Raw genomic sequence first — 71,517 nt, forward strand, 5'->3', positions numbered from 1 at the left:
CAATAATAATATAGGAGAACCTAGAGTTTTGCTCTTTTAATGATTTTCCACAAATGCAATGTGCATGAAAAATGTGTATTATGTTCTCCTACAAAGATTTATGTAAGTTAGAAATATTTGGAGAATCTAGGAGTTAAGCTCAATAAAATGTTTGTGCAATAAATAACTTCTCCCAAAATATATTTATCAGGGAAATAATCCGGGAGAACACCTAAGCAATATTCTCAGAAATGTTTTTCAAATATTTGATGCCTAGTGAGAATATGTGCAAATAAAATGCTCTAAATAAAATACTCTCTTCAAAGAAGATTTTGAAATAAATACATAAAAGAGAGTTGGAGAGATTCGAATGAAAAATATTTGACCCCAAAAGAGTGATTTAAACAATAAAAAACATTTTGGGAGAACTTTGATTAACCAAGGATTAGAGACAATTTTAGAGTTAATCAAAGTTGCTAATCTAGAGTTATGAGGGGGTATTTATAGAGTTTATGAAAAATATGACCGTTGGGGAGACGCTTGGAATTTTGGAAAAGTTTAATTAAGTTTAATGACGTTTTAAACACTTAAAAAATATTCCACCCCGAGAGCACCGGTCGACCAGGACAAGTTCGGTCGACCGAAGTTCTTGAGGTTCGGTCGACCGGGCAAAAATAAACTGCCGGTTCGGTCGATCGGACATGTATGTTCGTAAAAATGAACTGCTGGTTCGGTCGGCCGGACATATATGTCCGAGGGCGATTTTTCATATTTGCAAGGTTCGGTCGATCGAGACATTTTAAACTGAGAGGTTCGGTCGACTAGGTAGTCAGGGAATCTCCCGAGGACCCTCGGTTGACTAAAGCGTTGGAGTGCATTTTGGGCTTGGTCGACCAGGTGATAAAAAATTTGACTCCAAGGGAGTTCGGTTGACCGGGTGTAAATGAACTGTCAAGTTCGGTTGATCGAGCCATGATCAAACGGTTGACTAGGACCGAGTTCGGTCAACCGGGGCCAAAATGAACTACCTAGTTCGATCGACTAGGTTGTGGTCAACTTGTTGACCTAGACCGGGTTCGATCGACCAGGGCATTTTGTACATAAGATTTCGGTCGACCGAATGTGCACATTTTGTGCATTTCAGTCGTATTTGAGCCAACGATCTCCCTATTACAAATGACCAAGTACGGGTATGCATGAATGAGTGTCCTAAGGTCATTTTAGGTCCTTTTTGAAGACACCGAAAAAATTCGGTGTCGGTCGACCAAGTTTTCGTAAACTTCGTTCTAGCCCCGATTTTGACCCTAAAGCTATTTCAAAAACTTTGTATGATTTTCGCCTATTTAGAAAAGAGTTTTTGGTGAGATGTGCTGGTCCCTAGGGTCTATCTACGATCATTATGACCATTCATACACATCAGAGATGTTAAACTCCGCAGCCAAACCCTGCTGTACTTTCTCCACAATCTCAGTTAACTCTGCATCACTAGCCTGTGCGGCTTTAATATGCTCAAACAAGGTCGGTTGGATCACCAAGTTAGCAATGAAATCCTGATGATCACCAAACACCAACTCTATGCCAATGCTTTCCAGATCTTGCCTGACATGATGCTGAGCTGCAACTGCAGTTACTGCTGCATGCTCTGACTTCCGACTTAACGCATTGGCTACCACATTAGCCTTCTCCAAGTGATAATTGATCGTGCAATCGTAGTCCTTAATCAACTCTAGCCACCGCCTTTGTCTCATATTCAACTTCTTCTGCGTGAAAAGGTACCTGAGGCTTTTGTGGCAGTGAAAATATCACACTAAACACCATACAAGTAGTGTCACCAGATCTTTAGGGCATAAATAACAGCAGCCAATTCCAAATCATGCGTAGGGTAATTCTTCTCATACTCCTTAAGTTGTCAAGCAGCATAAGCTACCACCTTACCCTGTTGCATAAGCACACATCTAAAACCCTTCAGGGACGCGTCGCTATAAATCATAAAACCCTCATTCCCTGAAGGAATGGTCAATATTGGAGCAGTAACCAGCCGGTGCTTCAACTCAAGAAAACACTACTCGCAATCACTAGTTCAGTCAAACTTCACCCCATATTTTGTTAATCGTGTCAAAGGTCTAGATAATTTAGAGAAACCTTCTACGAACCGACGATAGTAACCCGCCAATCCCAGAAAACTCTGAACCTCCTACACACTTTTCGATCTAACCCAGTCGACCACAGCTTCAATCTTGCTAGGATCAACAAAGATACTGCCCTTAGACACCACATGGCCTAAGAACGCGACCTGATTCAACCAGAACTCACACTTCTTCAGCTTAGCATACAACTTCTTCTCCCGCAGAATCTGTAACACTAACCTCAAATGTTCCACATGCTCTTCCGTACTCCTCGAATATACCAGAATGTCATCAATGAATACCACTACGAATCGATCTAGGTACTCATGGAAAACCCTGTTCATCAGATCCATGAACACCAGAGCATTCGTCAATCCAAAAGGCATGACTAAGAACTCGTAATGGCCATATATGGTTCAGAAAGTAGTCTTCGCTACATCCTCCGCTCTAACCCTCACCTGATGATATCCTGACCGCAAATCGATCTTTGAAAAGACATGTGTTCCCTCCAACTGGTCAAAGAGATCATCTATACGAGGCAAAGGGTAACGGCTTTTCACCGTCACTTTATTGATCTCACGGTAATCAATGCACATCCACATCAACCTGTCCTTCTTCTTCACAAACAATACTAGAGCTCCCTAGGGCGAAACACTAGGTCAAATGAATCCCCTGTTTAGTAGTTCCTACAATTGCTCCTTCAACTCCCGAAGTTCTGCTGGAACCATCCAGTACAGAGTTTTAGAGATTGGTGCCTTGTCAGGTAGCAACTCTATCACAAACTCCACCTCCCGATCTGGTGGTAAACCGAGTAATTCTTTAGGAAACACATCCGAGAACTCGTTGACCACCCAAATATCCTCGAGTCTCAACTCATCCCACGGCGGTTCCTCCATGCAAGCTAGGTGCCCCTAACAACCATCCAAGAGAAACCTCCTCACCTGTAGTGCTGATAAAATCTGTGGCATCGAACGCCCACACGACCCCACGAACTCGTACTCCTAGTCCCCAGGAGGTCTGAACACTACTACCTTCCTACGAAAATCAATCACCGCATAGCTGGAGAACAACCAATCCATTCCCAGTGTGACGTCGAAACCCGACATCTCATACACTACGAGATTTGCCGGTAACAATCTCTCCTAAATTACAACTGGGCAGTTTCCTAACACTTACTACAAATTGTTACACTCCCAATCAGCGTAGTTACAAATAGTATTTCATTCATCACAATGGATTCCGCCCCACACAACTTCAAAAAACTAACAGATATGAATGAATGGGTTGACCCCGAATCAAATAAAACAATAGCTCTATTCGAAAGTAATAACATGGTACCTGTCACCACGTTCCTAACATGTTCCGCATCTGCTGGAATAAGTGAATATACTCTCGCCGGAGCCGTGGTTGCCTGGTGGTTCCCTCGAGGCATCTGATTACTCCCACAGTTCTGGCTCTATGCAGGCATAATCCTCCTCTGTTCTTGACAGCTCTTCGCCATGTGGCCTAACTTGCCACAACTGTAGCAAACACCCCAAAATGGCTGACATTCGCCATCGTGCCATTTACGGCACTTGGCGCACGGTGCAAAGGATGGATCCCCCTGAGAACTCGGCCGCTTGGTGTTCTGTCGATAACTAGAGCTATAATTTTTTTCTTCTTCCATTGACTCTACCGATGACCACTCTGAGGACAAGAAGATACTGGCCTCTTTCCCTAAACCTACACAACCTCATCTCCCCGAAGGTCGGTCTCAACTATGGTGGCTTTATCCACCAGGACAGAGAACTCACGGATTTACAGTATCCCCACAAAACGGCGGATGTCTTTCCTCAGACCCCTCTCGAACCTCCGAGCCTTCTCGTGCTTATTCGGAACCAAGTACGGCACAAATTGAGACAACTCAATAAACCTGGCGGCATACCTCTGCACCGTCAAAGTTCCCTGCGTCAGGCCCAAAAACTCATCGACCTTCACATCCTGAGTGGAGACCGGAAAGTATCTCTTAAAAAATACCTCCTTGAAGCGGCCCCACGTCATACCAGATGGACGAGCTCTCTGCCTCTCAAGCAGACTCACCGCCGTCCACCATCGCCCTGCCTCCCCAGTCAACTGAAAGGCAGCGTACAAGACCTTCTACTTCTCAATGCAGTGGAGGACTTCCAAAATCCATTCGATCTTCTCGACCTAGTCCTCCGCCATGATCGGATCAGGTCCTCCCATAAATGTCGGAGGATGCATGTGTGTGAACCTCTCGATGGTACACCCCGCATCAGCAGGAGAGCCCTCGGGTCTCCTAACACTCCGTCCAATCTCTCGGATCACCTGTCTCACCAAACCACGAGACACAGAAGGAGACTCATCACTTGCTGTCTCCTCGGAGCCACTCTCCAAGTTATTATCCTTGGGCTCCATTTTGAAAATAGAATAGGAATCAGTTAGAATTCCTATATCGTACACAGTTAACACAATCATATACCTAATCTTGTCAACTATTACTCTCTCAAGTCTAAGCATGTCCCGTCACACCGACACGAAAGTCGTCAATGGTCTGCCTTGCCTTTACTGGAATCGTCATCCCAGGAAAAACACGAAATACCATTGACAAATCCCAATCTAGCAAGAGAATAACCCCCGACCAACACTACCCATTTCCTACATCCTATACTCTGGTATGTACACATCAATACTCCTAACCAAGTTTACAAGACCTAACAACCTAGTTAGCTCTGATACCAAGCTATCACGCCCCGAACCCGCGAGTGGGTCCCAGGTGTGAATAAAGTAACCTAACCTAACCTGTCTTTGTATCAATTTAAAACATACATGATACGATGTAAAAGAGGGTCCGACCTCGTGGGGTGAACGGATGCCCACATACGTACACATAACCATCCATACTCATCCAAAGTACGCAGTGGAATACGGTCTTTTATATAATAACAATATCATACCAGAGTTTATACAAGCTAGGATATACATTCCCATAATACAAAACATACCCTAGGTGTCTACAAAAACATCCCGACAGCCTAGATACCAAAACTCGTACCTAATAGGTACTAGCAGTAGCTACGACACCCTTGCTCCCAGATGCTAGGATGCTAATTATGGCTACCTGAAGGACTTGAAAAATATTGTACGTACATTCAGGGTGAGACACCTCTTAATAAGGAAGAAAGAAGGTTATATCAGTGTGTGACATACCAGTGTTATTTTACATACTTCATAACACTATAAAATATGATACAGTTCGAAACATTTCCATACAGTTTCATACATATACATATAGTTCCATACATATCCAGTATTTTCACAAAAACCATTCTAGTTCATATGATACCCAAAACATATGGTCAGTGTCGTCACACTAGTTCGCAACTACACAAGGTCACCTCGTCTCACAGCAATTACATTGCTACATACGTAACTACGCTACAACGCCCGAAGCCCAATAGTGATTACATTGCTCCATACGCAACTACACAAGGTCACCTAGTCTCACATCGATTACATTGCTACACACACAACTACAATGCGACTCCTCAGGCCCACAGCGATTACATTGCTACATACGCAACTACACAAGGTCACCTAGTCTAACAACGATTACATTGCTACACACGCAACTACGAAGCGATGACCCAGGCCCACAGTGATTACATTGCTACATACGCAACTACACAAGGTCACCTAGTCTCACAACGATTACATTGCCACATGCACAACTGCGCTGCCATGACTCGGGCCCATTAGTGATTACATTGCTACATATGGTGTAGAACACACCCTTTGGTGACCAGCCGAATCATACTGGTGATATTTCACACCTCGGATATAGCGCCGGCCACTCTTGCCCACGGTAGTTAACTGATACATGGCTATTTTAAAAATCCCTAGAATCATTTTGGAACTCACGTCCCTATACATTTTAGTGTACGGTAATTAGCCGCCACATAGCTGTTTTACAAATACCTGAAACAAATACATACATTCATAAATACCACACTTATTTGGTTTATGAAAAATCATTCAATTACAATTTCAAGTATATAGTTTATGCAAATATGAATTACGGTCACCTCAATAGTACAATTTTAACATAACCAACAGTTTCCAAAACAAAGTAGAGATGATACCTGAAATCCCCAATTTTTTTAGAAAACTGTAACCCGAAAATCCCATATTTTACCCGATAGATTTTCCCAAATAAGTAGCGAAAACATACATACGATAGTAGCCTACAAGCTTACCGATCCAGATTTCGAAAATGAACTCATATAAACTGAATCCCCTTACCTTAACTCGAATTCCAACTACGAACTCTACAGTCCTCAAAACTACGAACCGAGACTCTAAAACCTACAAACCACAATACAATACATACTTACTATCCGTACTACTACACATATACTGAATCAAAAATGAAAATCAAGCCTTACCTCGATTTTAGCCCGAAACCCGAAATCCTCCGAAACGAGATTCAAATCCACTAGAAACGTAGAGAATCCTTCGCTGATCCTCGTAGTAATGTTGGATTTGCGAATCAGGCGACAAACGACGAAGAAATCTAGAGAGAGAGAGAGAGTTCTTTCGAGTTTAGAGAGAGAGAGAGAGAGAGAGAGAGAGGATTTAGGGAAACTTAGTCCCAAAGCAACCCAAAATATCCTTTATAGCACCTTTGACCTGGGTGGATTCGTCGACAAATTGAGGCCCTCGTCGACGAATTCTTCACTAGCCTCGTCGACGAGTCAGCAGCCTCATCGACGAGCCAGATATTCCAAATTTTCCTGGACCTCTCGGCATTCACTCATCGACGAGCTTCTGAATTTCGTCGATGAGAAGCCTTCAACCTTCGTCGATGAATTATGGCCTCGTCAACGAATTCTGTGCAAATTCCATTTTTACCCCTCTTTGCATAATAAGTCCATATATCACAGTTCGGGTTCTTACAATTTTCACAACACAGTTCTAGTATAGTTCACAACACAGTGAAGTCACAACACATAGTACATTTTATAACACACATCCACATAGAAATTAAATCGGATGTCCCAACTCATTGGTAACAACCCAGATGAGCGACTTGTCAGAATTAAAACCGGATTTCAAACCCATTGAAATTTAACCGGATGTCCTAACTCATCGGTTGAAACCCAGATGAGTGACTCAACGAAATTAAAACTGGATGTTTCAGCCCATCGGTAGCAAACCGAATGCCATAGCTTGTCGGTAATTAAACCGAATGCCCACCACATAAAAACAATCATCACATAGAACCCTCAGTATTTAACCGGTATTAGTTTTCTCATAGATTCCTTAGAACAGTTTTGGAACCACCGTTCCTATATCTCATTTCACGATTTCATAACTAAACTCATTTCAATATATCAGCTCATGCCACACTTATTTGGGTAACAAATAATCACATCATAATTAATCCGAGAATATAGTTTAACATAAAATAAAGGTACGCTTATCTCTATATTACCATTTATTCAAATACGTCATTTTCCAACAGAAACTGAGATGAACCCGATAACCCCAATTTTCCAAAAAATCGTAAACCCGAAAATCCTGTAATTTCACCAAATAGATTTTCTCAAATAAGTAACCAAAACATTTGTATCGTCGGAAACCATAGTTGTAATAACCCCAAAAAAGGATATAAAAGTTTAGTGGAGTGATTCCAAAAAAAAAAAATAATTAATAATTAATCAGATATAAAAAAAAAGAAAAAAATAATGAAAATTAATTTTTATTTTTATTAATAAAATATATTATTATTATTAATTAAATATTATTATTTCTTTCTTTCTTTCTTTCTTTTGGTTTTCTTCTTCTTCTTCTTCTTCTTCTTCTTCTTCTTTTCTACTGCTCGCAGACACTCTCTCTCTCCTCTCATTATCTCTCCCTCTCTCCTCGATTTCGTAGCGGATTTTCGTCCGATTGAAAATCGGAAGATACCGCTAGACTCCATTCTCCGCTGCCGTCATTTCTACCAGAGCAGATCAGTGGTAGGAGCGGCGTAGACGTATCTCCTGAGGTAAGCCAATTTTCCCATTTTCTTTAATTTCTTGCAAATTATAAGCTCAATCGACGAACTGACACCACCATGAGAATCTAGGGATGATTCTCTACAAGTCTAGCGAGACGAAATTCTCGTGGGGTCGTTTGTGGTACGGGGGTTATTAATGGGCTTATTTTTAATTAATTAGTATTAATTTAGAAATGCTAAAATATTGAGCATCTGGGGTTGAAGTAGGATTTCCGAAATTTAGGGTTTGGATGAGCGCCGCGGGTGTAATTTTGGGACCCGCAGGCAAAATTCAGAAAATTAAGTTGGGGTGTTAAATAATAGTTTAAATGTTAATTTGAGGTATGTGGAGCCTAGGGAAGGTTAGAAGAGTATTATTTTGGGGAAATGAATTAATTAATTTAGGAAAAATGTAAATTTCAGGAGTTGAATTTCGGGCGCCAAGGGCGTGAGATTTGGGTCCTAACGAGACTCTAAGTAAATCAGGTAAGGGGAATAAATTATAACATTATTTTTAGAATTTTTATTTGAATTAATATGTGAAAATGAGCATATGATATTTTATCTGAAAATTATTATGATATAAATATCAGATAAATTGTGTGGCATTTGAGTAATTGTAAATTGTGATATTTTTAAGTGTAAAATATAACAACGAGTAATTTCTGAAAAAATATTGAAATGAGAATTACTGATGTGATTAGTGAAAAATAATGAAATATAGTATTTATATGTGAGTAGAAATGTTTTGCTTGAAAAATGAGATTTTGTGAATTACTGATATTGGAAAATAATGAAATGTGGTATTTATTTTTGAGTGAAAATTATTTGCATGAGAAATGAGTTTGTACAAATTGTTGATATGAGTATTTTGGGAAAATGTGAAAAATACGTAAAATATGACATATGATATTACGAGATGATGATATGTGCACAGAAAATGATGAGAATATTTATATTGAACTGAATTGTGATATACTAAAATATGATTGATGAAATGTCAATACCGCATAATGAATGCGGGTATGTGGTGGTAAACCTTATTGGATGGTTATGATATTGAGCACGGTACCGTTGTTAGTAGTGTTAGTGTAACCACACAGACTCTTGGAGCGTGTGGCGTGACAATTGACTGTGCCATTTTGTAGGGTTGTTGAGCCCCCTGAGTCCGGATCAGGGTTATAGGCCGGCCAGTCGTACTATAGACGCGATATGTGATATGATATTTGATCTAATCGGGTCAACCAACCGCGGTTAAATCCAACCTTTAGGCCGCACAACCTTGACTATGGGGGGAAGCATGGCGTGGATAGAATGATCCTTAGGGTGGCCATGAGTTACAGACGCGATGTTAGTATTTGATACCAAGGATACTCATGAGCTGAAAAGTAAAATGAAAATGGAAAGTGAAATAATGATAAAATTGGCTAAAATGAAAAATGAAAGAAAGAATGGAAATTGAGAAATAAAGAATGACAAAATTGAGAAATGGAACCGTGTGAGTTGATAATATACATATATGAGGCGAAGTGAAACTCTACGCCTGAGGGCTTACTGAGAAAGGTGAGTGCCCTGATAGGTATCAGATGTGGCCATGCCCGGTTGCATAACGTGTTAGGACAGAGGGAAGCTACCTGTATGGGCAGGTAATCTTCCTTATTCTCGGGAACTTCGCGGATAATTATGTGTTGAAATTATTGAATTTAAGAAATGGTTTTAAAGCTTATAAAAGCTTGTGTTGTATATCTATATGAGTATGAGAATGTGTATATCGGTGTATTTTCTCACTTGAAACGATGATTTGAAAAGTAAAGCATGTTATAACTGAACTCATATGGCCACACACTGTAAATAATTTATTCCTTCTTACTGAGATGTGTCTCACTCAAATTATCTAAATTTTTCAGGGAGCAAGGATATGCTAGGTGATAAGGCTCCGTGATCATAGGGAGCTAGAACCCTGATATACATAGTGAGTTTGGATTAGGGAGGTGTGATTCCCTAGGGTTGTATTGTTTTTGGGTATGAGATAGTATTGTGTAAATATGTATGTTAGTACTCTGGATATTGTATTCTGGATGATATGATTATACTGTCTTCTGTTGTTAGGTTTAATAAATAAAATGACTTTTTATCCGGTACCCAATGCGGGTCGAGTCGTATGGATGGTAGTAGGGTTGTTGACGTGGCCGATTTATGAATGTTATTGAGGACGAGTGAGTATTTATTATTATTTATGGATGTTGTCGATGACGTGTAATTTATTTATTATTGTTTAAGAAAAGAAAAAAAAATTTGTACCAAAATCGAGGCGTCACAACAATTTTACCGATTCAGATTAAAAAAATAATTGATATAAACAGAAACCCCTTACCTTATCCCGAAAACCAAAACACGAACTTAATCGGTCCAAAACAATGATACGGGATCCCCAAAACCTAAAAATCGAAGAACAACACTTCAATATAATTCCTACCACTACAGATCTATCGAACCGAAAATGAATTCAGACCCTTACCTCGATTTCAGGACAAAATCCAAAAATCCTCTAATGCAAATCCGATCCACTATAAACGTAGAGATTCTCCTCTTGATCCACGTAACAACTTCGGATCATTGATTCAAGTAACAGATGGCCCAAAACCTTAGAGAGAGAAAGTGGTTTAAGTTCTAGAGAGAGAGAGAGAGAGAAGATTTTTGTGTTTCTTAACCATTAAGCAAATGAAAATTCAACTTATAGACCTTTGACCCGATCGGCCTCGTCGACGAAGTGGAGCACTCATCGACAAGCAGAATAAGGGCATTCGTCGACGACAGCGTGGCCTCGTCAATGAACCTGCGATTTCAAAATTCCCAAAATCTCTCGTTATTCAGTCGTCGACGAACCTTTGAATTTCGTCGCTGAGCTGTAGAAGAGAGTTCGTTGACGAGAAAAGGAGCCTCGTCAACAAGCCCTACTAATTTTCCCTTTTTAAATCCCTTCTCCTTTTCTTATTTATTTAATCCACATTTCTCGGGTCGAGTTCTTACAGAAGTTGTGCCTTTTGTAAGCAGCGGAATAGGAAGAAATTGTGCCTCTTGTAAGCAGCGGAGTAAGAAGAAGTTGTGTCTTTTGTAAGTAGCGGATTTGTAACGAGAAGTTCCGTCCCAGTTAAAGGAGCGAATTAGAGCAATCCTTGGGGTTTTTGCCCAAGGCGAGGACGTAGGCCGGGTTTGGCCGAACCTCATTAAAAATTTTGTATTTGCGCTCTCTATATATTTTTATATTTCCGCACTGATATTCATATTATACCTACTGTGCATGCTTTAAATATTGATATATATATATATATATATATATATATATATATGAATATCTAAAATATGTGAGAATAATTGAATAATACTTAATTAATTGAAATATCCAATAAGTAAATCAATTTAACTGCATAATACTAAAATCAGTATATATCCAAATTTGTGAATGTATGATTGAGTTTTTAACTAAGTCACCCATTCTCTTGGGATTACGCATAAATTAACAAAAGTTTATTACCGTACAATAATTAAAGTTAAAAATCAAAAAACAAAAATAATGCCAAACAAATCCTTATTTTGTCTACTTAAATTCTTCAAACATGTAATCATCATACAATGCAATGCATGCTCCTATGTATAAATAGTATTATGAGTAGCTGTAGCCACCATTTACAGTGGTCCTAATACATGCAACCCCCAAACGCAACCTTAGTGGCTCATGCACTTCACGTTTAACATTTTAAAACCATATCTTATCTTATCATAACATTAAACATTATCCTCCCTTAAAACATCCCACTTGCTAAGCTACTATGTGTGTTTCCAAACAAAGTCAAAACACACAGCCTCCGTGCCACGTGGAAACATTTTAATTTTTTTTATTTGGTTGATTAATAATTAAATATTAATTAATTCACAATTATACAGTCTAATCTTACACTAATTACATTTTTATTAATTAATTATATTTGGAGGGCTGAAATATTTCGGTAGCTTGGTAAAGCAGTTACCTTTGGGGAGATACCGACGCGACAGCCACCGATGGGGAAAGCGTGTGGGCATCAACATGGTGGGTGTGAGTTGTGAGCCGTTCGATTCGGACGACGGTGTTGTCTTTTAACGGTCGGAAATGGATTGACGGAAGGATGGTCGGACGCAATTTTGAAAATGACGTCGCATCAATAAAAAAGCATCAATCACTCATCTTCTTCTTTACCATTAAAAAACGACAAATATTTTAATTATTCCAAGCACATGCCTAATCTACCTAATTTTCTCTTCTATTTTTGCACTCTCAAGTCTCATCGACCTATTAATCAAGACGAGTCAGGATACATAGAAGGGAAAAAAAAAATAATTTTCTACTATCGATGGTAGGAGTTAATCAAAGTTGAGTCGAGATGACATGACATAATGATCGAATTCACATTCTATTTTATTAAAAGTACATTTATGAGAATAATCTTGCATCAAAAATTTAAGTGGAGATTAGATAATTTATTTTAATATATAGATGGATAGACTTGAAACTCAATAATTGAAACTTTTGAATGGATTTAATGTTTACTCATATATATCAAGTTCGTATGAATACTTTTATAATCTAACAAATGGTATCGTAACGGATGATTTATAACTCTTGATAATTCAAGAGAAAATTATAAAGATGAGAAGGAGCATGTTAAAAATTTACCTATGAGAGTTGTTAGACATTCAAAAATCAAGTAGAGGATAAGTGATTGATGATGCTTTTTATTGAGAGTTTAAGTTTTTGAGTCAAAGTTAAGTAACTTGCGAGTTTGATCAATAACTTATTTAATCCATTAAATGGATCTTTTGATGATTTCAAATATTATTTAGATTTTATAGTATTGAAATTTTGAAATATTGTTTGTTTATCAATTAAAAATAAATTCAACAATTAAGGGTCTTTTGAACATCGTTGTTTTCTGTTTTCTATTTCTATTTATCTACAAGTGAAAAAATATAAAACTAAATTTTATGATTTTTAATTGTTTTGATACTCTATTGTTAAAAATTGTAATATTCAGAAATAATTTTTTTGAATTAAATTGTTCATTTCATACAATTTTAAATTAAAAATCAAAATTAAATGATCATGTGAATTTAAATATAATTAAAAGAAAAATATACATAAATTTTAAAAAATAATATAAAACTAATTACAAAATATTTTTACTATTTTTCAATTGTCATGTTGAATCACATTTTTTATTGTAAAATAAATTTGAGTGTGGAACAATTAAGTAAAACAATCGTAATAAATTTTATTTTTATTAAAGTGATTTTTTAATGCGAATTATTTGTAATTTTATTCTTATAATCATATTTTTATAATATTTCAATTTAAAGATAAAATAAGTATTTTTTTAATTTAGTTTTTAATTTATATTAGTTTTATAAATGTTAATCAAATAGGTTGTTGGTTTCTAGTTTTGAATTTTTGTTTTTAGTTTTTAATGTTCATTTTTATTTTTTTATTTCTCTAATTTTTGACAGTGGTACCAAATGATACCTAAAATAAAGAGATTTACTTTTTGGGAATACTTCCTTCCTCTCTTCAAGTATAACAAACACGGTAACAAACTACAAGTTGATTTCAAAATACTTTTTTAATATTCTGCAATGTCCAAACTAAGGAAAACAAAAAAAGAAGAAGAGAAAATCACAATTCATCAACCAAAAAAATTAAATAAGCTTTTGAGGATCTAGTAAGATCTATTTATTATATTTTTCTACGATAGATATGTATCTGACAATAAAATTATCAAGCAATGTTTGAGAATATAAAATTTGCACATGAATTTATAATTGCAAATATTTAAATAAAATATAAATATAAATTAATATTTATATCAAGGGCAAAAGGACAAGGGTTTCTCATAAGATTTTAAAAATTATATTAACCTCTCCCGAGATTTCAAAAATAATATAAATATCCCCGAAATTTATTAGAAAGACACAAATTTTCACTCTAAAGATTTTTTTTTTCATAAATATCTGAAAAAGTTCTTATAATTCTTAAAATCTACGAATTTTTTTTAAAAAAAAAAATTAAAATCTTAAATAAAAAAAATAAAAAAAATTCCAAACCTCTCAACACGTAATGTCTTTTGTACTAACATCAATCACCCACATTTTTCTTGAGTGAAGAATGATGATCTTTATCAATTTGTTGGAGAAAGGAAAGAGTGGGGAATTATTGGTGAAGCTCCAAATGTTTATGAAGGAAAGTTAGTGGAACAAGGGAATTCACCACCGCCCCACGACTGCCAATTGGATAGGCATTCTGGGCCCATTATGGTTGCTCTCCATGTCTTGTCTTCCCTTCTTTTGGAGTCATTCGTCAGGGCTGGTGCTTTCATAATTCCATGGGCCCATTTTGGGCCCAGCCCATTGGGCCTGCATAGGGCCCATGATTAGAGAAAGGGAGAGTATCAGGAGACACCTCAGTAAAAATTCGAGTTATGCTGGTGATTTTTGTGTCGGAAGGTATCAGTTTTGAATTTTGAGGGGAGTAAAAACAAACATGGGAGAAAAGGTAAGTAAATGTTGTTTGGAATTGTTATTATTATTATTATTTTTATTTTTATTTATATACATTGAAAAAATATATTATTAAAATGTACTTATTTATGTTGTCTTTTTTTTTTTTTTTTAAATCTCTGTTGTTGATTTTTAGTTATTTGTGGAAAAAAAAAAAACTCAGTCATATTTTATGATTTTAAGTTATTTTGGCAACCTGTTGTTAAAAATTTTAATGTTCAAAAATAATTTTTTAAGATTAAATCATTCATTTTACACACTTTTAAATTAAAATAAAAATAAAATAATCATATGAATTTAAATATAATTTAAATAAAAATATACATAAATTTCACAAAATAATAGTAAAGCTAATTACAAAATATTTTTACTATTTCTCAACTATTATGTCTAAAAAATTTTTTATTATAAAGTAAGTTTTGAAAGTATAATTATTTAGTAAAATAATTATAATAAAATTTATTTTATTTTTAATATAGTATTATTTAAATATGTGTTTTTTTGTAATTTTATCATTCTAATTATATTATGTAATATTATTTAATTTAGATATAAAATTTAATTTAAATATGAAAATTAATATTTTTAATTAAACTTTTAATTTGCATTAGTTTTATAAATATTAGCCAAACAGGTTGTTAGTTTCTAGTTTTTAGTTTTTTATTTTTATTTTTATTTTTATTATTTTTTTATAGTAATACTAACAACCCCTTATCTTTTATGGTGTAGTTAGTCCCAACGCGTATGATTAATTCATTGTGAGATAAAAAATTGAAAATTTAAATTATTTGTTTTTTGCTAGGCATCAAAAAATAAAGTTATTCAAAAGTGTTGTGGTCAATACTCTAAATTTAAGATGTGTCTCAATTCAACACAATACAAAAATATGACTAGTTGTTTAAAATATGACATGATTAGATATAGTAACATAATAATATCTCCCCATGTAGTAGGGGTGTACTCAGTTCGCTTTGGTTCGATTATGGGCAAAACCAAAAATCAAAAATCGAACCTAAAATTGTGATTTTGAACTTCTAGAACTGAAACTAAAATCGAACTGAATGTGTTATTCCATGGGGAACCAAATTCTATGGTTCGATTACAATTCTTTAGTTTTTAATTGATTTTAAAAATATTCAACATTTATTTTTCATAAGGCAGAGTCAACGAGAGAGAGGCAGAGTTGGTGTTGATGCTTCAACGAGAGAAAGAAAGAGTTGGCGTCACTGCTTTGGTGAGAGAGAGGCACGGTCGGTGTCGGCGTCGGCACACCGGAGAGAGGCACAGTCTACATCAGCATTAGCGAGAGAGCAGATCCGTAGGAGTAGTGAACTGAAATCTCATATTCCAAATCTGAAATCACCCCAGGAACGGAAACCCCCCTGCATATGTATACACGTAATACCATTAATTTTTATATTATACCTTATACTTTACTATATTTATCTAAATCGAATTAAGTTGGACCACCAAAAACAACAACTTTGAAACCCACTTCATGTTTTGGCTCCCAAACAAAACCCCAAAACCGAAGACCAAAAAATCAAACCGGTTGTGATTTTGATTCGGTATTGATACGATTTTCAATTTTTCAGTAATTTTTATACACTCCTACCATGTAGACACAAATAGCAAAAGAACTATGCAGATCAGACAAACCTCCTAACCACACTGTTAAATTTTACACACCCCCACAATCATACCCTACCGTAGACATTTTAACACCCCTCGCCTAAGTATTTTTTTAGAAATGTTTAACTTACCCCCAACTTACTCCGTGTTTTTTTTATTCAATGCCATTTAAAATCCAAAAATATGATTGATTGTCTAAAATGTGACATTATTAAGTTGCCTAACCTAATTAGTAAGTGTTTCTCATAAGTTATTAAAAATTATATTAACCTCTCCCGAGATTTCAAAAATATATCAATATCCCGAAATATTTATTAGAAAGACCCAAATCTTTTCACTCTAAAGATTTTTTTTTTCATAATGTCTGAAAAACGTTTCTTATAAATTCTTAATCTAAACGAATTTTTTTTTAAAAAAAAAATTAAAATCTTAAATAAAAAAAATAAAAAAAATCCAAACCTCTCAACCCGTAATTTCTTTTGTAAACTAACATCAATCACCCACATTTTTCTTGCTGAGAATGATGATCTTATCCATTGTTGGAGAAAGGAAAGCTGGGGAATTATTGGTGAAGCTCCAATGTTTTATGAAGAAAGTTTAGTGGAACAGGGAATTCACCACCGCCCCACGACGCCAATGGATAGTGCATCTGGGCCCCATTTGGATTGCTCTCCATGTCTTGTCTTCCCTTTTTTGGAAGGTCATTCGTCAGGGCTGGTGCTTCATAATTCCTGGGCCCATTTTGGGCCCAGCCATTGGCCTTCAATAGGCCATGATTAAAAAGGGAGAGTAATCATGGATAACACCTCATACAAATGTCGAAGTTATCTGGGGGATTTTTGTGTCGGAAGGTATCAGTTTGAATTTGAGGGGAGTAAAAACAAACCTGGAGAAAAGGTGAAGTAAATGTTGTTTGGAATTGTTTATTATTATTATTATTTTTTATTTTTAAGTTATATAACTTGAAAAAATATATTATTAAATGTACTTACTTATTTGTCTTTTTTTTTTTTTTTTAATCTCTGGTTGTTGATTATTTAGTTATTTGTGGAAAAAAAAAAACCTCAGTCTATTTTATATTTTCAAGTTTATTTTTTGGCAACCTGTTTTTAAAAATTTTAATGTTCAAAAATAATTTTTAAGATTAAATCAATTCATTTTACACCACTTTTAAATTAAAAATAAATAATAATCATATGAAGTTAAATATAATTTAAATAAAAATATACATAAATTTCACAAAAAATAGTAAAAGCTAATTCAAAATTTTTACTATTCTCAACTAGTATGTCTAAAAACTTTTTTATTATAAAGTAATTTTGAGATAATTAATTTAGTAAAATAATTATAATAAAATTTTTTGATTTTTTATATAGTATTATTTAAAATATGTGTTTTTTTGTAATTTTACTCCTTCTAATTATATTATGTATACTTATGTAATTTAGATATAAATTTTAATTTTAAATATGAAATTAATAGTTTATTAACTTTTAATTGTGCATTATTTTTTATAAATATTAAGCCAAACGGTTGTTAGTTTCTAGTTTTTAGTTTTTATTTTTATTTTATTTTTTTATTTTTTTATAGTAATACTAACACCCCTTATCTTTTAGGGTGTAATAGTTAGTCCCAACCGTTGATTAATTCATTGTGAGAATGCAATTGCCAATTTAAATTGTTTGTTTTTTGCTAGGCATCAAAAGATAAAGTTCTATTCAAAGGTTTGTGGTCCATACCTAAATTTAAGAATGTGCTCAATTCAACCAATACAAAAATATGACTAGTTGTTTAAAATAGAACATGATTAATATATACATAATAATATCTCCCCATGTAGTGGTTGGTGTACTCCGTTCGCTTTGGTTTCAGATTATGGGCAAACCAACCAATCAAAAATCGAACCTAAAATTGGGGGATTTTGAACTTCTAGAACTGAAACTAACATCGAACTGAATGTGTTTTTCCATGGTAACCAATTCTACATGGTTCGATTCAATTCTTTAGTTTTTTCTTGGATTTTAAAATAATTCAACATTGTTTTTCATAAGGCAGAGTCAACGAGAGAGAGGCAGAGTTTGGCTGTTGATGCTTCAACGAGAGCAAAGAAATAGTTGGCGTCACTGCTTTGTGAGAAGAGGCACCGGTCGGTGTCGGCGTCCGTCACATACCGGAAGAGAGCACAGTCTACATCAGCATTAGCGAGAGAGCAGATCCGTAGGAGTAGTGAACTGAAATCTCATATTCCAAATCTGAAATCAAGAAATGAAACCCCCAGCATATGTATTAAGTAATTATATTAATTTTTATATATATATATATATATATTTATTTAAATCGATATTCAGTTTTGGAAACCAAAACCAAAATTGAAAACATTATTTTTTTGGAAACCAAAACCAAAACCGAAGACCAAAAAATCAAACCGGTTGTGATTTTGATTCGGTATTGATACGATTTTCAATTTTTCAGTAATTTTTATACACTCCTACCATGTAGACACAAATAGCAAAAGAAATTATTAGATCAGACAATCTAAACATGTTACATTTTATACAACCAATCATATCCGTAGATTTTAAACAATTTAAGTTATTTTTTTAGAAAATTTAACTTAACTTATTCGTTTTTTTTTATTCAATGCCATTTAAAATCCAAAAATATGATTGATTGTCTAAAATGTGACATTATTAAGTTGCCTAACCTAATTAGTAACAAGATTCACACCTGTATAGATGGACCATCTTAATTAAATGTGTTTAAATAGAAATATTGCTCGAAATGAATTGTTTACGTTGTATTTGTGTGACTCTTATACTTAGTGGAGTTCATAAACAAAGGAAGGAAAAACATATGAATGAGGTTTTTGTGTTATGCAAAATAGGGGACTCGTCGACAGGTGGGCTTCATTCGTCAACAAGGAGATACCGAGAGTCAGAAAATCTCAGATATTCAATGACTGGTTGATGAGTCGGCCTCACTCGTCCGCGAGTGCTCTTGGGGTTGCGAGGAAAATTTCAAATTTTGAATGTGAACGTCGTGATGGTTGGGGATTTAGAGGGAAGCCTTCGAGGGGTTGTTAAATATACTATTATGAGTATATTGCAATATGAGAGAGGGTGAGAGAAGGCGAGAAGATCATTGTATACCATTATAGTGTGTATGTTTGATTTTCACAGTGAAACTCTTGCTGATTGCTCCCGTGAATGTAGGCGTTGCCGAACCACGTAATTCCTGGTGTCATTGTTCTCATTGTTGTTTTCTTTATGTTGTTAAGGTTGTAAAGTATTTTGTATTCACCATTTAGATTGTTGCAAATGTATGTTTAATAATTTACAACAATATTATTATTCTACTGTGCATTGTTTGAAGAGGCGTTATTTCACAACAGTTCGAAATGTTAAATGAACCGTTCAAAATGTTAATTATTTTCTTATCCTTAGGCACCTTCTAAAGAAGCAATTATTGAAGTTTAGGCATTGTGCAACATATTATAATAACAATACTTACATGTTTGGTGTGTAAAAATAGAATGAAACTAATGAAAATTAAATTAAATTTATCACTTAATTTTGTTAAGTTTTTTATTTAAATTTTTATTTAATTTATTTTCTACTTCCATTGCATTTGCGAATCACATAAAAAAAAATAGTTAACATTTTTTAATATGACATTGTATAGTTGTTGTGTGTTTTACAACATGACAACATACTTGTTACTTTCAAATAATATATCATAAAACAATGAGTCTCTTCCGTTTCAAACACTAAAATTAACAAGAATTTCTTCCACGCTTGCTTAACAAAACAAAAAAACTAAGGAAATTTCCACATTACCCCTTTAAATGATAGTGACCTAAATTAGAGAAAGGAGAAGAAGAACTTTATGTGAGTGTAAATCCTTGTGGGATTGTATGTACGTACACGCTTGTGCTTATGCTGTGTCAAAATGTTGATTGGAAACATAAATGAAAGCACTATATTTTATACTTTTATAGTATGTGATTCATATTGAATATAACACATATACAAAGAAAGCAACCTGGAAAAAATTAGAAAGGTGACTTGAAGAAAACCGCCCATGGTTTTCCATAGATATATCGACGGTTTCTTTCAAAAGCCTACTACGAAACTGGCTTAAAGAAAACTGTTGACGATTTTGTTCGACGTTAGTTTGAAATTTATTGTTTATTGGCTGAGACGATATATGGGTTGCGCGTTGCCCCCACAGTGTGGTACAGGGTTATTTGAGGAATTTTTCTAATACCTCTGTACGACTAGGGTTGATATAAATACATATGATGTAACCCTACTCTCCACATATAGTAAAATTCAGCCGCTACTCACTCCCATGGATGTAGGCATACTGTCGAACCACGTTAAATCCGTGTGTTTTTATTGCTCTATCTCTTTGTTTTTTCCATATTATTCATCGTAATGCTGCACGTTTTCTCAACATACGTGCATGAAAAAATAGATTGGAATAACAAGTTAATCTTTATATACTAAAATTCAATTTAATCTCTGTATTTTTTATTTATATATTTAAAGATTTGTATTTATTAATTTATTCAATCAAAGTTGTTTTCTAAATCGATTTAATGGTTGTGAATTAGGAAGTAGAGATTAATAAAAGGTTCCTTTGCCATTTAATTAGTTGGTTCGGCTCATTTGGGGGCTTGAATGTTATTAATTACGGAAAAAAATATTTATTATTTGAAGTATTTTATACGTACTAATTCAGTGCTTCAAGCCATAATTAATTTATGATTGTTGTAAATGAAATAAAAGAGGAATACAAAAAAAAATTGGAGTTATAAAAATTCAACAGTCTAGTTCTTGAAGAACCAGATGTTGATAATTATCTTATTATCTCATTTTATTGTAAAACATGTCCTTATATAGGCAAATACATTGGCATCCGAAAGGTGGACCACATAATGAATCATTATGTGGGTATACCAAAGGTTGTAACCTATTATATAGATAGTCATCCACATAAATATACATATTTTAGAACACTTCCCCTTGGATGACTATACACTATGAATATGCCTCATTAAAACCTTCATTAAGGAAAACCTTGTAGGACAAAACCTTAACGAAGGAAAAAGAGTACAATATTCATATTTCCCCTAAAAAATACTATCAATTAAGAAATGTCCTTAAGTTGTCGCATTCTAATGTTATGTACATGCTTCTTGAAAATTGAAGTTGGCAATGCTTTTGTGAATAGATCTATTGAGTTGTCACTTGAACGAATTTTATAAATGTCAACATCTCCTTTCTTCAGAAGTTCACGAGTGTAAAAGAATTTTGGTGAAATATGTCTAGTTCTATCACCTTTTATGTACCCACTTTGATTTGTGCAATATATGTTGCATTGTCCTCGTACAATATTGTTGGCGTATCATTCTCTAGTGATAATCCACTTGACCCTTTAATGTGTTGGATTATAGTTTTTAACCATACACATTCACGACTTACTTCGTGAACTATCAATATTTTTGAATGGTTTGAAGAGGTAGCGATGATCGTTTGCTTTACAGATCGCCATTAGATAGCAGTATCACCATATGTAAAAATATAGTCTGTTTGTGATCGAGCTTTATGAGGATCAGAAAGATATCCAGCATCAGCATATCCTTTCAACACAGACTTTACTCCCTTTGGGTAAAACAAACCCATATTAGATGTGTCGCGGAGATAACGAAAAACATGTATTACTCCATTCCAATGTCTTTGAGTTGGTGTAGAACTGAACCTTGCCAACAAATTTACCGCAAAAGCTATATCTTGTAAGAACCTAAATAGTGATATAGGGAATTAATTAATTAAGAGGGGTAAATTGGTAATTAAGCAAGCTTCGTCGACGAATCGTCGACAAAGTCTTTGTAGTTCTTGGCGAAAAAGTGCAGAGTCTCGTCGACAAGGAGTGGCCGAGTCAAAGGGTTATAAATAGATATTTTCATTACTTCTCAGCTAAGAAAACTCAAATTCTCTCTCTATCTCTCTAGAAACTCAACCTACTCTCTATCTCTCTAGATTTCTTCACCGTATGTAGCGGGAATCGTAGATCCGACATTACCACGAGGATCAGAGAAAGATTCTCTACAAGTTCTACGAATTGGATTTTCGTTTCAGACATTCTCGGGTTTTGGCTCAAAATAGAGGTAAGGCTCGATTTTCAGTTCTGATTTTGTAGTCTTGTAGGTAATAGAGTTGTGAGTGAGTTTTGTACTTTGGGTTGTAGGTTTTGGAACTCAGTTTGCGGTTTAGGTGCCTTGGAGTTCGGGATTTGTCATTCGGAAAAAGGTAAGAGGATTTAGTTTATGTCGGTTATTTTTAAAATCGGAATGAATAGAACTGTGGTTCATAGTCCTGTGTGTGTTTGGGTTACTCATTTGGGAAAATATAACAGTAAAACTGTGGATTTTTCATGTAACAGTTTTTAGAAAAAAGGGGGTACCGGGCTACAATCCTTGGTTTTATTGGAAAACCTTTGGTATATTGTGTTATGTATTGTGTTAGGGATGGTCGTGCCTTAACTTTATTAAACTGTATACACTTGGAAAATCATGATTTATAGATTACCAAATGGATGTGATTTGTTTGGTTATATGAGCATGCATGGTTGTGTTTTGATGAAATGCAATAAAAACTGGGTTCCAAGTTGTTCCAGGTACTGAAAGAGTGTCCGACTCTATATCTGAGGGTGTGTGTTTATCACCTGCCATGTTTGGCAAGAGTGTCTAACTCTATATCTAAGGGCATGAGCCTTACCAGCTGATCACTGAAGGGTGTGGATCCACCAATTTATACCGGTACGATGCCATGGGAGCCTAGGGTTTGCCATGTGCCGGGGACACCGTGTATTGTGGGCCGGCTACGGGCCGATGCCGGGTATCACAGGCCGGCTTCAGGCCGAAGGGTGTGACGACGCCAGATTACTTGATCATGTGTGTGTGTGTGTGTGTATGCACTGTTTTGAAACTGTTTTGTGAAAGTACTAGAACTGCATTTTACTATGTATGTTTTGATGTCATGATAACACTCAAATGCCACACACCTATATAACTTGTATCTACCTTATTGAGAGGTGTCTCACCCCTGCTGTACGCACATATTTTTCAGGTCCTTCGGGTAACCGGAGCTAGTTATCTGGTGTAGGAACATAGTGTTGGTGTACTGCGAGAAGTACCTGGGTAAGTCCTAAGCTTATGCTGGTTGGTCTTTTGGGGGTTTGAACCACCCGAATTTGTGTTGTATTTTGCAGAGTTAGACTCCTTTGTATAGACTCTGGTATGATACTATACATGTATAAAAAGACTTATCTTCTAGTGTGTTTCTGTGGTATATGTGAATTTGTATAAGGTGCCCCATGGGGACGAACCCTCATTCATTGTACTGTGTCATTGGTGATTTGTATGATATAGGGACAGGATTAGGTTACTTATTCACCCTCGGGTCCCATTACTGGGTTCGGGGCATGACATATCTAGTCTAATGCAATTTGCAAGATAAAAGAGTGCTCCCATTGCACTAAGATAGGGTACTTTAGGACCAAATATTTCTTCATCATCTTCTCGAGGACGAAAAAGATCCTTTTTCAAATCAAGTGAACGAACAACCATCGGGGAGTTTAATGGATAAGATTTATCCATATAAAATTATTTCAAGATTTTTTTTTATATATAAGATGATTGATGTATAAGAATTCCACTTGTTAAATGTTCAACTTGAAAACCAAGGCAAAATTTGGTCTTCCCAAGATCCTTTATCTCAAATTCTTTCATTAAGTAGTCAACAGTCGTTAAGATCTCTTATGGAATTTCTACTATGTTTATGTCATCAACATAAACTATGACTATAACAAATCCAAAATTTATCTTATTAATGAAAACACAAGGACATATAAGATTATTTTGATATCCAATTTTCAACAAATATTTACTTAGACGATTATACCACATTTGTCCAGATTGCTTCAATTCATACAAGGATCTTTGTAATTTAACAGAATACATTTGCCATTGTTTTGGATTATATGCTTTAGACATTTTAAATCCTTTAGGGATTTTCATATATATATATATATATATATATATATATATATATATATATATATATATATATATGTCATTATCCAATGAGCCATACAAGTAAGCTGTTACTACGTCCATGAGGCGAATGTCAATTCCTTCAGAAACCGTTAAACTAATCATAAATCTGAAAGTAACTGCATCCATAATAAGGGAATAGGCCTCATTATAATCTATATCAGGCCTTTGGGAGAAACCTGGTGCTATAAGACGTGCCTTGTATCTCACAATTTCATTCATTTCATTTCTTTTACGTACAAAAACCCATTTATACCCAACTAGGTTTAACATTATCAGGTATTTGGACTACTGGTCCAAATATCTTACGTTTGGTTAATGAGTCTAGTTTAGCCTGTATTGCTTCTTTCCATTTTGGCCAATCATTTCGATATCGATATTCTTCTACAGTTTGAGGTTCAGACTCATTATCATTAATAATTTCAAAAGCATTCGCATATGCAAACACATTGTCAACAACAACTTCATTTATTCTCTACATATTTCCAAATTTTAATGAGATCTCATAATTTTCTGGTACCGGCACCACTTCTGGTGTTGCTTCTGTGGAAATATGGGATTGTTGATCTATACTTCTTTTAACATCTTCTTGAGTTTTAATGACCTCTTTTGGAGTGTCACTTTTATTCATTTCCTTTTTCTTTCGAGGAACAGTATCCTTTACACCTATTGGTCTACCACGCTTTTGGCGCACTTTAGATTCATTAACTGCTATTCCCATTGGGTGTTTTTCAAGAACAATCAATCTGACAGGAATATTTGCAGCTAGAACATGTGATTGAGTGACCCTTTTGGTGTCTGAAAAAACATGTGACAATTGATTTGCAGCATTCTGCAAATGAATTATTCTTTGAATTTCAAGTTCACATTGATTTGTGTGTGTATCAAGATTAGACAAAGTTGGGGTGTTCTAACAAATTTCTTGTGTTTTTAATCATTTACCTTTTCCTTCTCCTAATGACGGGAAAATTAACTCATCAAATTGACATTCTAGAAATCTTGCTCTAAAAAGATCACATGTTAGTGGTTCAAGATATCTAATGATAGAAGGAGAATCAAAACCAACAAAAATACAAAGCTGACGCTGTGGTCCCATCTTACTTCATTGTGTAGGTGCAATAGGAACATATACAATGCAACCAAAAAATTCTAAGATGAGATATATTAGGTTGGAGGTTAAACATAAGCTGTGAAGGTGAAAACTTATAATATGCAGTTGGTATAATTCTAATCATAGACGCAACATGCACTATAGCATGACCCCAAGCAGATGCAGGAAGCTTTGATCACATAAGCATATGTCTAGCAATAAATTGTAAACGCTTAATAAAGGATTCTGCTAAACCATTTTGTATATGAGCATGTGCAATAGAGAATATTCAACACTTATTCCTATTGATATGTGTCATAAAATGCTTTTGAAAAAAATTCACCTGCATTATCTAAACGGATAGTCTGAATGGGACAGGAAAACTTGATCTTAACTTTATTATTTGAGTAAAAAATTTAGCAAAAGCAACATTACGGGTTGAAAGTAGACAAACATGTGACCATCGAGTGGAAGCATCAATTAAAACCATGAAATATCAAAATGGTCCGCAAGATGGATGGATTGGGCCACAAATATCTCCTTGTATTTTGTGCAGAAAAGATGGAGACTCTAAAGATAATTTAGATGGAGAAGGTCTAACAAGTAGTTTTCCTTGAGCACAAGATGTACAAAAATAATCACCAGGTAAAATAATTTTTTGATCCTTTAATGGATGTCCATGTGTATTTTCAATGATTCGTTACATCATAGTTGAACCAAGTTGGCCAAGATGATCATGCCAAAGTTAAAACTTCTAGGCTGGGAGTACTTCCGGTGCATAAAATTTGATTCAACCATCCTTATTTTTGTGAAATATAGGCAAGATGAAAAACTTGAAATTTTTTCTAAAATGATCTTTTGGTTTGAAACTGTAGATATAATAAAAAGATATTTCATATCTCCTTCATTTTTGGTTTCAACATGATGACCATTGCGATGTATATCATATAAAATTTTGTACCATTTGAAAACATAATGTGAACTCTTCCAAAGCCCTCTATTACATTTGCAGAGTCAGATATTATATAAACATTAATTTCAGTTAATGTTAATTGCAAAAAATAATTTTTTAACACGAATAATTGTGTGAGTCGTGCCACTATCCACCAAACACATGTCATCCTCCATTTTTATCAAGTTTATTTTGTATGATCTAGTAAATGAAAAAAAAATTTAAGAATTATGAAAGATAACAAAATATTACCAAGCATATTATATGTAAAGCTTTTTATCATAAGTTAATTTTTTCAAAATAACATAAACATGAAGATAATTAAATAGTAGACATTTTCATCCCTAATTAAATGATCAATTTTGCCACTAGGATTTTCAAAAAAATCAGAAACATCAAAATCAACATTCAAAGGAGACTCATACTTAGCATCAATGGGTTCAGACAATTTTATTTCAGCATTTTTCCCTTTTCCTTTTAACGATGCCTTGTAAAGATCGACTAGGTGTTTAGGAGTGCGACATATTTGAAACTAATGACCTTTTGTTCCACACTTATAGCAAATATTGTCATTATTTTGTACTTTGTTATTTTGTTTAAAGCTTTCTTTATTCTTTGCCCATTTCCTTTGAGTCTTTTTAGCACCTTTGCTTTCAAACTTTGAAGGATGATCATCACGAGTCCAACAATTTTTCCTACTACACCCCTTTTACTACCATGACCACGTCCACAACCTTAAGAAAAAGTCACATTCACTTCAGGGAATGGTATTGAGCCCATTGGACGATATTGATGATTTTTTAGCAAAAACTTATTATTTTGTTCAGCCACCAGTAAACAAGAAATTAGCTCAAAATATTTATAAATCTACGCTCTCGATATTGTTATTGCAGGAGCACATTCGAGACATGAAAAGTCGAATATATTTTTTCCAACACATCATCATTGCTAATTTTTTATCCACATAACTTCAATTGAGAACTAATTTTAAACAAAACTAAAATATATTCACTTACAATTTTAAAATCTTGCAGTCACAAGTGTATCCAATCATATCGAGTTTTTGGGAAAACTACCATTTTTTGGTGTTCATATCTCTCATTTAAGTTGTTCCAAATGACTAATGTATCCTTAATAGTAAGGTACTCAAATTTCAATTCTTTGTATAAATGGCATCGAAAGAAAATCATTGCCTTTGTGCGATCCTGTAGGGATGCTTGATTTTCTTCTTCAATTGTACTTTCAAGATTCATAGCATTAAGGTGAATTTCAGTATCAAATACTCATGAAAGATAATTTCTTTCAGAAATATCAAGGGCAACAAATTCAAACTTTGTGAGGTTTGACATCATAAAGTCACTTTGAAAATAAATAAAAATTCAAAGTTAGGAAAATATTAAATTGAAATGTTATTATCACATGTATCCCAACATAAAAATATTTAAGGACAAGTACTCAAGATTAGAGATATAGTTAACATATAAATATAGTTTGATGAAAAACTAAAGTTATATAGATAACAAATGTTGAAGGAAACAAGATTCTTACCTTAGAATAATACCAAAGAAACTTGTTATCCCATAGGAGACTTGATCGTGTTGATAATGTGTTGTAAATGAAATAAAAGAGGAATACAAAAGAAAATTTGAAGGTATAAAAATTCAACAGTCTAGTTCTTTAGGAACTAGATGTTGCCAATCATCTTATTATCTCATTTTGTTGTAAAGCATGTCCTTATATAAACAAATATATTGGCATCTAAAATGTTAACCACATAATGAACCATTATGTGGGCATACCAAAGGTTGTAACATATTATCTAAATAGTCATTCACATAAATATACATGTTTTATAACAAAGATAAAATTTTCTTGAGATTTTTTTTAGCGGCAACAACCATGCAATGTGTACTGTGAATTAATTAGAACAATGAAAATAATTACATGAAATTAGTAAGTATAAGTCCTTAATTATACTAATTAAAAGTATAGTGAGTAAAACCGTTTTTGCTTTATAGTACAGGGATCAACTTATGATTGTTAAAAGAACATCAAACAAATATTCAAATAAAATTCACACTAATTTATTAAAATTAAGTAGGATCAAGTAGGAAAAGTAAACGGACTAGTTCGTTTTTGGGACCAACCAAGTTTTTATTTTTAGTTATTTTTTTGGACAAGTGGTGGTCGACAACTAGGGAGAAAACAAAATGATTTTATTTTATTTTTTATCTTTTGAAAAGCTAGAAGGAATAGATTATGTGTATGCTAATGCTTTTCATTTTATACATTATATAAGTGACAAATTGAAGATATGTTTAGTTGTTAAAAGTCTTTTCAATTTTAGGTTTAGTTTTTTCAAAATATTACAAAATTTTTAGTTAATTTTCATTTTGGCAACATTTGTATAAAAAAAATAAACAAGAATAAATAATTTTGATGTCACTTGTGGAAAATAATTATATATATTTTAATTTTTTAAAAATAATTACAAAAAATGCCACCTTATTTTTAAATTTTTAAAATTTACATAGAAAAATTGAAAAATAATTAAAAAAACATTTTTAAATACTACTTTATATAATTTAAAAAAATAAATATTTTTTAATAATTATTTTAAACTCTAAAGTTTAGAAAAGTTATTTTGCACATTTAACAAATAAATTTTTTATAATTCTTTAAAAAGGTATAAAAAAATATAAAAATATTAATTGTCCACAACTAAACAAGCCCTAAGTGACTTGTTAAACACTTAGACTATTTCACGTAAAATATAATAATTTTTAATTATATGTGTATTAAAATTTAGACATTATCTCCTCTACTTTAAGCACTTCACATGTATTTTTGGGCACGCAAAAAAAGAATCTAAGTGCCGATAAAATTTATTGGAGATAGACATCCACACATAAACTATTATATTGTATAATTCAAATGTAATGTCAATGCTTCATCATATAAATATGACAAATAGAGAGTTTTGAATCTACTTTGGACATTAGAAGAATTACCACATATAACACAAAAATTCTTCGCTAGTTTTTATAGTTGAGCCTCTTGGTCTATCATTATACCTTGAGAAGTAGAAAGAATTGCAAATCCCATCCCACCAAAAATTCTAGAAATTCATTGATTGCTAGAATAGGATTGTAGACTGAGGTGACTGGCCCAGAAGGAGAAGCAGAAGGAGGACCAGAAGGAGGAGGAGAAGAAGAAGAAGAAGAAGACAATAATAGAAAAAGGCAGTCCGATTGAGAGAGTGTTGGGCGCCACAGTACCCACTAGGTAAATTAGGTAACTTTATAAATAAATAAAAAATAAAGCAGATAAATAAGTAGTAAATAAGGACACCAAAAATTCACGTGAACAATCATTCAATGAGAAGGTAAACACCATGTGGCGCATCGAGCAAACACTCCACTATAATAAAGGGGCTGACAAAAATAACTGTCCCAAATTGTTGCCTTAAATTTGAGACACTCAACAAACAAGAGAAGTACAAAGAACTTCTGGATAAATCCCAAACCCAAAAATTACCCTCACAATTTTTTACACCACACTCACAAGGTATAGAACATCTCTTACAAACCCGCCCCTAATAGTGCTTAGAGAAAATTCGCAGTTCCCCTTATGTTGTTGCTCTTTTGAGATCTCTTCTCTCAGTGTGTCTTTGGTTAAAGTAGAATGCCTATATTTATAGAGACGTTCTGCCCACAAAGTGAGAAAATTCAATTTTACATTCACATGAATTGTTGATATCGCCACCATGCTGGTCATGCGTCAGCCACATTTGATGAATAATTTTCCAATCACGCTGTCTCCTTTGTTGAATAAATGCCCAACCACCAACCCCTTTTATTCACAAAAGCCACCCAACAATAATGTGATTGGGTGTTTGTTTACCATGATAATGATGGATTGAACCCCAACAGAGAGTTCCCGCATATGAGGAGTTTGAGATTGTTTTCACGCTTTAAACTCATGACCTCGAGATCACACAACGATTTAAAATAGTAAATAATTATTAAAAAAAAATTGATTTCAAGATAAACAAGTTTCATAATCGATCATCCATGATGATCATAGTTTTTGGTTCTATTTAAATACAAATGTAATTTTATTAAAAAAAATAATAATAATGCAGTTTAAATTACTAGTTCTATTGGTTTAGCAATACTTCCCTTATTTATTTAAGACAAAAATCCTAATGCAATTCTATATTATTTAAGGCATACATCAATACACAAGTCTGTTGATTAGCAATTGATTATTAGTAATTTCAATTTACTTTTTATAAATTTTATTTATTGCACCTAAAATCTCAATAACCTTGACCACACTTCCCTTGCCTCGCCACAATCACCATACTTCTCTGCTTCTTTCCAATTAATTTGTTTTTTCTTTACCTTAACATTTTCAAGAACCAAATCTAATTTCAATAAACATCAATTTCACAAATGATAGATTATAAAATAAATAAAAATAGGTATAACCTAAACAAATTAATGGAGAAAATTGTCATTAAAAAATGCTAAACTAGATGAGTAGAAATAGGAATACGTGATTGCCTAGATTAAAATGTTCTTATTATTATTGCACAATAAATAAAATCGTCAAAGAAATACATTAAGGGTATAATAGATGGTAAGGTACATAGTAGAATTACTAAAAAAATATTAAGGAGAAAAATATAATGGTGTAAGTAGGCAAACAAATAATAAATAAAAGAAATTTATTGTTGAATATAATAAGTCTTACAAATTTAATACTCTACTATCCAAAAAATAATAATATGCCGAAAACATGATTGAAAAAATATGAAATCATATTAAAAAAAATGAAATTCATGACTGATTCGAACTTGTGTTGGTGTGCACAAAATTTAAAACAATTTTTATTCAATTTTTCTTTAATTTCATAAAAATTCAAATTCAAGTTTCTAATTTTAAAACTTTATTTTATGTTAACTAATAACAATGAGTCTTATCAGTTTTTGTTTGTCACCACATTATGAAAATTTACGCAATTCTATCAAATTGGGGACACGCCAACGAATATATTCGTTCAATTTCAATCGATCCATCTTTCCCACCATTACATTCATGATCTTACCGGCGATACCTTCGTCCAAGTCACTGCATTTTCCGGTGCCGCGATGCCGGAACCCTAAACCCTATTATCCGATAGCTTGGGGCAAGACTCAATTTTTGTACGAAACCAATCAAATTCAAATGCGCATTTCAAAATCGAAGGCGAACAAGTGTTTATCATTGTCGACGGGTGCGGACAACACAAATGAAGCTGTTTTCGATTTAAACCGTGGAAAAGGCTGGATTCATTTTGTGGGCATTGGAGGATCTGGGCTATCTGCTCTTGCCGTGCTCGCACTTGAGCAGGTAAGATGTTTCATAGGCCACAGTAGTCTGTTGGCTCGCTGCGAAATGGAGGGAAAGGAAGAAAAATCAAAGATAAAAAGAAATATTTTTAGGGGATTCAAGCCTTTTTTTTTTTTTTTAAATTATAAATTGAAAGAACCTAGCTCAACTGAGTTAAAATAGTTTGTCTGGGCTGAGCCCTTCCCCCCTTCTATTTTATGAAATGTCCTTTCCTGCGATTTCCTGGCAACCAAACGCAGCCTAGCAGCATAATTGAGTTTGGTTATAGTAATTAGATAAGATTTGAATGGTTTTTGGATTTTGATTTGGATGTAGGGTTTTGAAGCTAGTGGCTCAGATTGGTTATGGAGCAGCTACGTGGATGCACTGGAGAAAGCTGGTGCACGTTTGTACTTAGGCCATTCCTCGTCAACATACAAAGAAACAATAGGTCCAGCCTACCGAATGCGATTGTTGTTTCAAGTGCTATTCCCAAAGACAATGTTGAGATTTTACACGCAAAGACAATTGGCGTACCAGTGTGAGTCTATTTATTTGTGTTATCTCCCACATTGTTTGATTAGCATGTATGATGTACTTATTCTTGCTTCAGGAAGCAAAAAATCGAACTGACTTTTTCTCATAGAAGCTTGAAATGTATTTCAAATTGTGGAATTGTTCATTTCAGTACCTGATGAAAGTATTTCAAGTTGACTAAATTGTCTCTAATGCTTGTTAGTATTCCAGGTACAAGCGAGGTCACTGGTTGGGGAAGCTAACCCAGCACCATAATCTCATTGCTGTTAGTGGAAGTCACGGTAAGAGGATGTTGTCTAAGCTTTACTTTCATCTTTATTAAATGCGCATACTTAAAGTAAGCGGAATGGTTCAATTTGTTTGGTCTGCAATATGAATTGGATTTTTAAATATGTCATTCCATATGATTACAGACTGCCATCTGCCAATTTAATGATCTAAGGAAGTGGATATCTGCCTTTGATCTAAGGAATTATATGATAACAGATTCGACAGCACTTTATTCTTGTCCAATTGAAGACAAGAACATGATATAAAGATTTTTTTCATAGAAATGTAAAATGTACAAACCATGTAGAAAATTTCAATCAACTTTATAAATTGAAAAATCACATTCTATTTCCTCAAAATTATTGAATGCAATCTTACCTTAGTTAACTTGTTTTGCGAACCTACTCAAATGTCCATGAATTTTCTGCAGCTGGAATATCTCAAACGCATTATTTCTTTCACTCTTGTTAATTTAAATATGATAATTTTTTGTTTTGGATGGCAATAAGCTGCTCAGATTTAGATTATATAAATGAAGCTTTGTAGTCAATGGTGCTAACACGGCAAGCAGTGCTATTGATATTTGACCAAGGATGTTTCATATTCTCTCTCTCTCTCTCTCTCTCTCTCTGTTTTTTCCTGTCAAAAGATTATTATCTTGATTCATAACTTATTATAGGGAAGACAACCACAGCAAGTATGCTTGCCTACATTTTGAATGCGATGGGGGATGATCTTACTGCTGTTGTTGGGGCACATGTGCCACAGGTACCATTTTACTTGGCACAAGTTAATTCAATGCTCTGAATTGGGACCATAAAAAAACATGCAAGTTTCTTTTGAATCTTTTTATTTTCACCAAAGCAACAAGAAAAAGCAATTGCAGAGAAAGAAGATAAGGCATCCTCCAAAACAAACCAAAAACAGGAAAAGAGAAAAAAATACAAAAGATTTAAATTAATGATGCCTTCCAGTTCCTATGGATATTGGACAGCAAAAGACCCTAAAAAACCCCAAAAGAGTGAGCCCAAAAGGAAACCAAAGGCATAGCTTTCCCCCAAATCAAACTCGGGGGTGTCTTCTGGTCTCTAAAAATAAAAATTCTGACGTTCCTTTCAAGCCAAAGTGTCAACAAAATAGCAAAGACTGCACAATCCCAAAACCTTTTCTTTTTCCTGTTCCTTCCAAGACCCCAAAAATGCAACCCTATAAACTCATGGACATTCTGCAATGCCTTATAGCGATTCCACCCAAACCTCTCAAAACAGGAAAACAGATTGTTCCACAAAAATCTTTCACCCCACAATGGAAAAATAAATGAGAATTAGTCTCATATTCCGCAAAACACATCATGCAAACATCTGGCCTGAGAAGCTCTGTGAGGCCTCCTAGTCTGAAGCAAGTAGTTTGTATTAACCCTGTCGAGAACCAAACTCCAAATTAAAGATCAAATCTTAAAAAGTACTTTAGCCTTCCATTCAACTTTACCCATATAAAAAGAACTAGGGCTAAGGGATTTAGTAAGATGGACAATTTTTTTTTTGTTTAAAAAGACCCCAAATAATCCCCAATCCAAAGCATAGTATCCCCCCTCCTATTAGGATTGAAAGCACTTAGAACACTCAACAGGCAAGTGAGACTCTTGAAAAGATAGAAGCCCCATGACACAATACCACCCTAAGAAGAATAGAATTATGAAATTGATGCTTATGAGTGGAAGATAGTCTATACAAATGAGGCACTAAAGATTCCAATGAAATCTTACCCACCCAAATATCCTCCCCAAAATGAGTGCTATCCCCCAATCCAAGCAGAAAAACAAATGAGGGCAAAAAGGGCTACTCCCCCTATTATCCCAACCATTCTTATGAATACCATACTTGCTTTTTTTGCCTTGTGCCATAAGGAATTAAGCCTCTAAGGGGAATCTTCATAACCATTTACCTATTAAGGTGATGTTCTTAGTGTTAGGAACCTGTGAGCATCTAGATTAAAGTGACACCAAAGATTTAACGTGGTTCGGTCAATAATGACCTACGTCCACGGAGCACACACCAAATATTCACTATCGCTGGAAAAATTACAATTCTCTCTCTCTCTCTTCCTTCCTTCTTCCTCTCTGCTCTCTCTGAGCTTCTCACTATTCTGCACTCACAATTACATCTTCCACAGCCCTCTATTTATAGGGCTTGGAATTTAAATCACAATTAAATAAAATCAATTACAAATGGAAGTTATAACAGAGAGACTAATGAAGAGATAAATTCCACCGCGTTTCTGACTCAGCTCCAGCTTGCAACGCGTAAGATTAATTTCACCGCGTTTTCCAACTTAGCTCCTCCTGGCTGTCTTTTGGCTCCAGCTCTAACAATCTCTCACTTTGAGACAGAGACACCTCCTCAACCAGAGTATCATGAATAAATGATGTGCTCATAATATGTGTCTTCAAGCACGAAGACCAACTGAAGTTGAACACAACTTCAGTTTCTCAGTAGTCACCATCTTCCTGTCTGCTTGATTCCTGCAGACTAATCATCATGGTTGTCATCTTCACAACTGGTGTAAAAATACCGGTGTAGTCAATCCCTTTCTTCTGCTTAAAGCCTTTGACTACCAACTGAGACTTGTACCTTCTGGAGCCGTCATGCTCCTCTTCGATTTTGTACACCTACTTGTTGTGAAGGCCTTTGGGGAACTTCCACGTTCTGTTGGAGGTGAGGGACTTCATCTCATCCTTCATCGCAAGCTCCCACTTGCTCGTATCTGCCACCTGACATGCTTCATCATAACAGTCGGGCTCTCCTCCATCTGTAGGAAGTAAGTAATCAATATACCTTCTGTTTGGAATATGGGACCGAGTAGATCTCCTAAGCTCCGGAGCTGGAGTAGGAGACGGTGGTGCGACGATCTGCTCCACTCTTTCCTCCACCTGAGGATTCTTGGTATTCTGCCTAACACATTCTGAGTGGACTAGTTCTAGTCCCTTCTTCTTTGGGGCATGGGTGTTTATCTGGAAACTAACCCTCTTCTGTTTCCTGATTATACAATCCTCACACATGTCAACTTGCATTGACTATAGACCACTCAATTTTTCCTTTGAGTGTATCACGCTGAGTCCCTTCTCACTCATGTGACCAAGTCGTTGGTGTCAAATGTTGCTGTCATCATTTCTTGCAACAATTGAAATAGACATGGAGGCATTGGAGGTTAGAAAAAGTGTTCCGCTTTTCCTACCACTCGCAATCGTTAGTACACCCTTTGAAACTTTTCATTCATTGCCAATGAATTTCATCGTGTATCCCTTATCTGCCAGCTGACCAATTGAGATCAAATTCTTTCTCAGGTCTGGAATATAACTGACATCCTTCAGCTTCCATACTGATCCGTTTATATTGATTTTCACAACTCCCTTGCCGATTATGTCGCAAGGTTGATTGTTGTCAAGGTACACCTTACCAAAATTACCTGGTGTGTACTCCTCTAGGCAATCTCTGCAGCATGTGACATGAAATGAGGTTTCGGAGTCTAAGACCCAAGACTCCTGCTTGCTTTCCAAAGAGCAGATCAACATCTCATCATTTTCGGAAGCAATATTTGTTTCTGTCTTTGCCCTCATTTCGAATTCTTTCTTCTGACTCCTGCACTGGTTCTTGTAATAATCAGTCTTTCCACAGTTCCAGCACTCAATAACTTTTGTGCTCTGGGAACCTGTGTTCTGAGTACCTTTGGGATTTCCGGATTTGGACCGTTTGGGCCTAGATTTGCCGCGGTTGTTAGATCGTCCATGCTTGTTTCCTCTACCTCGACTCTCCATGTTCAAGGCTGAACTCGAAGTGGAGCTATGGTTCGACTGCATTCTAATTTCCTTCGTCAAAATCATGTTGACGACTTCATCGTATACAAGTTTCGATTTTCCTGCGGAGCTACTGATGGCAGTAACAACACCATTCCAACTTTCAGGCAGCTGACTGAGAATCAGTAGGGCCCGAATCTCATTATCAAACGTTATCCCGACTGAGGCGAGTTGATCAGATAACTCATTGAAGTTATTTAGATGCCTGCTGAAACTTTCACTTGCAGACATGTTCATCGTAAATAGTTTTTTTATGAGATGTACCTTGTTTGCAGCTGAAAGCTGCTCGTACATATTAGAGAGCGCATCCATCAGAGATTTGGTGGATGTTATATGCTTGATATTGAACGCCACAGATTTCGACAACGTCATTCTGATGGCTCCGAGAGCTTTTCGATCAAGCAACTCCCATTTGTCCTCGTTCATGGATGTTGGCTTACCCTTCAACGGTAAGTATAATTCCTTCTCAAACAAATAATCTTTTATCTGCATCTTCCAAAAACCGAAATTGTTTCCGTTGAACATTTCGATTTTTGAGTTCTTTTCATTCTACATCTTGATTCGCTGATTTAGAGATGAAATTGGCTCAAATGGATAGCGCGGTTGGATCCGGAACGATCGAAAACCCTAGAAATGGTTCAAGTTGCTCAAAAAACGTACCCAAAACGATTTCGAAAAGTTCAGTCAAAGTTTGGTCAAACTTGGTCAACTCTGTTGACGTGGCGTGCTGACGTGGCACTGTTGACGTGGTGCTAAAGTGGCATGGTGGCGTGGTAGTGCTGACGTGGCAGCGGTGGGGGTCCACCTGCTGACGTGGCACCTCTGCTGACGTTGCACTCACACGCTGACGTGGCGTTGAGGCAGAGGGTCAGACCCGAGTCAGGAATCGGATCTTGGGTTGATCCGGTATGAGTCAGGTTTCGGGTCGGGTCGGGTCGAGGCGGATCGAGCGAAGAAGACGAGTGCAATGCGTGAGGGATCTGGTACCGGCGCATGACCGGCGCATGGAGAGGCGTCTTGCTTCGGCAAGGTGCGTGAGGGCGCGTGAGCCTTCTTTTGAACTCCATTCGAGCTCCAGCTTGCTCAGTTCTCTTTGTCTCGGTGAGCTGAATGCGATTTTGGCCTCAAGACTTGGTTTCGATCTACTGGAAAGAGCTCTGATTTCGGGATCACTTCCGATCTGGATTTTCTGCTCCAACCTTGCTCTGATACCACTTATTAGGACCGGAGGAGCTTATGGGTGGGCTTGATACACATGGGTGAACACCAATTTGACTTAAAAGCTCAAGCTAATTGGGTCTTGGGTCCATCCATGTATATTAGCACCCATTATCCACTTTAATTTTTCAATGTGGGACAAGCTCACGAGTGGAATTCTCAACAATCTCCCCTCACTTGTGAGTTCCTGCTCCCTCTTGAACGGAAACCGTCTCCCTTCTGGGACAATTCTCCAACAGTTGCTCAAGTGGGCCTTACCATTGGCGTCTTACGTGCCTTAAATTGCATTCCACGTGCCTCCAAACCAATCCTACCTCCCATGTCATGACCCTATTCGGATCCATCCGCAGCTTAGATGATCCTTATTGGCCTCAGCCACACACTTGGTCCTCCAACTGTTAGCATGTCAGGAGAATTTGCTTCCCATCTCAACTTTTACGATGTTGCTCACCCAGAGTTACGAACTGTTGGCTCTGATACCACTTGTTAGGAACCTGTGAGCATCCAGATTAAAGTGACACCAAAGATTTAACGTGGTTTGGTCAATAACGACTTGCGTCCACGGAGCACATACCAAATATTCACTATCGCCGGAAAAATTACAATTCTCTCTCTCTCTCTCTTCCTCCCTTCTTCCTCTCTGTTCTCTCTGAGCTTCTCACTATTCTACACTCACAATTACATCTTCCACAACCCTCTATTTATAGGGCTTGGAATTTAAATCACAATTAAATAAAATCAATTACAAATGGAAGTTATAACGGAGAGATTAATGGAGAGATAAATTCCACCGCGTTTCTGACTCAACTCCTAGCTTGCAACGTGTGAGATTAATTTCACCGCGTTTTCCAACTCAGCTCCTCTTGGCTGTCTTCTGGCTTCAACTCTAACACTTAGAAACCACATTACCGTAGGCATACCTCCCTCTGGTTTTGGTCTCCTAGCTGCTTCCCAACTAACAAGATAATCCCTCTTATCCTCTTGTAACCTGATCATAGAAAATCTCTCATAAGCTTCTCCAAATGCCCTACCACTTGAGTGGGAATTTTAAAAAGAGAAAATAGTAAGTGGCCCCCAAGAGAAGATTAGGCTAGGACAACAAATTGCGCCCTGCTAGAGATCTAAGACCCTCAACTCTTTTTTTTAGATTAATGCTTGCAGAGCCACTTTTAACCAAGTTTATTTTCAAACTTGAAATCTTTTAAAAAAATTTAAGCAAAGAAAGGACCGTACGAAATTTCTCAATACCTTTCTATAAAAAGAAAATGGTATCATCTGCAAATTGCAAATGAGACACCTCTACCTCCTTCCTACCAACTTCCAGGCCCCTAATTACACCTAAATCTTACGAGACACAAGCCTACTCAAACCAACCACTAACAGTGTGAACAAGTAAGGAATAATGTATCCCCTTGTCTGAACCCCCTGGGCACTCCAAAACATTCCCTCGGCTGCCTGTTAACAATCCCAACATATTGGTCAAACTAAGGCAGCCTTTAATCTATGTATGCCATAACTACCCAAAACCCTTTTTAACCATCTCCTGTCCTGGAAACCCCAATTTATTATATCACAAGCTTTCTTGAAATCTAATTTGAAGACAATGCCTATTTTACCTCTGCTTTTTAACGCCGTCAATCACCTTATTTGCTACCAGGACTGCATCTAGAAGTTGTCTCTCTTTAACAAAAGCAGACTGGGCCAAAGAAATTGTTTCTGCCAACACTTCCTTGAGTCTCCTTGACAAGACCTTAGTGAGGATCTTGTAGATGCTAGTAACTATATCAGCCTAAAATCCTTCACCTTCCTTGACGTTTCTTTTTTAGGAATGACTGCAATGAAAGAAGAATTAACGCTCTTACAAACTCCATTCCTATGGAGTTCCCCCAAAAAAAAAAATTCATCACATTTTCAAAACTTCCCAACCATCTTGGAAGAATGCCAAAGTAAAACTGTCTATTGTTGGAGCTTTATCGCTATCCATATCAAACACTGCCTTTTTTATCTCTTTCATTTCAAACAGCCTCTTTAACCAATTAGCAGTTCCTTTCCCAATGGGTTCCCAATCAGGCTCCTCCATCACCATTTTCCTGCAATCCTTAGTGTAAAGGGTTTTAAAGAAGTTAGTAATCCCCTCCACTACTGGATACCAAAAAACAAGACCTAGGATTACCTCCCAACGGGACACCTAGATAAGACAAGGACCAATCCAAAAGACCACAACCCGCTGATGAAGCCAACTTTGTAGACCTATTAGAATGTCAAATTGATGGATGCTATTCCACTTTTCCCCAAGTTAATTTTAAGCCCATAAACCCTCTCAAGTATTTGAAAGATGAGTCAAATGTTCAAGAATGACTCTATTTGATCACAAATGAAAAACATCGTATCATCAGAAAATTGAAGATTAGACACACAAACCCCCTCCCTACCCAATTCCAGCCATTTAACTAAACCCTTATCAACCAGCCTCTCCACCATTCTACTCAAAATATTTGCAAACAAAAAAGAAAAAAAAGAAGATAAAATGTTGAAATATTTTCTAAAATAATCGATTTTATGGGTTTTCAAAGTCTTCCATTTCTGTATTCTCTAAAGTATTTATGAGGAGCATTTAATGCTATGTGGGTTTGTTGGAAAGAGTGAAAAAGGAAAAGTCATTAATAAATGATAAGGTAGAATATTCTCTTAAAATTGATTAAGAGATAGTGCTAGTGTGTACTCTAGTGCACCCTAGGACAGTACTTCGCACCGTCCGCACACGCACCCGCACGCGGCATGGGCTGTAGGGCGCTAGTGGTGCATTTAGTTGGCACACAAGCACTTAGCACTTAATTGAGGGGAATGGTGTGTAATCCCAAGAGAGGGGGGGATGAATTGGAATTTTAAAAACTTTTGCGGATTATATAAACGATTCACCCAAACAATTTCCCAATCAAAATGTAAGGCGTGTATGTAAAAACAATCACAACAATATAAGCGATCACACACGTGCGGAAATTTAAATAAGATAAGAGAGAGAGATATTGACACCGAGATTTTGAACGAGATTTGGCCATACTCACCTATGTCCTCACCTTGGGCAAACCCCCCAAGGATTCCACTAACCTACTCCTTAACCGAGCGGAGCAAAAATTGTTATTCACTCCTTCAAATAGGATGAAGCCCTCCTCTCTAAGCAATACCCCACGCTTAGTACTACTTCAATAGGGTAGAGTCCCCCTCTCCAAGCGATACCCCACACTTGACCTAGTTTATACCCGAATCGTAAAACACTCCTTACAGGGTAGAGTCCCCCTCTTTAAGTGATGTACCCTCACTTGGCCACAGTTCACAACCCAAACTGTGAAGAGCTTGTTTGAAAAATATTTTCGTACAATGAAGTGCTTTTGAAAAGCTAAGATGTACAGTTTGAAAAACTATATGCACTCTCAAATGATTTATAAAATGAAGCTCAGTAGAGTTAGGGTTTTCCTCTCAAAAATATTTTTCAAGTAAAAACTGAGAGTTGGGAAAATGATTTTCCTCAAATGATTGACCTTTGTGAAATGTGAGAAGCCTTTCAAGTAAGTATAAATTAAATGAATATATGTTCAAAGCTCTCTTAACCAACTTAAAAATTTTCTCCAAAAAGGGTTTTGTCAAAATGAAGAGTATCGGGGAAATGATCTTTGAATATATCACAAGAGTTAAAAAAAGAAAAGGCCTTCAAGCAGTATATATTAACTTTGATATAAGCTTAAGCCTTTTCAAGAACCTTTAAAATGGTTTTCTTTAAGAGAGTATTTTCAAATTGAGAGATGGAGAAATAACATTTTGATCTTTGAAATCTCAAGAACAAGAAACTCCTCAAGCAAGTATATATAGATTTAATATAAGCTCAAAGCTTACTTGTATAACCCCAAGATTTTCTCCAAAAAGATTTTTCAACAGAAAGAGTAGGAGAACATGAATTTGATCTTTGAAATGGAGTATAAAGTGTGAGAAAGAATCAAAGAATAATAAACAAAGCTTTTAATGTATTTCTCTGACATTTGCAAAGTGATTGGGCCAAGTATTTATAGGCAATTTCAAAATATGGTCGTTATATGACCGTTGGACATTTAAACAATATTATATTTCAAATTTTCATGACCGTTGGAGCTCAAAATTGCTTTAGCTTGAGAGGTCCGGTCGACCGACTAAAGGGCGAAATCCTTTTCGCGAGCTTTGGTCTGCCGGGCATCCGGTCTGCTGGATCAACCTTCATATGAAGGTCGGTCGACCAGGCCAAGAAAGCTTTTGAGAGCCTGGTCGATTGGGCCCTTAGTAAATTGCCCAAGGGGTTAGTCCAGTCGACCCAGATGAAACATCCGGTTGACTGGCCCTTTGTAAAATTGGCCAATAACACTATCCGGTCAAGTGGGCCTTAACAACCGGTCAACCGAGCCTTAACAAAAATGAGTTTAAGGCCTTTCTTTGATTTCAAAAATATTTCAAACCTTTTGGAAATGTTTAATTTTGAGTGTAAAAAGTTTTTATGAAAATGTTGGGTTCCTAAGGTTAGTTTATGGCCATGATAGAGCTTCAGTTAAATCATATGAGTATGCATGCACAAATGAACCCTAATTACCATTACAACTTAAAAATAAGCCGTCTTCAAGCTTTACTTTCCTGATGTTCATGGAATATGCCATGGTATATGATCGTCTAGGAGCTTTTTAAGGCTTCCATATTGCAGCATCATCTGTGCTTTTAGAAAGGTAAACTTGTTCATTCACTCAGCACATAGATGAGATGCTGTGATTTGTCATAATCAAAATAGGGATCAGACTCAAAAGGTCAACAATCTCTCCTTTTTTTATGATGACAAACACAGTAGCAAAAATGGGTTTAGCCTGAAAAGGCTCCCCCTAAGAATATGCATAATTTAAAATATATTCAGTATAGTTCAAGCATATATACACATGAAGACTTTAGAAATTTTAAGTTTAGCATTTAAGTCTAGTTTGGTTCAATGTGCGTTTTATATTGAAGCTGACTTTTAAAAAGATTATTCAATTAAGCACAGAATTACATGATAAAAAAATGATTTTAATTTTGTAATAGGTATCATGTCTTATCATTTCCATTTTGTGAATAACAGAAGGGTAGGGAGATACCAAATGTAAAAGAATAATTTTGCTCTAAAACTTCTCCCCCTTTTGTCATCAGCAAAGGGGCTTAAAAAATATCTCTTTTGGTGAGAAGACCATTTAAGCATTCAGATCCCTTAAGTTTAGGAATTTTATAACATAAGAGGAATTTTTTTTTTGGAAAAATTTGCACGTCACGAATTAAAAAATCTCCCCTTTTAATATCATCTTTAAGTCTTAGGGATTATTCTTGCTGAAAAAGAAACTTTAACACAAGGGTTCAAGCAAGCTATGTTTTTTTGGTGAGCATTTAAGGCCATATTTCATAGTTAGGAAAGGCAACCATATAGATCCTAAAGATATCAGAAAATTTTAAATAGAGATCATATGGCAAAATTTGGAACAATATTTCCACCTAAGATTACTGTGAGAAAAAAAATCATTATGTTTAAACAAATGTATAAATAGAAAGAGTAAAGATGAAAAGCCTTGAGAGAGAGAGATGAGTGGTAGTGACCAGTTCTTGGTGGGAACTTGCAGGAAGGATAGGTTTAAAGAAGTGTCGATTGTTTGAAGGGATTCTTGAACATGCCATTTTTGAAAGGGAAAGGGGTCTGTGTGTCTGTCTTATTAAGTAATTTTACTGGATATTGCTTAAGCCATTTTTATTAAACCAATAAAATCATTATGCTAGAACACACATGCGTAAGAAGTTTAACAATTAAGACATGCAAAGTGTTCCTACGTACCAAGAACAATCCATATTAATTTAAATTCAATAAAAACAGGATATGATGTTTGAGGTATTCAGAGCAGACCTAGGACTCAAAAATAAAAACAATACGATGCATATGAGTCCATAAGAATGATTTAAATGGAGCTCAACTCCCCTAATGTTCAATGACTATGCAAGGATAAAGTTCAATATTCATTTGTCATTCACTCATCCTTTCAAAAATTAGCATGCAACAAATTTTACACAATTAGCTCATAGTTTTATCAAGTGTGTGATTTCAAATTTAAAAACAGCATGCTTAACCAATTTGGTCCTAAATGAAGTTCAGAAGATTAAATCTAGACCAAAAGAAGTCCATGAACTAGACTTTCCTAACACAGATGATGTGTATATAATTTAGAGCGTTTTTGGAAGAGTCCATTTTAACAAAATTTCGGCAGCATGCCATCTGTAAATAGAACATTTTCCAACTTGCAAAACACAAAAAGCATGCATGAGATAGCCTAACAGATTCTACAACATTCAATTCACAAGTCACTGCATCAGCCATGCAGGTGGCGTTCCAAACAAACAGCATGCAATCCAGTATAGCTCAAAAACAATTTATGCTATAAAATATCCATCCATCAAATGATATAACTATTAAGCAAAATGGGTAGTAGGTCTTTAGTAGTGCATAAGAAAAATAAAGTAGGGAAAAAAAATGTATGTCAAAAAGTACAGATCCAATATAAAAGTGTTTAACAGCCCAAAAATTTTAAAAATGATCATCAAACTTCAAAAGCTGCTCCCCCTAAGAAGTGTAGTTTAGGCCTCTCCATTGTGCCCTCCATCAGATGATCCCGCCTCATTGCCGCTAATGTCCATGGGACGCCTCCCTATCTCATTATCAATGTCGTCTAGGTCATTGAAGCGGTCATTCATCACGGTGAAGTTGGCCTGCATGACATTCTCCAGCTCAATGTAATTATTCTGAATATCAACGAACCTGTTTTCTAAAGAAATTGCAAGTTCTTTAACTTCTCTCTGTAAGGAGGTGAGGCAAGCGTCTGTAGACTCTAAGGATTTAGCTGTGGATTCCCTGAATTCATTTAAGGATGAGGAGTCTCTCAATAGTTGCCATAATCTCTACATTCGTCGGCTGTGGAGGCTGGTCCTGTGGAGCTCTTGGCTGATCACCTGCTCTCCTATGGGCCTGTCCTAGCCACATATTTCCAACAAGCTTCGTACCCCATCTGCTTTACGGTAGTGGAGGAGATGTCTGTGGGTTTCCTTCTTACTAACAGTGAGTGCCTCTCCTTTTTGACTCCTAATCTCACAAATATTTTGTTCAAAATTCCCCCGTAAGGCATAATGATCCTGTGTCCAGTGGTCTTTATGAACATCCACTTTATAATTTGATTGGGCAGGTCTACCTTCTTCCACATGAAGAGACACCACATAATAAAGTAGTCTAGGAAGGACACATACACCTTGGACCCACTTTTGGGCAAAATATTGTAGGAAATCAGATGGTGGATAATTTTTGCCTCTAGGGAGAAGGTCTTATATTCAGGGGTATGGTTGAGGTTAACCACGGGGTGTTCCATGACCCTATTAACAAAAGCTTCAACAGTGAAGCCCTGTTCATTTATTCAAGTAATCCTGGGGTCAGAGCAGTCAAAATCTCCTCTCTCAATCTCAAATGTCTCTGCAAGGAGCTGGGCATCAAACCTAAAAGGTTCCTCTAGGACCCTAGAGTAATATCCTCGGTCATTGTGACCTAGGTTTGAATAAAATAGTCTCACTAGAGTGGGTACATACCCCTGGGTTGGAAGGCAATGAACGGATACCACCCTTGGTACCTGAACATTTCTAAAATATTTCTAAAATATTGTTCCATAAAGGAGATGTCTAGGATCTTACCCATTATCGCCTCCTTTGATTTGAAATTCATTTCGTAACGCATCTTCTCATTAGCAGAGATGTACCAACTCCCCGAAGTTTGGCCGATTTCTTGAACAACTTTTCTCTTGTCGGCCCTAAGCATGGTGGAATATGGATTTTGGTGGAGGATTTGATGGAGAAATGAGAAGAGAGCACGAAATTTGGGAAGAATAGAATTTTTTCTCTCAAAGATGAATGAAAAATGGAGCAATTCAGGCGCACAAAGCTTATATACCCTGACAGTCCGGTTGACTGGGCACACTGTCAGTCGACTGGAGATGCATTAAAGCGGAGTCTTTTTGTTTCTATTCGGTCGATTGGGAAAGGCGCCGGTCGGCTGTCCTTTTATTGTTGTTTCAAATTCTACTGGCCAGTCAACTGGTCAGATTTTCTCCTCTAACCCTCCCTCTCCCCCCCCCCCCCTCCCCCCAAAAAAAAATAAAATTATAGAAGATCCTAACTTATTGAATTCCTTTTGAACCTTTGTTTTTTTCCTCTCGTAAGCCCTAGGACTCACTCCCACCTTCACCTTATGGCCTAAGGGACTCACTAACTTTGTACCCATACACTCTAGGAGTTTTGTGAGCCCCTTTTGTCTCTCTCATTCCCCCCCCCCAACAGGGCCCCCCAAAAAAGGAGGACTAATAACAGTGGTATCTCCCTTAAAGGAATCCCCTCCCTGGCATATGACATTATTAGTAAAATTAGAATGATTGGGAATGGGAAGGATACCTCTTTGATAATAATTAGTTTTTTGATCCTCCAATGAAAGCACGTTCACATTGTCAACCACCCTCCCAGTAGACATGGAATCTCCAAGAATATCGATCGCATTAGGATCAAAGATCAGAAATGATGGCCAAAGAACCCTCTTCGACAAAATCTATTATCTGATTTTTCAGTGTTCCTCAAATGGTGAACACCAACCTGCGCTTCTTTAGAGAGCTTCATAGGACTTTCTGTCCCATCTTCCAATTGATCGAACCAAGGAACATCTTCCAAACCAATTAGAGCATTCTACTCATTCATAAGCACAATCACAGAATCAGAACTTGTTCAGCCTGATTATCATCCCTATCAATTCCATTCTCAGCCAATAGTTTGATCTAAAGGCAAGCATTTTTCAGATTCACACGTACTTCCCATTTCTTCAGCAGAATCAGAATAAAATTCCCATCTGAACCTGAAACCTCCAAAGAGTGCAACCAACCTCCAATGTCGATTGTCAAACAACAAAGAAGAAAGAACTCTATTAATTGGAACACCTGATTCTGGCATTTTATCTTTAACCTGCTTCACGTGAACATTGGATAGTAACACATGATCTTCCAGCTTCTTAGTCTTTAAACCACAAGAAGAATCAGAACCTATACTCTTTATCACAGAATAACATGCTTCTGCTACCTTATTCTGATGAACTTCAGCGCTTAAGACCCAAAGTTGACTTCATTTGATCCAGCTTAAAAACCTTACCTGTAACCAAGCCTTCATGGTTCTTAGGGGACACAGCAACCATATTGGATTTATCCAAGCTCAACTCCCTTATCTGACCTAGACTCACATCTTCATAGGGCTTAGTTTGTCTTTCCTTTGCAACACCCCATCTGCTCACTATTTTTCTCGGCTTCTGGGGACCCATTTAAATTCAAACCAATATGATTTAAATTTACATCCCTACTGTTCAGGCTAAGCAATTTGGCGTCATTTAAATTTAAATTTGAAAAACTCCACCTACGAAATCTCAAAGAGGAAGGTGCTGAAACCAGAAAATCCCTACTGTTTAAGCCAAGCATTTAGGCGTCATTTAAATTTTATTTTCACAAACCCCACCTACCAAATCTTGAAGAAGAAGGTGCTGAAACCAGATATCTCTACTGTTCAGGCGAAGCAGTTTGGCATCAGTTTTTGCAGCCTTCACCAGAGGAATTCAAAAAGCATCGGCATAAGAAATCCCTGCAAGCTGAAAACAATAGCTTCCCCCCCCCCCCCCTCCCCACCCCCCGACTTCATCGATTCCCCAGACATTTGCTAAAGCACAATCGGCACATCTCCATCCCAACTCACAAACTCTCAAATTTGTCAAAAGCAATCTCCTTCAAAGCATGAAAGAAAGTTTTCCAACCTGCCACTTCCACGCCCTCAGGAATACAAAGAAAGTGGGGATGACCCTGCTTTTTAAATTTCTCCAAGCACAAAAAACAGCCACTTCCATTCAACAAGAGTTTCAGGCTAAGTACACCCCAGACTGACCTGCAAATATTTCCTCCAAGATCCTTAAGGTGCCCTAAACCAAAATCAGATAAGCCCAACTTCCCTAAGATCCACTGAAATTTATCAACATTCAACAATAAATTCAATGAAAACCTTCTTGCAAATCCAGACAGTCAATGTTAATCACCTTTCGATCAGCCTTAAAGTTTCATGAACTCCCATAAAGATAATGTAATTCACAACTCCCCTGCAAAATGAACTAGAAAAGAAAAAACCAAAACTACTAAATCAACGAGGATGAGAATCTTCCCTTTAATATTAAAATATCAAATAGTTATTAAATGCAATAATATGTTGATATGGTTTCAATTCCTTCAAGCTGTAGTAGATTCATTTCTCTGGTAAAATTTGTCACTCTTTAGCCTTTATCTATCATATTTCAAATTTGGGTCCACACTCATAACCTTCATCTTATTATATTTCAAATTTGTGTCTTGTTAGCTAGGGGACTAGTTAAAATTACTATTTTAGGAAATTTCTTAATTCAGTGCTGAGGAAATTATGACATTCAAAGTGAACAGTTGTATTAAATGCAATATTTCTTAAAATAGCACCTTAATTAGTGCCCAGGGGACTCGTTTACAAAATCCTTCAAATTTTCCTTGTGCAGGTTATTGTGACAGCGATGACACTGGTTGATGATAAAAGAAAAATTTATGAATCAATCAACTGTATGCGATTACATTTAAACAATTTTATGGGCATTTCTAGGCGCTTTGAGATGGTTGGTACAATTTGCGGATGCCATATATATGATGATGATGCTCATCATCAGACAGAAATTTGTGTGGTTCTTCAAACAGCTCGCCAAAGATACCCATTTGCCACTATTTTAGTGGTATTTCATCCTTGTACGTTCAGGTCTCCCTGCGAATAAATAGGAATAAATTATGCAAATGTCTTTCCAACTTGCTTCATTCTTCATTCTACCTGTGACTACTCTACTTTTTGCTGGCCTGATTTTGGTAACTTTTACAGTCGCCTGGCAGAACTGAAGAATGAATTTGCCACTGCATTTGGTGATGTAGATATAGTTGTGGTTACAGCAGTATGAAAATCAGACACTACATTTCTCTTTAAGTTTTCACCGGCTAAGCTCTCCTTTGTGGCTTAATTTATGATGCCAGGTACATGCTGCCAGAGAAACAAATGCATGGAACATCAGTGGGATGGATCTAGCAGCTTCAATAATTGGCCCCCAATCAGAATCCCTGCACTGGTATTCTGAAATTTTAGATTCAAAATTTCCATAAGTTGCTTTTTTGTTGTACAATATGAGATAATATATCCATTGAGTGCATTAGCCACACTTTTGTGTTTGCCTATGCTTGGAAGTTTTGGGCTGTAAAGATCTTCACCAGTTGGGAAATATAATTGGAATATAATGTTAGGAATCCTAGCTAAAAATAAACTGGTTGCTAGGAAATGTTAGGTGGGAGTTTCTAGAAAACAAGAAAAACCAATTTGCCAGTCTATTAGAAAACTATCTTCTTTGAAAGATGAAGGGTTTGTTTGGTATCATTTCTGTTTTCTATTTTCTGTTTTCGTTTGTATACCATAAAGAAACAAATTATGAAAACATGTTTGTTTACATTGCTAGTTTTCTGTTTCTGTTATTGATTTTTAGCTGCTTTTTGGAAAAACTGAAAACCACATTTTTTGGTTTTTAGTTGTTTTGACAACTGTTTACTATCCATAATTAAATTTTGTGAATTAAATCATTCATTTTATACAATAATTTTTAATAAAAATTAAAATAAAATGGCCATTTGAATTTAAAATATAATTAAAACAAAATATCCATTTTTCAAAAAAATTAAAAAATAATGAATTCCATTTAAAAAAATATTTTAGTATCTTTTAGTTGTCATGCACAATAAATTGTTCTTGTAAAGTGAATTTTGAAATATAATAATTAAGTAAACTTGTTACATTTATTTTGTATTTATTATAATATTTTTTAATTTGTATTCTTGTGTACTTTTACTGTTTCAATCATATTTTTTAATTGTAATTGACTCAATTACAAAAATGATCACTTGTTCAATCAAGTTTTGAATTTGTTTTAGTTTTAGAGGTAATAACCAAACAAGTTGGTTTTCAGTTTTTAATTTTTGTTTCTAATTTTTAGTTTTCATTTTCATAATTTTTGACAATGATGCCTATAAAAGATTTCGCAGGAGAGTCTAAATAAACTCTGAATTTTATTATCTTGAAAAATTACAATGAATCTTACAAGTAAGTCTTAAATACAATCTGTTAATCTACCTATATACAAAAACTAATTAACTAACTAATAACAACCTTCTTAACTATAAAGAAAATAACCAATATCAGCAACAGTTGTTGCTTTATTAGTTTCTTCACACAACTGCTTTATATCCTCACATGACTTATCAATTTTAACAGCCACCCTCAAGAGCAAAGCTCTTGTATGTTGATCTTCCTTCACATAATCTGGATATTCAATCTTAGGGGCAAATATGTTAATCAACCCCAACTTCTTGATTAATCTGATATGATTATCCACACCAAGTGCCTTAGTAAATACGTCTGCCAATTGATTTCTAGAAGCAACATGAAATGTTTCGATAGTACCATCAAGAACTCTATTTCTCACAATATGACAATCTGCCTCTATGTGTTTTGATCTCTCATTAAACACAGGATTTGCAGCAATATGCAAAGCTGCCTGATTGTTACAGTACATTAGAACTGATTTATCATGCTTCACTTGAAGATCTCTTAATAGATAGAATAACCAAGTTACTTCACAAGTAGTACTTGCCATTGCCCTATATTCAGCTTCAGCTGAAGACCTTGACACCATTGACTGCTTCTTTGATCTCCATGAAATTAAGGCATTTCCAAGAAAAACACAATAACCAGTTAATGATTTTCTAGTGTCTGGACATCCTGCCCAATCAGCATCACAATAAGCTTTCAATTGTAAATCTGAATTACTAGGAAAAAATACACCTTGCCCTGATGTTCCCTTGATATATTGCAATATTCTAGTGGCTGCCTGCATGTGTGGAAGCCTTGGCTTAGCCACAAACTGACTTAATCTATTTATTGCATATGTCAAATCAGGTCTGCTCGAGGTTAAGTACATCAGTTTGCCTACGAGTCTTCTATACTTGCTCGAATCTGACAACAAATCTCCACAATCCTTGGACAACTTCAATTGTTGCTCCATGGGAGAGTTAATAGGCTTGCATCCCATCATGCCTGTTTCTTTCAATATATCAAGAGCAAACTTCCTTTGATTCAAGCTAACCCTTCTCACTTCTAGCAATCTCAAGCCCCAAGAAGTATTTAAATGAACCAAGATCTTTATCTCCAAATTTGGCATCTAAAACTGACTTCAAACCAGCAACACAGTCTGGATCATTTCCTGTGATGACCATGTCATCCATATATACTAACAAAGCTGCAAATAAAGAGCCTTTCACATGCACAAACAAGGAGTGATCAGCAGTAGATTGAATGAAACCAAGTGGTTTAATAGTGGTAGAAAGTTTAGTGTACCATTGTCTAGAGGCTTGTCTTAAACCATAAAGAGATTTGAGTAACTTACAAACAGCAAGAGAAGAAGAAGTAGGTGTTAAGGAACTCCCCCCTTTACTATGATAACCAGGAGGCAGATTCATATATACTTCCTCATCTAAATCCCCATGCAGAAAAGCATTGTTGATGTCCAATTGATGAAGAGGCCAAGCTTTGGTAGTTGCTAATGCAATCAAGACTCTAACAGTTTTGGCTACTAGAGAGAAGGTTTCAAGAAAATCTAGACCTTCTCTTTGAGTGTAACCCTTTGCAACCAGTCTTGCCTTGTATCTTTCAATTGAACCATCAGAATTCAGCTTAATCCGATATACCCACTTACATCCAATGGGTGTTTTACCAGGTGGCAAAGTAGAGAGCTCCCAAGTATGAGTTTTCTCAAGTGCCTGAATCTCCTTGTCCATTGCCTCTCTCCAAAGAGGATTTTTAACTGCTTGAGAGAAAAACTGAGGTTCTTGAGGAGAAGAACTGACTGTCATCAGGTAGGACTGATAACTTGGTTCCAAATGTGAGTAAGGCATTGAGCTGCATCATGAGGTGCACCTGGAATGTGAGTAACAATACAAGAATAATCCTTTAAGTAAGCAGGTTGTTTGGTATGTCTGGTTGATTTTCTGAGAGGTGCAGATGATGGTTCTGCTACTGTTGTAGAAACTGGTGCTGTTGGAATAATACTGTGAATTGTTTGTTTGGGTAAAGAAGGAACCAAAGAATCAGTAGAAGCGTGAATATTAGGAGAAGTAATAATAGGAATGACAGAAGAAGAAGAAGAAGAAGAAGGATTAGAATTAAAAAATGGAACCTCAACTGAAACAGAATCGTTAATTGGAGTTGAACAAGGAATATGATTTTCAAGAATGCAAATGGGAGTAACAAATGAGTCATTACCTGAACTAGAAATGGCAAGGCCATCAACTTCAGAACTAAAAGGAAAAAAATCTGAAAATGATTCATTATTACCAGCAAAAGGGAAAATTTCTTCATGAAACACCACATCTCTAGAAATGAAAACAGTATGTGTAGATATATCTAGGACTTTGTAACCTTTCACACCAAAAGGATATCCTAGAAACACACACTTCCTAGCTTTAGCAGTAAACTTAGACCTATTATGAGCTAAAGTAGATGCAAAACAAAGACATCCAAAAACCCTTAGATGATCATAAGAAGGAGCATGACCATAAAGCACTTCATAAGGGGTTTTATGAGACAAAACTGAAGTTGGGATTCTATGAATCAAATAAACTGCTGTTAAGACGCAATGTCTCCAAAGGTATAAAGGCAAGTGAGAATGGAACAAAAGGGATCTTGCAACATTTAAGACATGTTGATGCTTCCTCTCTACTATTGCATTCTATTAAGGGGTTTAACACAGCTTAATTGATGTAAAATTCCCTTTTGGGCAAAAAAATTGCTCATAATAAACTCTGTTCCATTATTAGTCCTTATAACCTTCACTTTTCTAGAAAATTGGGTCTCAACCATATTACAAAATTGTTCCAAAACAGATTGTGTTTAAGACTTGTGTTTTATCAAGTAAACCCATGTAGATCTAGAACAATCATCTACTATGGTTAAGAAATATTTGCACGAATCAATGGTAGAAACAGAAAAAGGACCCCACAAGTCACGATGTATCAAATCAAAGCAATTTTTAGAAATATGAGAACTTTTATTACAAGATAACCTCTTTTGTTTTGCAATAGGACAAATATCACAAAGAAAGTCTTTATTTGGATCAAAAAAAGGTACATTATTGGACTTAATCAAAGCCAATTTAGCATTTGATAAGTGTCCCAACCTGAAATGCCATACATGTGATTGTGGCTTGTTGACTGAAAAAAATGAAGAAACTGAAGAAGAAAAAATAGACTTGCTTTCTTCCAACAGGTAGAGCCCATTGCACTCGTTACCTAGACCAATCGTGCTCCAACGAGCAAGGTCCTGGATAAAACATAAATTTCCAAAGAAAATAAGGCAACAAAGAAGTGATTTAGCAAGTTGACTGACAGGTATGAGATTAAAGCTAAAAGAAGGAACACAAAGAACATTGTACAAGGTAAGGGTCTCAGTGATTTGGACAGTCCCAATGTTAGTAACCAAAGCAATTTCATCATTGGGTAGATTCACATGAGTATTCAAAGTGGCTGTGATATGTGTGAAACAAGTAATTGAATGTACCATGTGGTCAGTAGCCCCTGTATCTATGACCCAATCAGTGGATCAAAAACAAGTTCTATTAACCAACTTGGCTGAGAAAATAGTGTGTGTCAAATTGGGAGTAAAGAAAGGATTAGACATAAAACCTGACATGGTTTCAAGGTAGTTATTATGTGCTTGAGGCTGGGAAGAATTGATTGTCACAGCAGCAGCACTATGAACACCAGCAGATCCAGAGGTCAATCCAGACAAACCATTACCAACACTCACATTAGCAACATGATTGTCACTAGGAGTTGATCCTGTATTGAGAAAAGCCAACAGCTGCTCACATTGAGCCTTGGTGATAGGACATTGAATCTGACTTTGGGAAGAATTGTCAATCATAGTTCCTTTAGTGCAAGAAACTTGATTTGCACTTGACCTCCCTTTTAGCTTGTAACCAGGTGGGTATCCATGTAACTTGAAGCACTTATCAATAGTATGCCCAAGCATATTACAATGAGTGCACACAGGTTTCTCTTTCTTGTTGTTTCCTTTGTTCCATCCTGAATTTTTAGAGCTGTTTCCCTTTGAGTTTGCAAACATTGCCACAGTATCAGGTTTAGCACTATATGATCCTCCATGTCCAGCATTCTTGTGAGATTCTTCTTGAAGTACTAATGCATAAACCTTGTTAATTGAAGGGAGAGGCTTATACATCAGAATTTGAGTCCTAATGGTTTCAAAATTTTCATTCAATCCCATAAGGAACCTCATGACATAGGCTTTGTCATGATTAGTACTGAAAGTTTTATTTGCATCACATGTACACTCTGGTTCTAGATTCAGCAATCGATCCCACAACCTTTTGAATTTCGTAAAATATTCAGTTACTGACATCTGATTTTGAGTAATATAACAAAGCTCCTTTTGAAGATTGTAGATCTTGGGACCATTACCTTGAGAGAAGAGATTTTGCAATTCCAGCCACATCTCTCTAGCAGTTTGACAATACATCACACTGCCATACACATCTGCATGCATTGAATTGATCAACCAAGAATTATGAAGAGGAGATTCCGGATCAGGTATAGCAATTTTTCCATTAATAAAACCTATCTTCTTCTTGGCAGTGAGAGCTAGAATCATGGCTCTTGACCAAGAGTTATAGTTTTTCATGCCAAGCAGTGGTTGTGTAACCAAGATGCTACCTGGATTTTCATTTGAATTGAGGAAAAACGGATTTGAGAGATTAGAAGAGGATGGATCGGATTGATTGCTTGAATCTGGGGACGCCATGGATATATCTTCAAGCTCCTGTTTTCGGCACGTCTCTAACTCACTGAAGATTGCAGCAGATCAGGAGAGAGGGACTCAGGGGAGTCGAAGATGGCTCAGCGAAGCAAAGAGCCTGCAACATTCAAGCTTGCCTTTCCAAGAACAATTTCCTCCCTCAAAAGTGCCTTAAAGCCCTTGAATCACTGCAAATTTGCTGCAAGAAATGCACCTACGGCTCTGATACCATATAAAAGATTTCACAGGAGAGTCTAAATAAACTCTGAATTTTATTATCTTGAAAAATTACAATGAATCTTACAAGTGAGTCTTAAATACAATCAGTAATTCTACCTATATACAGAAACTGAGTAACTAACTAATAACAACCTTCCTAACTATAAAGAAAAATAACCAATATCAGCAACATCTGTTGCTTTATCAATTTCTTCACACAACTGCTTTATATCCTCACATGACTTATCAATTTTAACAATACCAAAGGGCCCTGAAATGTATTTAGGTACCCAGCAATATAGATGAAAAGTCCTCTGCTTTGTCCCTGTTGTTTTCCAAAATGTTTCTTCCTAATAAACTAAGTAAATATTACCAAATTTGAGAATGTGATGGACGAATAAACATCTGCTTTAATGGGTAATATTTGGTGACTGAATTCCCTTCCTTCAGTGGTAGATGGAGATATAAGGCCAGTCCATAACATCAGTTTTTTCAACAAGTAATTTCCAATGCTTAAACAAAAGTAAATGTTCTGCAAGAGAAGGCAACGCTTTTTAGGTTTGTCACTCTCATGGGTAAGGTGAACTGTTTTGCCATCTAACATTCGTTTAAGAACTGTGTGGTCCATCACTGATTTTACTTTGGTGGCTTTTCAGGAGGATGTGGTAAACAAATTAGTAGTTCAGATTTCCCAGGATTCTGACTCTGAAACTATTATCATAACACTTGGATCAGGTAGTCAATCTTTATTGCATTAGTCATTTGGTCTTTTTCCCCCTTATTTTGAACAATATTGAAACAGGGAAACTTGGTTCTCTCTTTGTTCTTTTATGAAAATATGTGCATAAATTTCTGAGTCTGGTGGATTTGTGAATGAGCAGGCGATATTACCACTGTTATCCAAAAATTGCTCCATGAATTGCAGAATAAATTGCAGAAAAAGTAAACTTTTAGCTTATTTCATGCTACAGAAATTTGTACGTTACTGGTCCGAATACCAGAGTGGTACTCATGGTTTTAAATTGCGGTAGCAGTTAGCATAATGTAACAGTAACAGGTGTAACGGGAAGCGGGAGTAGCAGATGTTACATAGTGGGAAGCGGGTGTAACGGCAGTGAATTTTTTTGAAGCACGCACAACCTTGTGCATATTAGTGTACTCGTATGTTTTAAACTTTTAGCCATTCTTAGAAAAAGTTTTAGTGTATTTTGGATCCTTTAGTTCGAGTAACTAAGTTATTTGGTAAGGGCAACAAGTTTACATTTGTTTTAAACCGCCATTGATAGAAAATTATGTGTGTGTGCGTATTTATACTTCTCATTGTTCTTATCTGTGATAAATTATTATGTGTGCTAAATTAATTAATAAAACAAAATTCATTTTACATCATTAATCTATTAGACACATAAGACATACGAATAATATAACTACAAAATAGCTAGAAAAGAAAGAAGAAGTTGAAAAATAAAGAACATAAATATCACATTATTAAGATTATAAAAAAAAAAATATTTTCCTAACAAGTTAGTATCTTGAAATTGTTAATTAATGCATCTATTGTGAGCATTTAAAGAAATAGTAAATTTTGTATCATTGTCATCCTTATTAATATTTTCCCCCTCGTCACTTGGTATATTGAGAATGATATATGAAAGAGAGAAAAAGTGAGAAGAATAAGTAAAAAATAATTTTTTTTGGTGTAACAATCCTATAGCGGTGTAACGGCCGTAGCCACCTTAACATAATGGTCGCGGTCCGTAATGGCCGCTACGGCCGTGATTTTTATTCCCACTGATTTTGCGGTGTGTAACGGTATCGGTAACCCAAAAAACCGTTGCGTAACGGCGTTACGTAACAGTTGCGACCTTTATTTAAAACCATGGTGGTACTACACTAGAATTCCTGAGGATGGGATATAAATTACAGTTAATTGAATAATAGCATGGTGTTTATTATTGTTAATTTATGATCGAACCTTGGAGATATCAACAACTTTGTCACTGAGGGAAGATTGTTTTTAGTTACTAATGATCATTGTCCAGGGCATCACTTTCTTGAAATCTGAGAGGCTTTTGATGGAAGACTACGTTAAGAATGCTTGATTGATGCATTTTAGCATGAAGTCATTTTCTTTGCTAGATTTAGGTGGTCGAAAAGGAGCAAGAGCCAGACCTAGGATTCCATGATGAAGTGCAATTTCCTGGGAAGAGTTGATGACAAAGGGGTCAAAGAGACGCTGCTGGGCTACTTCTCTGTACTGAAGGAAGTGGTGGAAGCTCTTGTTGCAGTAAATTTTCTGTACAGGTAATCTATAATTGATTGTAGTTGTATTATATTTTCAGGTTTTTCTGTTGTTGTAAGTGATATCTATAATCAATTGTAACTTTGTTTTATTTCCTGATTTCTCTTATAGAAGTGTCACAAAATTGAGAGAGATTCTGCTGAATTTTCTAGCTGCGAGTGCTGTATAATGTTTGCATATTTACATGAACTAATTTTCCCTTGGGTACCAAGTTTTTCGTATATTCTAAAGGATGGATCTTGGATGCTCTTTCTGGCTCTTTAATATTATGTTAAAACAAGGCCCATGTTGGCAGGACCACCACATGATCTCACTCTTGCATTTCCTCACTGGGTCTCCAGTGCTTGCACAAACTGGGTTGAAGGAAGGACTGCCCAATGCTTGTCTGCACAATGCTTGTTATGCCTAGTAGGATTCTTATAGCTCAAAACCATTTCATATTGGGAATGCATCAGCTCCGGTAGCATCCTAACATTCCAAGCCAAATAGTAAAGGCCTCATTCAAGAGCCAGGGCACTGCTTTTCTCTTATGCTAATTTCTAGCAGAAACAACAAAATACACATTTAATGTGCGATAGAATTCAACTTGCAGAACAATGAAAATTGAATGTGGTTTTTTGAATAAAAATATTAACAAAAAAGAAATGATTGCTTTCCTTCTGGCCAAAGCATTCTTCCTTTCAGATTGGAGCTTAAATAAGTGCAGTGCCAAATAATGTTCCTGCATCAAAAGATAGGGCAAGGTGTGGATGGCGACTGTTGGCATTAAGATTATATGTAGATAAATGTTTCAGTGAGAATCTTAACCTAGAAAGAGCTATGCAAATCCAATGCACCAAAAGGATGTAATCAACAAAATTAGCAGTATGTCATGGAGAACTTTCTGTTTGCTTAGCAGACACATCCGTCTCTGCTCAAAACTTCCATTGTAGAGGACAAGTGATTTTGACCTAATCACAGTTAATTCGAGGTCACCAGAGGCATTGGTTACTATACATGCAAAAAAAAATGAAGCAGCAGGCATCTGTCACTGAAAATTGTAAGCCCTGCCCTTGGAAGCATGTATTCTGACCCTGGTTTTGGATTTGTGTGGATTTAAACAAAATGCAAGACAAAATTGTTTTGAGTTTTGTCCAAATCCATACAAATCTAAATGAAAGGTCTCAAAACAATGCTCTCAAACACAAGGAAAGAGTTTTTTGCACCCTTAGTATGAGATGAGATCTCACCAGTTCATACTCCATGCAAACTCTCTTTGATCAGACTATTCATACAGAGGAGTTTGACATGAAATCTAATTCAAATGTGGACGCTGAGCCATAAAAAAGTAAGGGTTCAACATAGATAATCATACATTTCCAATGGTTTCCTACCTTTTTACAAGTGTCCACACTTCACCTCTGATGTTCTAAAATTCAAGAGTCTAAGTCCAGAAGCAAGCAATGATTTTGTAAAATATAATAAAAACAGTAAATTCTTCCGTAAATCACCAACATGTTAACATACTTCACAAAATTGCAATCACTGAAATCCAGTTGGGATTATCTCAACAGGAATTACACATATCATTCTGAAGAATCTGAACTTAGCACTGGGCAGATCTATCTATCAAATAAGCAAACGTAGAAATCTCATAAATATAGAAAAACAGACTTTCCCTACCCACTGTACACGATCTCTCATTCCCCCAACATCTTGAACATGGAACTGCAGCTGAATGCACAAGCACAACACTTGTATTGTACTCCCCATAAACCTCAGAAACTCCATAAAAATCATCTTAACGCAAAGAATCCCAAAATTTGAGCACCAACTTGAAATGGGCACATTCTCTACCCTCCAAAAAATGAGAAAAACCCGCGCTTGGGCTCCTCCTCCACGGCCACAGCCGTCATGCTATCCTGCTCAACAAGTCTCCAAGCTGCTTGCTCAAAGGCCAACCCAGCCAATGTCGGTGGCTTATTCAACACGAGTGGGTACCCTCGATTCGTACTCCGAATCACCTCCGAATCCTCCGGAATCATCCCCAACAATGCCAAACCCAACATCTCCTGAACATCAAGAACCGACATCATATCCTCCCCTTTGATCATATCCGTCCGAACCCGATTCACAATCATCTTGATATCCTTAATCCCATCACATTCAAGCAGCCCTGTCACTCGATCAGCATCGCGCAAGCTCGTAATGTCTGGCGTGGTCACTAGCACTGCCTCATTGGCCGGCGTTATAGCCGTAATGAATCCGGCATCAATGCCCGCTGGGCAATCGATAAGGATGAATTCTGGGCAGCCTTCTTGCCTCCCTTTGAGAGCATCCACGAGCCAAGTTAGCGCTTTCCCACCAAACCCTAGAGGGAGTTTCGATCTCGGCTTCGATATACACAACAATTCGAAGTTGGACCACCGCTTGTCCCGAACGAGAGCCTGATCTAGCCTGCAGTCCCCGTTGAGAACCTCGACGACGGTGTAATTCACTCGGTTCTCGAGGCCAAGAAGGAGGTCGAGGTTGCGAAGGCCAACGTCGGCGTCAATGGCGACAACAGAGAATCCAAGGCGAGCAAGCGAGAGGCCCACATTGGCGGTAGTGGTGGTCTTACCGACGCCGCCTTTGCCGGAGGTGATGACGACGACTCGTGGGGTTTCGCCGGCCAATTGGGGCTTACGGTTCCACTGAAGAACCGATTGTACGGAGAAGGTAGTAAAATAGGTTCTGGCCCTGTAATAGGGTTTTTGGGATTTGGGGGGTTTTAGGGTTTTGGGAATGAGGAGCAGATATGGGGGGGTTGACGGGTGAGGGCAGGAAGTGAAGCTGAGAGTGGAGGGCTTATGGTTGCCAGTGATGACCTGTGACGATAGCATTTCGCACAGAGAGAGAGAGAGAGAGAGAGAGAGAGAGAGAGAGAGAGGTTAGGGTTGCAGGAAGATCATTTGTTGGTGGGAGCTGGGCAGTAGTGAGAGGGGAAGCAATGACAGAACGGAGGTTTGGACCAGAGTGGAAGAAAATTACTTGACAAGGGTAATATCTCGGAATTTTTATTGACAAAGGGCATATTGCAAACATTCTGCCAAGGAGGACTTTTTGCAAACACCAAAAGGGGATTCTCATTCTCGTGTTATTAGTCTATTCTTTCTAACTTCCCAAAATATCTTTATAATTGCTCATAATTAAATTAGAGTTAGGGTCACTTTGTGTCAAGTGGATCTTAAAATTTCAATTAATAAGTAAATTCAAAAGTATTCAATTACGCGTTGAATCATTTTGAATGCGATTCGAATTGATACGGCATTAGGATAGACTGAAATAGGTTGATTATTGAATTTTTTTAAAAAGAAATAAAATAAAAAGTATAAGTAAAATTCAAATTTTGTAGAACATATCAAATGAATTTGTAATAACTTGAAATATGAAGATTGAACTATAATATTCATAGAAACAGTCACAATATGCAACACCTGACCTCCTCTCTTAATTTTTTTGTATTGTTTCTATTACTTTTTTATCATTATATTGAGGTTGGATTGGTTTGGGTAATTTACACCTTCAATTTGTCATTGGACTCGTATGTTATGTTTGGCTTATATAATTAGAACTAATTGAAACGCTTTCAAGCCCATTACTTATAGGTGGTTTGAATTGAGTTGAACCAAGTTGGACAGTTCTATACACATTCCTACTCAAAACTGCTCTCTTATCGAACCAAATGTCCCTTAACTCCCATATATTTTCTCTATAATTATTTCTTTCAATTAAAAATAAAAATTTTGTGAGCCAGCATTCTACATAGTATATTTTTAAAATATAATTTATAGTTTTGTTAACTGTCCTCTAATTTAATGATGCTCTATTTAGTTAATAAAGTCCCACAGATGCCTACTCTAGTAAGTAGGAAAGTGTTGAAATATGATTGAGAAAATTCTACAAAATTTTTTTGCCTCTCTAATAGTCAAGATAGACTTGTATAATAGTTAAGACACTTGTTTTTTTGGGGTTGCAGGCTCCCTCTCCTTAAGGGGCAAGAGCTGATGATTGAACATCTGAGAGCTCTCTCCTTCCAAGCTTAAATCCTTGACTTCTCAATTGACGCTTAACCATTCAAGTTTTCTACTCCTTATATACCCCTTTATACAATCGAAATAATTCAAACTCCTTCAATCCTCTTTCAAAGGCCCAAAAAAACAGGGAGATGATCATTCAGTCTACAAGCCTAAAAATTATATCTCACCAAATAAAATTTATAGAGGCAAGCAACTCAGCCTATCCAAAACGTGCATCGTCACTCACCATTGCATAATATGCATTATGATATGACTTATAATAGTAAGAAGAGGTGGGGAGGAAATAGTGGAGTCTTACCATTCCACTCCATTATTGATTTTGATTAAAAAAGAGTATGGTTGCAACTAACAATCTTAGCTTCTCTCTCTCTCTCTCTCTCCACTTTGTCTCATTCACTAATTCAACAACACATAGAGAGAGATATGAGTAACTTTTGGAATAGGCGTTGGGTGAAATAGCAGTAGTAGTGGTGAACTCCCAACAAACGTCTTGCACAAGCCTGCAGGAAGCTTCTTGGCCAAGAAGCAGGCAAGTCTTCTGCCTGCGCCTGCCATTCCCAATAAGTAAAAGGGAAAAATAGGCTGCACTGATTGGTTTCCACTGAATCCCAATTGGACTCCCAGCTTTCCCCTCCCCCTTCTTTCCATCCCCTTCAATTCCAACCTATCATGAGTTTTAGACAAATTGATTTTCTTTTTTTTTTGCGGACCATACACGCACTAGCTATGTCACTGGTTGGTTAGTCACGGGTTCAAACCTTAATGCTACATATACTTCGAAGATGCTCTCCCTACACAGCTACACTCATAATGCGAGAATAAGTTTAAAACTCTAAATTTTGTTGGTTACTTGTTGGAAAAATAAATTTGTTAATTATCTATTAATTGATAATTTTATTTAAATTTTAAACTCACAGAATAACATTTTAAAAAGAATGAGAAAAAAAAAATACAAATTAAAAACTTTCACTCGTTCGTTACACATATGCAGTGATAGACTTGTGAGTATCTCAATAGGACAAGTGCCCCGATTGAAAAATTAAAAATATAGAAAGAAGTTTGATGATCATTGAATACTCATTTGTCCATATTTTCAAAGACAATGTTATTTGTAACAATTATTGCTAGTGTTAAATGTGAGTGTATGCGTATATGTGTGTGTTTTAATTATTTTTCTTGATTGTATAAAAAAATTTTTTTTTTTTTTTTTTTTTATAATTTTTTGTTCCCATTTTTGAAGTTGTTATTGTACATATAAGCTTGTGGATTTATTTTATTTTTTAATAAAGAGCTTGAAGATGATGGTGATCAAATAAGCATCCTAGTGTTAAGCATTTTGCCTTCAATTTTCTAAATTATCATTTATTCTTTCTAATGCTTTGTTATCTAATATTTTGTCTCGTAAAATTTAATCCATGCCATTTTTTGGATAAATGGTCATAAAACTAAATGAAAAATGAAAAATGTTTTTCTTCTAAACCAAACAGTTCCTCTAGCTTGCCAAATTTATATATATATATATATATATATATATATATATATATATTCATTGACAAATTTAACTTTATACCATATCAAAACACACGTGTTTCTTAGCTTATGCTCAAACTTAACTCGTTTGATACTAAGTTTATAACATACAAGTTTGTCAGACTCACTTAATATTTCAGTCTAATAGGTAAATATATAGGTATGTAGACTTATATGCGCACATACATATATATATATATATATATATATAAATTATTATAGTAAATGGACTCTACGTGATAAATTAATGCATAAAATTTATAAAATATAATATTTCAAGTCAATAATTATAAATTATCATTCTAATTAGAGAAAGCCTAAAAATTTAGCTGTTTAGGAAGGACAAAAAACTTTTGCTATTAATTTAATACATTAAGAAAGTCTCTAAAATATTTTTAAAAATTCAAAAAAGAGGGGAATGTCATTTTTAAAAACCAGATCATTGCCAAATTCATTGCATAATTAGTTCCTTTCATTTCGTAATACGCTAGTTTGACCTGCTTTTCTAGATCTGAAATCTGGACCACTGGATATGATACAAAACCAAAGTAATCCAACGGCAGGCCATCCTCCAATCACAGTGCTGTGCCTACTTTATCACCCTATCCTCATCTCAAAAGCTGCCATGTGTCCTCACACAAGCACCCAACAATTCCTCGCGATAAATGTCAAACAACTTCAAGATTTACTCACTTCCCCCATCAACCACCTCATCAAACGCCACGTGTACACGCTCTTTCTTAAATGACATGATTGCCCTTCCCTCTCCTACTCCCCTCCCTCACCTCTCGCGGCTATTTCATGTGGTCAGTTATATTATCCCCTCTCCCATTCGTTCTTCCTCTCTCTTTGGTTTTCTGCAGATCCGAACACTACGAAAACGAATGCTAATTTTTCTGTAGAGTGTCTGGGGCCAGTTTCTCTCTACAGTTTCGATCAGGTTTGGTTTTTGTTACTTTTTTACTTTTTAAATTTTGTTGGCGAATTATCGTGTAATTTAGCCTGCTGGTTGTTTTGATCTAGGGCTATTTTATAGAACATGGAATTATTCTGTTAGATTTCGATGTTTCGGTATCTGGGTCGGGTAGATCACCCGGTCGGACTTGTGGGTTTTTAGCGATTTGAGTGTAATTAGGGTTTCTAATACAGTTAGTTGAATAGATCTAATAATTTGAGATTGTGTCTTCATGGGATTTTGGGGTTTGGATTTAAATTAAATGTTTGTGATTCTTAAGCGATTGTAATTTGGGGCTGGTTGGTTGTTGAGAGAACTAAGAAAAAACGAAAATTTGATTATCATTGTCTTATGAGTAATGATGTGATTTCTAGAAATGAAGAATTCGGTTGCATTAAGTTGTATAGTTGTTTAGGTATTCAACTGGTTTCACCTATTGTTGCATGAGAAGAAATTATCCGCTGTTTGGTTGGTGGTAAACTTTCTTTGTTTTCCTTTTTTTTTCCCCCCCTCTTTTTTGTGGGGTGGGGGTGTGGCAGAGCGCAAAACAGTGGATATTTGATTATAGTATTATTTTTCAAAGCTCTGGTGGTTGATTAATTTACTTAAACAAGTGATTGTTTAACTTGAACTAAGGCATGTGTTTTTGTTTCGCTGTCTCTGTGTGTGCACGTATGAGCATACATGTTTGAAAGGGTTCTAAAACAATAAAAATCAAGTTTGAGAAGTTTAATTCTACTTGTTTGCAAAGAAACAGGCATTAAGGTATTTTGGGAAATGACTATGTTTTGAAACTTCGGTTCACGTAGTGAGAGGAGGACTATATTGCTGATATCCCTCATTGAATTTCTGCCTTCATGAGCTTTTCTTAGTTAAAAATTGAAGAATGTGTTAAATTTGGATTTTTAACAGTTGGATACGGATTAAATAAGTTGTGTATCTGTGTTGGTGTTGCAGTGCTTTTCCTTTGCCTGTGAAAGCACTTATGTTTTTCGTGCAAGCTGCATTTATGTTTTTCGTGCAAGTTGCTCTTACAATTTCATGACTAAGATCTTGAGTTTCTTCACTTTAACTGGCCATATGTTGCTGTCCGTTGTTGGAATAAGCCTGCTTTTGTGCATGTGTTGTGTGCTTGCAGTTTAGCTTTTGTCTTTATGAGTTGAGTTACCTAGGTTCACTTGAGCTATAAGATTGTATGATCTGTGTTGCCAACTGTTTTGGGGTGGGTTTATTTTATTTATTTATTTTTTATTTTTAACACTGAAACCTGAATTTAGCACCGGATGTATATTTATTTTCTGATGTTCACTATTTTTCCTGACTTTGCGTATGCATGCATGTGTTTGCATGGTTTTGTGAAAATTGTGGCATTTCATCCTGGTGATTCACGTGCAAATTATTGTTTTTTGTTGGTTCCAGTGCAGGGAAAGGCCATGTGAAGTGTTTGAACTGGACAGTGATCTCACTTTTCCTGCTATTGTTAGGTTACTGATTTTTCTGGTGCACAAAAGATGGGTAAATGCAAGGGTTGTGGGAAATTAGGAAGAATGGTGCCAAGGGATCAGATTGTGAGCTCTTATCATTTCGCTCTTCTGCTATCGCCTGTTGTTTCTGTTTGGGACTGCATTGTTCGTAAGATGAGGTACTCCTTCAGACCTGAGTGGGTGTAGGCGTCAGGATTTTAGCAGTATATTAGTTGCCAAGTTGGATACCCATTAGATTTTATTTGAGTGTTGAATAACAAAGAAAGCAAAAAAAACAGTTTTAGGGAAAATGTATACGTCTTAGAGGTGTTCTTCCAAAGGAACAGAAAAACAAAAAAGAAACCTTGAGCAAACAAAACTTCAGTTAGGTGGTTGTTATTGTTGTTGTTAACATGGAGTGTACAAGAGTGCATCCTGTCGTTAGAAAAGTGAAGAAGAAGCCAGTGAAGGATGAGCTGGATCGTATAAAACAGGCTGAGAAGAAAAAGAGACGATTGGAGAAAGCCCTTGCTACTTCTGCAGCCATCCGCTCTGAACTGGAAAAGAAGAAGCAGAAAAAGATGGAAGAACAGCAAAGGCTTGATGAAGAGGGTGCTGCAATTGCTGAGGCAGTTGCGCTGCATGTCCTACTTGGTGAAGACTCAGATGATCCGTGCAAGATTATGCTCAAGAAAGATGAAGTGTTCAACCAATGGAATTGTGCTGGCAATATTGACCTATTTATGGGCAGCAGGAGAGCAGGCCTTCCTCATCAGGGCCGCACTAGATGTTCTCTTGAAGGAATTGGATGGGCGTCTAATGGTCATGGAGATTTTTATGGGTGGAATGACTTGAGCAGCGATGATTGGTCTTTTTCATCTGGTCCTTTTGGAAGAGATTTCCACGCTTCATATTTTGAGGAGGGAGGTTGGGGCACAACAGGGATCTCTGCTGGCCTTATTGCAGCACAGGCTGTTTCTTCACTTCATATTGCGGAAGATGCACATGTGGACACGATCGTCTTTAATAATATGTTGAGAAGTTGAACAAGTTCCCTTGTGATGTGGTCTGATCACTATAGGAGTCTTGATTATAGTTCTCGCAATAATGGTTTTGTATATATTTTTCATGTTGTGCCCTTTTTCCTGGTCTTGCTTGTTCAATACCGAACAACAGTGCTGTATTTTGTTTTCATTTTTCTCTTGGGAGCTTATTTATCTTTTTAGAAGCATCTCTCTGTGGAGTGATTTGCATGACTGTGTGAGACATGGTGAGTCCAGTGTTGTATTACACTTATATAATTACATCTTCTGTGGCTTATGATAATATTAAGGCATATTCTATGGTTTTGACTATTTGATTATACCTTTTTTCTGGACCCGCAAAATGTCAAATTTCTATATTTTTGAGTCTGTTGTTACATAGAAATTAGAAGCTGTACTATTTCAAACAAAACCTTCTCAAGGTGCAAGTGATTTTCAACTGCTCTGCTCTTCGTTTTCAGTATATGCAATTCACACTGGAACCATCATCTTTTGCAATTTCCAACAATGGATATGGATGCTGTGAACATATGATGTGTTTTGGAAATTGCCCCATTTGTTGGATGCTTGCTGTTTGTTTGTTGCTCTACCATGACCCTCCCCACCCACCATTGTCGAGTGTGCCTTCAACATTACGCCCACAGCTTTAGCGGGTACATGTCTCCAATCAGGGTGTGTCAATGCGTAAAGGTCTTTGGGCGCCTTCTCCTACCTGTCCAGCATTAACAGCAGCAGTGGTTCCGACGTAGCTTTCACTGCAAAAAAATAAAATAAAATACAAAGATTGATCTGTGGCGAGCGAGCCTGCCTCATGAGCATCTCATGTTCACGGCCATTTCTTAATGACAGGGAAAGAAAAAGAAAGACATTAATCCTCCATTATTTCAAAAAAAAGGATTGGAGTACTTGTTTGACAAAAGTTGAAGAATCTTGAGGACAACTAGGCAGTCCAATATTTGCCCCATGTGATGTATTTGTAATGATTCTATATCTAGGGTTGTAAGTTATTAAGCCGGGTTGCAATTGACTGGAAACACCTCGTTGCTTGATTCAACCTGATTAGTTACTTGAGCAATTTTGATGAGTGAAGTTTGAATGATTTTATTTTTCATATTGTGAAGTAATAAGAAATATATATATATATATATATATATATCTTTATAATGGATTCAATATTATACATGTGTGATTCATTATTATACATATTTAATTCACATATTTAATATTATTTTACAATTAAAAAAAAAATTGTTGCTTAATTGAGTTGAATGAATTTTCTGAATTTATAACATAGGTTAAACTAAAACATAAATCAATAGCCCAAATAAGATGGCTAAATAAGAACATCCATGTCTAGATGGATAAAACTATTCATATGAAAAGGGTTATGGAATTCAACCATAAATAATCTCTTAACTATTCAACCAAACAAGTAGAAGACTCTTGTGATGTGCTTCCAATGTCAACAAAAAGTAACCCTTCCAAGTAGTATTTAACAACCAGAAAGTTCAACTTGAACTTTTTGAGTAAGTTGAATTTCAATCTCTTTATGTTGATTTAAATATTTCTTTGTATCATTTCAATTCAATTCAGCTTCAATACGCTCATACATTTATCTTTTCCTCCTATCTCTTATATATATAGTCATTTTCTATTATTTTTTTTCACACCAACTCCACCTTCCTCACACCCGCTTATATTACATTGACAGCATTCTGTTTTAAACAGAGTTCTTTGCAAGACACTGCAACTGACCAATAATCTTTAACAGATTAATAGAAAATCTTGCCACATGACCAAATTTTAAATTATTATGTTCCCACTTTGGCTTTAATGGAGCACTTTTTCTATGGAAATTAGTGGAGTAATTGAGTAATACAAGTCATTACTACATTATCCCTCTGTACAGTGCCATACATAGTTAGTAGAAACCATCTCTGCTAAATATACAAGTAAATTAATACACAGATCAAGCCAAATACATTTTGAAGTATTAAAGGGCATATATTAAAGGTTTAGATGTAGCATCACCAAAATTGTTAAGTGAAATCACCAAGTCTTTTTTATCCAAAAAAGGGCCCACCAAAATTTCATTAGGAAGGGTTTCCATACTCTATGACAAAAGGATTAAGCCATATATGGAGAAATGAGAGAAAAAATACTGTAAAATGAATCATCTTTTCAATGTTTTGTCGTCTGTCTTGGGCATGAATGGGGAAATTCAGTTGAACAGGAAAAGAGGAAAATTCTACAGCAATACACAACTAATGACAAGTCAACACTGCTATGCACTGTTCTTAATTAGTGTAGTACACATAGCAAATGATCCTTCAGAGAAAAATACTTCCTCAAATCCCATGACCATTCTGTCGCAGTGGTTCTGCTGTGTCGTGTCGCTCTTGCTGCTGAAGCATGTTCTCTTCCTGATTTTCGATCTCGGAACTACTAGATGGTTTGGCGCCAGAAATTAAATTCTTAAACCAAGCACCTTGGAGTCTAGGTGTGCCTCTTTCTGAACCGTTTGGAGATTCAGGAGTTACTGTCGAGTTAGAAGTAACACCCAAAAGGAATCCATATGCCACTTTGCTGGCTGAGACAATCTGTGTCTTGGCTTGCCTAAACTGCAATACCTCACAAAGTAGTTAGAGCAAACTACTAAAGCTAAGAGATGGTTTGAAAATAAGGCAGCTATGAACATAACTAAAACTTAAAACAGTTCATATTGATCAATGATCCAACATTTCAGAGCATCTCCAGAATACTAAATTTAATGCAGGCCAACTAGGTGTTCATTATTACAGGGACAACACGAAGTGAAACGAAGAGAAGCTGTCAACAGTTTAAAGCCACGCATATTGGGAGCAATTCAATCCATGGATTTATCTTTCAGTTCCAGAGAGTGCAAGAACAACAAGGGCCATCAACCAAATCAGTACAAAGTGACCAAATAGTCATATTGCACCTCGTGATACACATGCATTGAGGTAATAGAAATGATTCCAGTAAAATATAACATACAAATTATAGGAGAGCAACTCACCCGTAGTGCTGTGGTTCCTGCTACGTCCATGGCAGCATCACCAGCATTAGCAAACCGGTTAACCCATCCTGTTACAGAAGTTGTAAGTACATCCTCTGCCTTGGCTTTAAAAGATACAACCATTACTTTATGGCAAAGGCAGGTATTTCAATACAATTTTAAAAAGGAAAAAAAATTTAGCAACCAACACCTTCCCCCACCCCTCTCAAAATAAAATTTCTTGAAAAAAAAAAAAAAAAAAGGAGGAAGTATAAATCCTCAAACTCATGGTACACATGGGACAGTTAATCTTTTCAAACTGCACGTGCCATTGCTCAAACTTTGTGAAAATAATAATTGCATCCTTCTATTTGAATACAAAGACCAACACCTTCCCCACCTCTCTCAAAATAAAAAATTCTTGAATAATGAGTTGACCAATATTTAATGGCCACTTCACATTTTCTAATTTGGCCACCCTTAAATACTAGTTCATTTAAGGTTATAACAAAGTTTACTTTCTTACTTAGGTGCAAGGTGAAGATCATAAAGGACAAAACCTCCCTCTCCCCACCACCCCAAAAAAACCCATAAAAAAAAATATAAAAAAAAAAAAAGCCATGCATGCACAAACAAAAAAATATAATTATACATTTTTTAATACATGCTTGACAAGCTGAGAATGCAAACATAGTTTCCAAGACAAGCTTAATAAAGCTAAAACATAAATAATAAATCAGAATGGCAATTGAGAATTATAAAACTAAGAATAAAGTCATAAGTAATGCACAGGTTATCAAATAGGAGGAGGATCCTGCAATATAGTTCAAACCACTGAAACTGGAAAATTTTGGTCCAACTCTCCAACACAAGCTTTACCAAAATGGATATTTTTTACACATGAATTGGACAACCAAACTCCATATTTAATGCATTGAATTACAGAAAATTTATACATACTGGAAACTGTTTCAATATCACAATGGTATGATGCTGACAAAATCTCATTCAGAAAAATCAATGTGAAATTTAGAAGACCAAAGTACATTTCAAAGAAATAAAGAAAGTGTTTAAGTTGACTGAATTTTCAATTTATCTAGCCACAGAGATGTTAGAAGTGTTAATTAATTGTCATTGCATCCGCTTGTTAATGCCATTGTCATTACATCTACTGCTTACTTTACAGAACATACATTAATTATTATCACATCTACGGCTTACTTTACAGAACATACATAATTATTACCTTAATATCTTCTTGATGCTAAGTCGCTAACATAAATAAAAATGGAAAACACCGGCTAAATTGAGGGTGACAGATTGGTATTTAACTAAACCACACTTAGCTATATGATGTTGGCTATGAAAAAAGCAGAAAATTATTCCAGGAGGGCAAAAAACCCACACACAGAGATTTTTATTTTTTTAAAGAAAATGGTATTGAATTTGTAAGAAAAACTTGGGAATGTATATAGAATATCCCTTTCAGTTTGCTTTAGCATAGGGAATAAACACATGTTTATTGAGGCAAATTTAAACATTTTTATTGAAGGAAAATGTGTGATGTACTGTGTAAAATTTTTCTTGGGGCATGAAAAAATTACACTCTTGGTTGGGGGGCGGGGGCGCAATTGCTAGGGCATTAGTGTGAGTAATTTACATTTTTTATGGAAATTGTTTAATTTACTACAGTATCCACTTTCTTCCAAACATTCCAGTGCCCTCCACTTCCTTCTCTTTGGGTCTACCGCTAACCATGAAAATTTTGCACCCATTGTTTTATGCACAGTAAATGGTTCATTCATCAATCACAAATGACTGCAAGTAGTTATGTGTGCAGTCCAGTCATTTGCTCTGCAGAACTAACAGCTAAACAAAATCAAGTAATAGAAAAGGAAACACAAGGAAAAGAAAACACGAAAATGCCAATGTTGAATGGAATGTTAAGTGTACAGAGTAAATTCATAGGCACCACACCGTGTCTAATACTTATTGGCTGGCTATGAAGATAGCTCCTCAAATTTTAGAAGAGAAGTCAAAATGTTTATGGCCAGTTAAAGCAAGCTCATGAGCATGTCACAAGCAACTCGTGCTCAAGTTATACTA

The 71,517-nt window shown here is 35.9% G+C and overlaps 4 protein-coding genes across 9 annotated transcripts in view; 2 read left to right on the plus strand and 2 right to left on the minus strand.

The window, feature by feature from the left end:
- The first annotated feature begins 31,609 nt into the window (after nucleotides 1–31,609).
- LOC131146806 (uncharacterized) lies at nucleotides 31,610–57,592 on the plus strand. Of its 6 annotated transcripts, none has more exons than XR_009134458.1 (9): nucleotides 31,610–31,916; nucleotides 32,232–32,434; nucleotides 32,643–32,713; nucleotides 33,382–33,470; nucleotides 48,431–48,671; nucleotides 48,948–49,039; nucleotides 55,492–55,776; nucleotides 57,084–57,345; nucleotides 57,455–57,592. XR_009134458.1 is itself a non-coding variant. In XM_058096599.1 (7 exons), exons 1-7 carry the CDS (start codon nucleotides 31,623–31,625, stop codon nucleotides 55,495–55,497), a joined length of 996 nt encoding a protein of 331 aa, XP_057952582.1. In that variant the 5' UTR covers nucleotides 31,610–31,622; the 3' UTR covers nucleotides 55,498–56,354. The 6 variants fall into 6 exon arrangements, 1 of the variants encoding a protein (XP_057952582.1); XR_009134461.1 differs by lacking the exon at nucleotides 57,455–57,592 and having other exon boundaries at nucleotides 55,492–55,599; nucleotides 55,698–55,776; nucleotides 57,181–57,232; XR_009134457.1 differs by having other exon boundaries at nucleotides 57,084–57,592.
- A 1,225-nt stretch (nucleotides 57,593–58,817) lies between these two features.
- Nucleotides 58,818–60,333, minus strand: LOC131146804 (septum site-determining protein minD homolog, chloroplastic). Its single transcript, XM_058096598.1, has one exon. It carries the CDS (start codon nucleotides 60,202–60,204, stop codon nucleotides 59,176–59,178), a length of 1,029 nt encoding a protein of 342 aa, XP_057952581.1. The 5' UTR covers nucleotides 60,205–60,333; the 3' UTR covers nucleotides 58,818–59,175.
- Nucleotides 60,334–63,589: 3,256 nt separating this feature from the next.
- LOC131146807 (uncharacterized) lies at nucleotides 63,590–66,704 on the plus strand. The gene is made up of 2 exons (XM_058096601.1): nucleotides 63,590–63,871; nucleotides 65,306–66,704. The coding sequence occupies exon 2, from the start codon at nucleotides 65,763–65,765 to the stop codon at nucleotides 66,393–66,395; it is 633 nt and encodes a 210-aa protein (XP_057952584.1). The 5' UTR covers nucleotides 63,590–63,871; nucleotides 65,306–65,762; the 3' UTR covers nucleotides 66,396–66,704.
- Nucleotides 66,705–68,551: 1,847 nt separating this feature from the next.
- Nucleotides 68,552–71,517, minus strand: part of LOC131146808 (deSI-like protein At4g17486) — a 15,016-nt gene continuing 12,050 nt past the window's right edge. The window contains exons 3-4 of the mRNA XM_058096602.1: nucleotides 69,433–69,500; nucleotides 68,552–69,013 (exon numbers count right to left, since the gene is read on the minus strand). Coding sequence (XP_057952585.1) covers nucleotides 68,741–69,013; nucleotides 69,433–69,500 — 341 coding nt within the window. The 3' untranslated portion in view covers nucleotides 68,552–68,740. The remainder of the gene's footprint in view (nucleotides 69,014–69,432; nucleotides 69,501–71,517) is intronic.

Source organism: Malania oleifera, chromosome 13 (assembly GCF_029873635.1).
Source record: "Malania oleifera isolate guangnan ecotype guangnan chromosome 13, ASM2987363v1, whole genome shotgun sequence".
Lineage (NCBI taxonomy): Eukaryota > Viridiplantae > Streptophyta > Magnoliopsida > Santalales > Ximeniaceae > Malania > Malania oleifera.

Excerpts from the sequence above, each read along its gene's own strand:
- LOC131146806 (XM_058096599.1), top strand. The coding sequence starts at position 31,623 with ATGATCTTACCGGCGATACCTTCGTCCAAGTCACTGCATTTTCCGGTG. Across the intron at positions 31,917-32,231 it reads CCGTGCTCGCACTTGAGCAG|GGTTTTGAAGCTAGTGGCTC; the intron begins GTAAGATGTTTC and ends ATTTGGATGTAG. Across the intron at positions 48,672-48,947 it reads TTTAGTGGTATTTCATCCTT|GTACATGCTGCCAGAGAAAC; the intron begins GTACGTTCAGGT and ends TTATGATGCCAG.
- LOC131146804 (XM_058096598.1), bottom strand. The coding sequence starts at position 60,204 with ATGCTATCGTCACAGGTCATCACTGGCAACCATAAGCCCTCCACTCTC.
- LOC131146807 (XM_058096601.1), top strand. The coding sequence starts at position 65,763 with ATGGAGTGTACAAGAGTGCATCCTGTCGTTAGAAAAGTGAAGAAGAAG.